The sequence below is a fragment of the Chenopodium album genome, chromosome 14 (genome assembly GCF_948465745.1).
Source record: "Chenopodium album chromosome 14, dcCheAlbu1.1, whole genome shotgun sequence".
Classification (NCBI taxonomy): domain Eukaryota; kingdom Viridiplantae; phylum Streptophyta; class Magnoliopsida; order Caryophyllales; family Amaranthaceae; genus Chenopodium; species Chenopodium album.
The window spans coordinates 45,201,485-45,252,751 of record NC_137847.1 but is presented as its reverse complement, the minus strand read 5'-3'; the positions used below and the strand labels follow the sequence as shown (position 1 = coordinate 45,252,751).

The 51,267-nt window shown below is 32.4% G+C and overlaps 2 protein-coding genes and 1 long non-coding RNA gene across 5 annotated transcripts; 2 read left to right on the top strand and 1 right to left on the bottom strand.

Moving 5' to 3' along the window:
• Positions 1-11,499: 11,499 nt before the first annotated feature.
• Positions 11,500-17,688, bottom strand: LOC145579324 (ubiquitin-like modifier-activating enzyme atg7). Its single transcript, XM_081636566.1, has 14 exons — positions 17,449-17,688; positions 16,131-16,348; positions 15,856-16,047; positions 15,713-15,767; positions 15,477-15,571; positions 15,190-15,376; positions 14,957-15,062; positions 14,701-14,845; positions 14,445-14,603; positions 14,125-14,313; positions 13,061-13,246; positions 12,831-12,946; positions 12,393-12,552; positions 11,500-11,836 (listed from the first exon to the last, which is right to left on the bottom strand). The coding sequence occupies exons 1-14, from the start codon at positions 17,597-17,599 to the stop codon at positions 11,663-11,665; spliced, it is 2,133 nt and encodes a 710-aa protein (XP_081492692.1). The 5' UTR covers positions 17,600-17,688; the 3' UTR covers positions 11,500-11,662.
• An 893-nt stretch (positions 17,689-18,581) lies between these two features.
• LOC145579323 (uncharacterized) lies at positions 18,582-21,329 on the top strand. Its single transcript, XR_014099123.1, has 5 exons — positions 18,582-18,778; positions 19,449-19,578; positions 19,923-20,053; positions 20,183-20,269; positions 20,865-21,329. It is a non-coding gene; the product is annotated as an uncharacterized LOC145579323 (long non-coding RNA).
• A 5,718-nt stretch (positions 21,330-27,047) lies between these two features.
• LOC145579322 (RNA demethylase ALKBH10B-like) lies at positions 27,048-29,846 on the top strand. 3 transcript variants are annotated; one of them, XR_014099121.1, is made up of 5 exons: positions 27,048-27,259; positions 27,960-28,089; positions 28,424-28,554; positions 28,683-28,764; positions 29,362-29,846. XR_014099121.1 is itself a non-coding variant. In XM_081636565.1 (5 exons), exons 1-4 carry the CDS (start codon positions 27,234-27,236, stop codon positions 28,746-28,748), a joined length of 342 nt encoding a protein of 113 aa, XP_081492691.1. In that variant the 5' UTR covers positions 27,048-27,233; the 3' UTR covers positions 28,749-28,764; positions 29,362-29,846. The 3 variants fall into 3 exon arrangements, 1 of the variants encoding a protein (XP_081492691.1); XR_014099122.1 differs by having other exon boundaries at positions 27,048-27,263; XM_081636565.1 differs by having other exon boundaries at positions 27,971-28,089.
• Positions 29,847-51,267: the final 21,421 nt, after the last annotated feature.

Below are 51,267 nucleotides of genomic sequence, written 5' to 3'. Positions count from 1 at the left end.
TTGGCAAAATTTTATCTCAATGTATACACATAATTAATATGACAAAAATGTATCTTTAACACTATGCAACATGAGTCATAACTGAATACAAATCAAATCATAAATGTACAACATATCTTGATAATATATAGACAAAAGTTGGCATATAACTTTTCAAACAACCATTATAAGGATCATAATTATTATTTATTTATTTATCTATTTTTAATTTTTTCAACTTTTGCTAAATCATGCTTCTCCCCCTGAGTTGGTAAAATTTCTCATTTATATGGGTGTCTAATTCTATACCAACTTAGTAGATAAATTTCTCAGAAGATTTGTATTAAACAAGTTTTATCTCTTCTGGTGAACAATTTCAATGAAGAATCATTCTTCATCATTTTTACATTGTATGTGTATTTATTATTGCCCTTTTTATAATATCTTTTGGGAAAACAATGTCAAAGTGGAGACATGTGTTATACAGTTGTAAGTTTTTCCTTCTTCTTCAATTTCTTACGTGCTGACATATAATAGCCCCAATCAAAGGAATTGTTATACAAGCATAAATCACTTGCTTGTAATTCTACTAGGTGGTGATCTTCTGGATCTTTAAAGACTTAAATAGTGTATTCGGTGAGCTTCTGGTCACCTAATAGTTGACAATAATATATAAGTTATTTTGGTGAACTTCTAGTCGCCCATTACTCTTTTATATGTACACCATAATAATTTACATGAATAATTTAAAAAAATAAAATAAAACAAAACCACCATAATGATAACAAACTTACCATTTGATACATCACCTAGTGGAATTCTTGATTGTTTTCTTGATCTCTCTAGTCCACTATCAATTACTTGGCGTTTTCCCTTCCTGATTAGTATTCTATTCATCCGTGCATTCTTGGCAAGAATTTGATCCATCTTGCTAATAGTATACATTTCAAAATATTAATGAAATCTTGAAATTTTCATCAATACAAATTATTATGAATCACAATCCAAATATAGCTCAATCTCGATGTTATGTCTTGCCATTAAATTCATTTCATATATCTAACATTGAGAGAGCGTCAGCACATTATCAAATGAAACTTCAGGTTTCCATAACGGGTAGTTATTAAACCTGGATGGCCTAATTTAATTACCACATCCAACCACTTCTCTAAATTTGAACTCTGGTTAGTTTTTCAATACTAGTGATCACTTTATTAAACATACTTTATGCATGGCCATGAATATGGTGTGATATTAAATATACTAACATGTGTTTCTTTATACTGTACTATTGGCAAGACAATCACCTAATACTTGATCCAATATTAACTCATAATCTGCTGGAGTATAATCTTGATACATGCTAACCTTATTGGACATTTATACTCTTTTGGAGTATTTTATATAATTATGGTACATATCAATTAATAAATATAATCTCTTCTAGAGTCTATTCAAATGTATCACCTCATTAAATTATTGTCAATAATTGCTCCTTTCCTATTTGATATTTTTTATCTTTGGAACCCATTAGGATATCACGCTTTAGACGTTATTTAGGTTCATTGGAGCATTTATAGATGGTATATAGTCAATGATATTTATTCACATCCATCTTCAGGATGGTATCATTACAAAATATTTAATTAACGTGTAGCCACTTCTATTATATAAATCGTTGATATTTAAATAATGTATGTACCAATTTAAAATGAATCAATATATTTTATTATTTATGTGCAAGGATTACATAAAATAATAGAATAAATACAACCTTTAAATCAATATATTTTATTATTTCTTCCACCTTTTAAGGCATAAATTCTTTTACCAATACATGTATCAAGCATAATAAAATTAGTCTTATGAACTCAACTCGTAACTCTTGCCCAATTATATTAATATCTTATAAGTATGTGCATAATAAATATATTTTGTAAGTAAGTTGCTCATAATGTAATGATTAATTATTTTTTTTTTTTTTTGAATTCATAACACCATTTCTTGTTCAAATAGATATTCTTATGATTTTTTTTTCATGAATAATATAATTAAAAGAACATCATGCAAACATGCTTATTAGTTTTCTTTCAATCATGCAATTTCTCATTCACTTCTGAGAATGAGCTAGTGAGTCTAGTTAGCTATCATTCATCAATTTGATCTGACACAGAGTTTGTTATTAAAAAAATATTCAACCAAAAGAAAGATACATAAACTCCTTAAAAACTTTATTTATATATTTTAACATGATAGATAATCTAGTCAACATACTTTAGAAACTATATTAGTCATTTATGTTATCATAATATTCTTGAAGGTCTTTGACCCTTGCTTTCATAAATTTAGGTAACTTCATATCCATTATACATACAAAAATTACATGTGCAAATAACTTCATCATTCCAATAATCTAATTTTATGTAGATATATACAATCAAATATTATTGATATTGATCACACATTACTCATCAAATATCATGTAAATATTAGCAATCTTACTCATAAGGTAATTAGAAACAATATAATGCTACATATCATAAAAACAAACCAAATCATACTCATATCTATTAGTTCTTGATTATGACCGTAAATATTTTTTAGAACCTTTTATTCATGAGGTCAATGGAATTATAGCGTAGTATCACTCATAAAAGTACAAATAATATTACAATCACCGTTAAAGACTTCAATACATTACCATAAAAATAATCCATGATGTTTAATCCATACTCATCATAATCACATAATTTGATCAAATTAAGACTTCTTGAGGAGTTAGCTTAGGCATATAATATAACTAAATATTATGTATACTAGTTAAGAAATTTTCCTCAATATTTTCTCTGCCTTTGTTATTCCACTTCACTGTCTAAATACACAAGTGATAACAATACTCCATAACCGCGTCCTTGATTCAAGGATTACGTGTGCATAATCAATCTACTACTATTGTACATAAATTCCATCTAATTATCACCTAGAACTACATACACAAATTTTATCAATATCTCCTAATATGGTGAAGTATATCCTCTAATTTTGGGATATAATTTCCCATTATATCGTAACAATACTCCATAATAAATCAAAACTAATTTAAATTTCTTTAGCATTGAAATTTAAACCTATATAAAAACACATGTCATCTACAATACTTAGTATAAGATATAAACATACCATGAGAAAAATATTATAAATAAAGACTTAGGATCTAGTTTAGATAAATATATTTATAATAAATTATCCTGATGATGAATAATAGATAATCTTAGATCATTAATAGTAAACATATCACATAGACATAACAAAATCATGTGATAAAGCCAATTAAAGTTTGATAGCAATCAATAGGCATTATCATGAAATAAAAACAACAATAATAATAATAGCATAATTTGTTTGCTACACCTTATATAAAACCAAATACAAAGTAAACAATCTGAAGCAATGAAACTTATCCAAGGTAAAACTAAGATTATTCTTGAAGTCAACCTAAACCAATGGAATAATTAATCCAACCAAATGCAATTCTAATACTTTGTAACTGTAGGGAATATTTCAAGCATCTCACACTTAAGCCCCACTATGATCATACACTTAAGCATGGTGGCGTCTAAAGGGAAGGAAGCTAGAGTAAAAGAGTTGCCAACAAGTTTTAGGAACTTGTAAACCGTTCACAAGATGAAGGTTTGATATGTTTATTTTATATAGTATTTTACCCCCGTCCCTTGGTCTTAATTAGTAGTTCTTTTGGCTCTTTAGAGCCACTTTTATTACTAATACGTGTTTTCTAGTGTTTTCGTAGTTTTGGTTGTGTTTTATAGGGAATTGCACTCTTGGAGCATTTTCCTGAGATTTTATGGAGCAACTACGAGCATTGGAGGAGCACGACCATCTTTCGTAGCCCAAGATCGGTTAGAGTCATCGAACCGGTGATTAAGGGCTCGACTTATGAGAAGATGAGGCATTGGACCGAATGATTAAAGCCCCAAGGAGGATATTTGGTTTGGGCCGAGTTACAAGCCTAAATAAGGGTCTCCGCCCGAAGGCGCGCCTGATCGGGCGGTGTCGCGCTCGATCGGGCGCGAGAAGAGAAGCTCACGAAGAAAAAAAAAAGGCGGGCCCGATCGGGCGGTGCCTCGCCCGATCGGGCGCGTGTTTCTGAGGAGAAGTTTAAGTGTCGTTTAAGTTGTTTTAACTTAGGATTTTCGAGCTTAGTATAGATACGCTTTTGTTAAGCGAGTTTAGTATTCTTTTCTCCCTTCCCTTACTCTCTCTCTCTTTCTCTCTCTAACTTTTCCCTCTCTCTCCTCTTAAACTCTAGTATTATTTTCTCTCTGTACAACTCTTTGTTTAATTCCATCTCTTGTTTCCTTCAACTTTGGTAACGATTTCTTCTCCTTTAATCTCAGTTATTTATTCTCTCTCTTTCATCATGACTTATTTAATTGCTTTGTTTAGTTTATATTTAATTATGTGTGAGTAGTTTTCTTTTTAGGGTTATGGGGATCCATAAATAATATGAAGGGATAATTTATTATTGTTAATTGTCAATGCTTGATTAATTTCCTATTGATTGATTTGATGCTATGCGGTTAGATTTGGCCAGATTTAATTCGTATGAGTTTAGCAATATTGATTCGAGATTCGAGAGATGAGAATTGATGTTTAGGCTTAGTTTCAATAGGCAGAATAATTTATAAATGGTTAGGTCGAGATTCGAGAGATGAGATTTAATACCGGTAAATTAACTCTGTGATTGTAATACGTAGCGAAAGCCCTTTATGATCTGATTAATTGATGCATTGATGATTGATTGTTATGTTTTACCCTGGAATATTATTTATTGGTGAACCTATGCCCTAGGTCTTTTATTATTTGATTTCTCCTTACTCATATTCTTCGTAGTATAGTTCCTTCAAATAACAACTTTTGGTTACTTAATAATTTAGAATAATAATTAATTAGGAATAGAAAGACTTGTTTCCCTGTGGATTCGACCTTACTTCCCTATCTATTATTGGTTAGTGGTTTTAGGAATTACTTTTGATTAGGTGATACGACTTTAGCCTTTCAAAATTATACCCCTTCATGATCCATGAGATCGCTAACTCCATAGTGGTCAAGAACCATGACTGGATATTCGGGGATGAAGGTACAAATTCAACCTAAAAGAGATTGAACCTGCCCTAATAATAGGGCTCTACTTTATTCTTCTCGTATTCATGTGATCTTTCTGACTAACATACAATCATTATATTAATCCTAAACCTGTTTAATCTATGTTGGTTGAATATTAATGCACAAACAAATCTATTATTGGCGATCACTTGAATTATAATCATATTAGCCTAAAGAAGATTATTAATTATCTTATTAAGCGTAATTACAAGTACAAATTCCCTTTAAACAAGCATAAAAGGCGTGATCAAGTAATAACAATAACATCAAGCAACAATAATAACAATCATCATAATAATAATCTCAATAAAGCATAATAATATTAGCAAGATCCTAGGCATGATACTAACATGATTAATAACAAATCCTAACATGTCACTAAACATTAAAGATCAAAGCTTTATCCCTAACATGATATTAACATAATATTAAAAAGAATAGGAAACATCCCATAGAAGCATACATGATATTAAAAATCTTAGTTATTACCCTAAACATGATACTAGGAAGCAATAAAAGCATCCTAACATGATACTAGGAATTAAAATAATTAAAGCATGATTTCTATGTCAAAATAATAACAATTAAATTACTTACTTGGATGCCTCGTATCTCTTTCTAATAACAAAATACACACGTTAGTAACTTCAAAGAAAAACTTCAAAGAAAATAATAAATAAAACAATTAAATTAAATAATTGAAATAGGGATTTGGGACCAAACCCTCAGAAATTATCAACCTTTCACGTCTAGGGTGAAGGCAGCTTCGAACTTGGCTAGGTGTGTCTAGAACTAATGTATGCAGAATTGTGTGAAAGGGGAAGGTTTAGAAAGAGAATAGAGAGAGAGAAAGCTTTTAGCTTGAGAGAGGGAAGAGAATTGAATTAGATGATTGTTGATGATTGTGAATGATTAAAAACAGGGAGATACGACCCCTACTTATAAGAAAATAGTCTGGAAACGAGAGAAAAGAATTAGAATTTGAATCGGAATAAAATTGGTTCTGTCGCAGAGCTGTCGCGCGCGACAAAGTCTGTCGCCGTGTGACAAACCTGTCGTTTGGCGCTGGGACAGTTTTTTGCGGATTTTGTTTTTATCATATCTTTTGATCCAGAAGTTCAAATAAGTCATATAATATGTCGTTGGAAAGCTCTTGAAGTCTGCTTTCCAACCCAATTGGAATCAGATTAAATCTTTTGTAGATAAAAAAATATGCCCGAAATAGTGGAAGGGTGTTAGTTTTGGATAGAGTTTCGTATTTCTTTCATATCTTTTTCGTCATAGCTCGAAATTAATATTATAATATATCATTGGAAAGATAATTTCAAGATCTATCCAACCATAAAATATTTGGATAAAGATTATGAGTTACGAAAATAATTATTTAAACATCTTCCATTTTGCATAAAACAAGGACTCTCAAAAAGAGAATTTTTATTCAATTTCGAATTCTTTGATCTTGTCTTTTCAAAAAAAGGATAATTAAGATCTTTTAGAAACTTATAGAAGCTTCTAATAAATCCTAATTAGTTTAGGAATGGGATTAAACATTTGGACCCTTCACATGATCATTGGGTCGTAGGTAAAATCCGGTTTGGGCCCAGTTTAGTATTTTGGCCATAACTTCCTCATTATTCATCGGAATTGGGCTTATAATATATCGTTGGAAAGGTCTTTTCAAACCTCATCCAACTACTCTATTATTGTAATCTTATAATGGACCAAACTAAAATGGACTGGACGTTTTCCATAAATAGAGTAAGAAAAAAAATATTTTCAAAAACAGAAAGAAGTATTTTTTTTAAAACAATCGCATCACAAGACTTTTCACAATTTCACCTTGTTCGATAATCAATGATGTGAAAGATATTCATCACTGAGTTTGGTTTTTGGGGTGACACATTTGGGTATAGTTCATCACATGGATTAACAATCATTATTTTCTCAAAATCACACCTTCTTGATACTCACTCGATATCAAAGGGAACTAAAGAAGTGATGAAGGAAAAACTCTCAAGTCTTCATTAAATCCTATAACACGTATCTAACAATCAAGGTTCGGTGCCTAATTTAAGAAGGATTTGATTAACATCTTATGTATTTCATAGGAATTTAGCTAAATCCCAAACAAAAAAAAAAAAAAAAAAAAATCTACAACTATCAAAACAGTTCATAACTAATACACTTGAACACTCTATGATGATGGCCTGGTAAACCAGATACAATTGAAAGCAACATGTATATATTAGATCATCATGTCCAAGAATTGAAGAATCCAAAAACACGAGCGTTTAATGTAAATATAACATGATTAATTTCTTAATTCAAAATCAATATACTATGATCATCACATAATTTGAGGGAGATTGATGATGAAACCATCAACTGATTTCATTCTCCAAAATTATAGATATTCAAATAAGACAAATTAGCCGAAACAAAACAATAGTTAGGCATATTCAAATACGACAACTTACTGAAACAAATCAATAGCCATATCCCATATCTAATGAACTTCATATTTCATTTCATCAAAACAGAGCATATAAATTAATTAATCACATAACTAGTCTAATACCCTATAATATATTTCAAGAAGGACAACAGTCTAACAAATTCAATAAAATATAGAGAAAAGAATAGGGATATTCGTAAAGTTGTTATTTAACTCGTCTCCTTAGCTGGGTAGGGTTGATATCGTTTATCGTATAATTTTGCTTGAAACTACACCCAATTGACGAGACAAAGATCAAGAAGGAAGTACAATATATTGCTAAACCCAAATAACTTTCTTGCATAGATGAACTGTCAATTAAATCGAAAATGAATTAAAAGAATTATTAATCATTTAGAGCTTTGGTGCTGATAATATGAATTAAAACAATTATTAAAATCATTTTTTAAAAGAAATAATTAATCTTTGTGATTCATATTAATTATACAAGACAGGAATTATGTTTAATTCACTTTACACGTGATTTATAATTAATTAAACTCATGAATAAAATTTAAAACATAAAATTTCATTATAAATAAAAAAACAACTCGAACCATATTTTGAGGTCAAATTTGGCTATGAGAGGGTAATGTTTATTATCTTGGGTGGTACATACTTCCTTGAGTAGTGGATTGTGTTAAAACGTCGTTTTCATATAAAAAAATTCTATTTTTTTAATATAAAATCAGATGAGTTTAGATTTTGATCACGAATGTGATTAATATTAAGAAATGAAAATATAAAAATTAAACCTAATTAAAATGAAAATTAATATGTTCAAACTAATCTAGAATTGAGTTAAAAATAAATTATAGGAATATTCCATTGCACATAAATTATATTAAAGCAATTTATAAATTAACATATTACATGAAATTACATGTATCTTACTTTGCACATAATTGATGATACATATAGTTAAATGTATTGATAGATTACTCAAATTTTTGCATATACCTTTTCCATTTTAAATATTACATTTTGTAAATAACTAACCCTCAATACACCCTACTTAGAAATATCCAGTGATTTTCTTAATATTAAAAAATTCCACCTATTTTTTTTAAAAGCATTAACTCTCACCACCTTTTAACAAAAAGTCACATTTTTAAAATTTATAAGTTAAAATTTGTTGTAACAAGGATTTGGTGTGTTTTGTATTCCCTTTTCAATTTACCAACTTCAGATTTCGACGCAATCATCATCATCAATTTCATCTTCATTGTCCCAGTCTAAATCAAATGAGTTAGCGACTTCTGTAACTCTGTTAGTCTAGTCCAGTGAGATCTTTCAAATATGTGGGGTGGTTACTATCATTAAATATAAAAATCCATTCCATTCTTTTGGAATTCTGATACTAGCTATTTAATATATTCAATTTACATAAAGTAATATTTGGATTAGCAAAATATAAATATACAGATACTTCATGTTAAATACTATCAAAGTATAATATTGAAAACTTTTCAATGGAAATTCTGAAATTTATAATTTAAATGATTCAAGGTAACCATATGGTCGAAAAATCTGCAAATTACTTTTGGGTTGTAATGTTTTGGGTTAATTAACAGGGTCATTTGACAAAGGTAAGGAAATGACCAAGTAATGATACCATAATGTTTTATTTTGTATAAAATTGTCAAATATGAAAGAGCACAAGCAGAAAAAATAGTTTAAAATGTTATGAAATTAAAGAGAAAGAGGAGAAAGCAGAGTATTGCTGAATGATATGGGAGTGTATATATATAGGGAGAGGCTAATGAGAAAACACCTCTCTTATGTGAGAAAACTTTATATGTGATAACACATCTATGTTCTAATATGTTAAGGTAGATGTTCTAAAAATAAATTAAACCCATCATCTTCAACCTCAACATTCTTTCTCCTCTCCTCTCCTCACCAACACTATCCAATCTCTAGTTCCTCTATCACCACCACCGCCTGTTCCATAGCCTTTATGCCGTCACCTCCACCACCATCACTCTTTCTCTTCTCCTCGACATCATGACCAACACTCTCTCTCCTCTCCACGACGACCACCATCACCACATGCTCAATAATTTCATGTGTTTTGTATCAACTTTTGAACAATTGTAGTCAAGAATTCAAGTTGTGAAGCTTAATCAAAGGTAAACCAAGCTTAATTGACAGTTTAATATGTGAAATCAAGATTTTTTTTCATCCAAATCAATCAAATTGGGCAAATTATAGAGTTTGAAATTTCAAGGAATTCTAATTGAATATAAGAAACTAAACAACAATTCATATGTTTTTGTTACCTTGGAAATCAAGAATAAACTGATTTCGAATCAATTCGTTGTAAAAATCAAATTTCAATTCATGTTTAATAGTAACGAATTATGTTTCTAAAAAATTTAAGTATGTTCTAAAAACTGTTACATATGTTCTAAAATATGTTGTATATGTTCTAAAAAATATTGCATATATGTTCAGATTTGTTTTTGAGTTCAAGGTCTTAAAATTTGAGTATCATGTTCCAATTAAAACTATATTTTGAAAAGCTAAGTTTGTTCTTCTAAGAGCTATTACATATGTTAAGAATCATTGAGTCTAGGTTCTAAATTTCTAGGCATTTTGTTCTAAACGCTATGCTACAAAAAGTTAAGTATGATGTTCTAAATTTTTATTCACATGTTCTAATTCTTAAATCAGATGTTCTAAATTATTACTCACACAGATGTTCTAAATTATTACTCATATGTTCTAAATTGTAATCTGAGACACATGTTCTAAATTTTTACTCGTATGTTCTAAATTTTTACTCACATGTTCTAAATTTAAAATCTGTTCTCTAATATCTAGAATATCCTAGAATAATCATAGGGGTTTAATGGACATCCACTAAATACATATATTATATAACATGAAAAACATTTACAAAGAGTGGGATGATTGGTTTTAGAATTTAAAAAGGTCTTAGACATCCAAACTATCTAATATAAACTCAAGCATTTAACATTAGATGGAAATAATCATCTATTTTTGAGCCAAAACTTCCTCTAGTAAAGTTTTGGGTTGTTTTGTATTTTTTTTTTTTCCGATTTACACCCTATTTAGAAGTAACCAAAAGTAATGAGGAATTCAACTTCAGATTTGAACACAATCATCATCATCGATTTCGTCTTTCCAAGTTTACATCAAATGATTTCAACACAATCATCATCATCGATTTCATCTTTCCAAGTTTACATAATGAGTTAGCTGACTTTTGTAACTTTGTTAGTCTAGTGAGATCTTCCAATTATGTGGAGTGGTTACATTCAATATGAAATCGATTCCATTATTGGAATTAATATAAAAATACTTCCTATTAAATACTACCAAAGTATATGATAATTAGATTTAGAAATTGTTCGTTGTAGATGATAATGTTAGTTTCCAGTGGAGAAAAAAAAATGAAAACATTTCAATGGAAATTCTCAAATTCATAATTTAGATGATTTAAGGTAACGTTATGAAAAATCTAAAAAAAAAAAATTTTGAGTTATAATGTTTTGGGTTAATCAACAAGATCATTTGACAAAGATAAGGAACAGATCAAGTTATTGATACCTTAATATTTTACTTTGTACAAAATTGTCAAATGTAGAAGAGCACAAGCACAAAAATAATTCTATAAACTTTTACAAAGAGCGGGATGATTGGTTTCAGAATTCGTTGAAATTTGTTTTATACATCCACATGCACCGTACACCCAACTAACCCAAGAACAATATACTCATGGATGTACGTTGCATCCATGTGTATATAACAATATCTCAGAATTCGTAAAGGTTTTAGACATCCAAGCTATTTAATATAAACTCAAGCAGTTAACGTTAGATAGAAATAACTTAAAATAATATCATTGATTTTTGAGTCAAAACTTTAATGATATAAAGTCAAGTAGTTAACGTTAGATAGGAGGTTTTTGCATTTCCTTTTCAATTTACACACTATTTAGAATTAACCAAAGTAACTAAAGTAATGAAGAATTTAACTTCAGATTTTGACACAGTCATCATCATCGATTTCGTCTTCAATGTCCCAGTCTACATCAAATGAATTAGCTGACTCCTGTAAATCTGTTAGTCCAGTGAGATCTTCTAAATATGTGGGGTGATTAATAGCCTTCAATATGAAATCCATTCCATTCTTCTGGAATTCTGATAGTATCTGATATTTTCAATTTACAGAAAACAAGAATTGGATTAGCAAAATACAAACACAAAGACACCACCAATTAAATACTATCAAAGTATATGATAATTAGATTTAGAGATTGTTCATTATATATGACAATGCTAGTTTTGAATGAAGAAAAAAAATTGAAAACTTTTTAATTGAAAATCTCAAATTCACAATTTAGATGATTCAAAGTCACCTTATGAAAAATTTGCAAATAACTTTTGGGTTATGATGTTTTAGGTTAATCAACAACATCATTTGACAACAGTATAATTGTCATTGTGGAAGAGCACAAGCTGAAAAATAGTTTTATAAACTTTTACAAAGAGCGGGATGACTGGTTTCAGAATTCGGAAAGGTCTTAAACATCCAAGATATCTAATATTAACTCAAGTAGTTAACATTAGATAGAAATTATTAATACTCATCATCAATGCAGTCCTAATCTCAGTGTATCAGATAAATTTGAAGGGAAAACAAACCACTCAGACAAATAAGGGGAGTAAGATGGGGAAGCACATTGCATGAGTCAGTCTTAACTTACAATTCTACTACAAGCTGTGCAGCTGTTTGAAGCATGACCAACAAGTGTCATCTGCGAAAATTGAGAGAGTGATCCTCGAATTTGGTGTGGAATTATACCAAGAGGTTGCTCACTGCTTCCACTAGCACTTAAGCCTGAATTTTCAGCAAGTGCATACATCCTGTGCAGATTCATTCATTATATACCATAAGTTAAATTCCAATATCGTGAAAAAAGAAAGGTTCTTTGCAACAAAATTAAACGTTATTTAATCGTACATTCATATGCATAGGAGATTAGAGGGGACATGCAATTGAAGAAAGAGCAGGATAGGAAAAAAAAAAAAAAAAATTGTGTAGAGAAAACAGAGATCCTCACATACTGAGGCACTCAGCTATGTACAAGTCTCATTCTATGATTCATAAAAGAGCATTTTCTGAAACATGTACAAAGACTTACCCAAGAGGATGATGGAGAAGTCCCACTAAAAGCTCAACTGCAAGTGCTGAAGCAATTGGAGCAAGACCTGGACGTGTGACTGTACATTGCTGGTCTAGAGTTCGGTTGGAAGTTGACTGCAAAAGTGCAAAACAGAAGGCATGAACAAAGATTCATTATAAAACAGATTGATACAAACAAAGCATAAAAAAGGAAAAAGATTCCATTACTACATAAGAGAAGAAAATTACATCAATTGGTGCAACCACATCATTGCAGAAATAGCAGCCCAATCTAGTCCCTTTGTCTTCATCCTTTATAGATAAGTTCCCCATGCCAGACGACAAAACGTTAGCCACTTCAGAGGAACTGACAGCACCAGCTCCATGGCGCATAACCAAGAAGCTCTCAAACCCCAACGCAACATTCACTGTAATCTGAATTCACAAATTTTTGATAAGCAGTTAAAATTCAAGCAAGAATTAGCTAATGCATCAGATTGGTTCTTCAACTACACATAGGAAAAAAAAAAAAAAAAAAAAATTCACCCATAGGCATAAAAATGCACTAGAAAAGTTACAAGTAATGATGTAAAGCAGGGGATTACAGAGTAGTGATGATAACAGTTCTAAATCATCTATATTCTATGCACTGAGAAGAGTGAGAACCCACCTTCCCCTTTATAGTTATCAATACAATTACAAAGATAAATACACCCATCCTGATGTTTGACTCACAGAAACAAATAGGATATTATTGGTAGAAAAATGTCCCTCTACTTGGGAGCTTCTCAGGAGTACAACCAAACATGCATTAACTTTATACATGTTTTTTAAGGTAGTTATACACTTAACAAATACACAGAAAATTCAGTTATTGACTTCATAAATCTGATCAATATACATAATGGATTTCACACAATTTAATTAACGAATCAAGGAGTTGGGGGGGGGGGGGGGGGGAAGGGGGAGACAGAGTATTGAGCTATTGCCAAAATCAAGAGAAATCAGCACAAAACAGAATCCTAAAATAAGATTCATTGGAATATCCTTCATGTTGATTGGCTTAAAGTGCTAAACTAAGAGCTATAGAATTCAGTGCAATAAAATTAGATAAACTCCTAAGCTTAAATTTATGTATGGGTCTGTACATCAAACACCTCCTTACTTCCCAAAAACAAGAAAGGGTTATGGAGAATGAAAAGGAAGAATTAGAAGTATGTGAAAATCATAGACAAAAATTTATGACATTATAACAGCAACAAATGATCAATGTCAGGAGAGAAGAAGAAATAAGATGTATATAAGCTAAGAACCTTGTTAGAGCTTGTGCTGAGGAGTGTTGGAAGCCATCGGCTTTCCCTTGTATCAGTTAATAAGAAAATTACATCATGAGAATCAATTAATTCCTGTAGTTGTCTGCAATCATCCAACACCTTGCTCTCTTCCTGAGTAGAAACTGGATGCCCAGGCATTGGAATGGCCATCACAACACCTTTTGCATCCTACAACATGCAGGAAAAGACCAGTCATGCACCCAAATTAAGGGAAGAATCCAATCATGCAGCCAATATGACGTCATTGACAAAAATGAGTATAGTAAAAAATCATTTTACTAAAGTTCAACATCGTATACCACAGCTGGGAATATAGACTTGAGACTTCTTTCTGCAGCCATGGCTTTATATTGACCACCATTGAGACAATCTTCCAATGTATATAATGATTGCCTTAATGGATTAGACATGGCCACCTTGCCACTGTCTAACAGTGTAATCTTCCGCACACCCCAAGCCTGTAAAGATACTATTAATACATTAACTAAAAGCAAAATAGTGAATACAAGGCATACAGATCCTGTGATCCAAATTCCAAACATAATAGGCACTTACCATCAGTGTTCGAGCAACTTGGCAACCTAGAGTGCCTGCCCCAAGTAGAAGACACCTAGTAGCAGATAAAAGACCCAAGTCCAGAGAAGGTAAAGCCCGCCATCTCATCAACTTCAAATTCAAATCAGCAGCAGATTCAGCCAACCTGTGAATGTTGACAGGAAAAATAAAATCATGATATGAATCACATGATGACATGATAACCACAACAAGTATCAAAGCAATACATATGGACATGAGTTTATTGACATCATACCTAGTAGGATCCATAGATGTAGCAAGATTAATGGATCTTGTTAATTTTTTCTCTCTATCAAGTTCCCATCCAACAGCTTTAGGCACATGACCCTGATCCTTCCATCCTACAAAACTAATTTTTAGATGGATACTAGCATATAACGAAGCTTATACATGTGAGGGAGGGGCGGTGATAGAGAGAGAATAAAAAGAAGTGATCAAAAAGAAATGTAACTCATTTTCTTCCACTACCTTGAGGAGATATCAGCGCTTCACCAACAAGTGACAAACCCATATCAGCAAAACCACGGCTTTCACGATAGCAAAAGAAGGGGACAGTTTCCAGGTTCCATCTTGAATGCAAAAAAGCAAGAAAGTTGCGAAGAGGCCAACCAGGATGATTTGTAAGATGACAAGGATCATAAAAGCCAAACAAGACCTGCATATCACAGAATATAAGCATCAAAATAGACTAAGTTCGCTGAATGTAGCTTGCTTAAGTGGGGAATAAACAAAGAAGTTAAAGCACATTGCCAAACCTTCTCATTGTCTTGTTGGCAGGATTCCCACTTACTAAGTTGTCTAACTGTTGCATGTGCATTTGAAGTAATAGTAACAAGAAAGAAGGGAACACCTACACAATAACACAATATAAATAAGCTTCGTCAATGAATATAAATGGAAAGAGGATTTAATGAATGTATAAAATTATGCAGAAAATTAGTAAAGGCCAAGAATAATAAACTTCCTTTCTACAAGAGAGTGAGGAGATTACCTGCAGTGACTGTTGAACTACGCCACTCATTGCAGGCAGCAGACACAGACTTAGCCTATGATGCATTGATGCCAGCAACTCAAACATTAAACAAAGGCAACGATGAAAATCCAAAATAAAAATGACTTTTGTTTTTTACTCACCTCTTCCACGCTGAACCACTCTGAAGCAGGCTTTAGATCAACCAAGGTTGCTGGAGGATCAAGCACTAAAGCAGGAAATGCAACAGAGTAGTAGAACCTCCATTTTTTGAGGTCAGCAAATGAGATAAGAAGAAATCTAGAAAGTAATGCATAGTCTTCCTCAACCTTTCCATTACGAATGTCATCCCAAATCTGACAATCCAACAAAAAATCTTATTCCGAGAAGCATATTAGGCAATCAAACTTACAATAAAGGCAATGGAAGTATGACACACCTTTTCTGCTTCTTCTTTCAATATTTTTTGTTTGTCAAGCTGACGAAAGCCCTCTATTGTATTTGTATTGTAGAGGGTGCCAGGGATAGCGCATTTATTTCTATTCGAATGGCTTGAATTTTTCGATGATAAATCCTCATTAGTTTCAGATGGTAAAGATTCGGAAAGAACAGTTAAGTGGTTTGATATGCGATGATGTGAACATGGTGCAAAAAATCCTGCCAATTTGAGTATTCAAAAGGTCACACAATTTACAAACCTTACAGCAATTACTAGCTGGGAGATCAAGAGAGCAGAAAAATGAAGAGAGAGCAGGAGACCCAGATTTAACCAAAAAAAAAAAGACACAGGTTGTGTGTAAGCAGTGTAACACTAGATTAGGAACCTCGCCTTTCTTATCAGCTTGACAAATCATGATTAATTCTGTTTGTAAGGCATCAGAAGTAGAACATGTGTCATACAAGAAAGCCGAAAGAGAATCAAATCCCAATCATCAACCCTACCTGAATCCCTGTTCCATCCCCAAAACGAGCACAAGATCCTTCAATCAACCCATTCTTTAATTCTTTTTGTATATGAAATCACTCAAAACTATGTCCGATATCAGATTAGTAGCAGTAAAACACCAATTATCCCAAGTTCATAATGGCACCTAAAACCCTAGCAAAAGTAGTTTCAAATACACCACCTTCCACGCCCAATTCAAGGTATCATATCATAATTGGTAGCTCATAACATGGCTATACCAATATCATAGAATACTAAACATCCATCCTAGTCGCTAGCCGTGCATTTGTTCAATGGATACACCCTTTCACACCCCGAATCAGTTTAGCATAAGTGCATGTCCTAATTGGTATGATCATAATCATGATCAAGTCGAGCTGCTAGTTTTTTAATACAAAATATCCATCTTAAACACTAGTCCCATAACAAGCGTATATGTACAATCATCAACACACCTAAGAAGAATGCAAAGTTCTAATTTATAATACCAAACCATGTTCTTCGTGGAAAATCAAATAACAATTTTTAATTTTTATTTTAAAATTACACCCTCTTTCTTTTGACAAATCAAAATCACACCCTCTATTCAAGAAAATCTACCACTAACAATTGCATTAGAACCATTTCAAATTTTGGTAACAATAATCTTGCAAAATTAGATTGAATCCCTAATTCAACTTAATCTCCCACCACATAAAATCAAATAAATGTCATGTTTCCAACTATTAATTTGCTTAATTTTAAAATGAATTAAACAATAAACAACAGAAAGCACAAATAAATATCCAGAAAATTGAAAAGTAAAATTTACCAGAAATAGAAACAGCGAATTCATCGGTTTTCCAGTGATTGAGCTTCAAAGAACAAACACGATGCCAAAAACCTTCATCAATTGAACTTTGAAGAGGTGCAAATTGCAAAATTGATCCGCTTTTAGATTTATCAATGGTTTGATTTTCCATTACAAATTTCAAACTTATTTATTTACTTATTTATTTATTTTTTTTTTTTGTTTTTTGAAGAATCAAACTTGCATAAGTTGTAAAACTTTTATACGGAGTAAATTTTAAATTGACAAAAGTTGATTGTTATTAAAAGCATAAATGTCATTATACAGGCTACAAATAAGTATTAAGATTCCTAATTACATTAAGAGTCCGAACAAATCAACTAGTCAAATTCCTAAACAACTCCTAATTAAAATAGAATTATTAAAAAGGTAAATTTTCTAAACTTAATCCCTAAACTCAAAAACTAATCAAAATAAATACTACGTAACAAAAACCGTTTAAAATAAGAAAAACCTTTAAAGTAAAAAGTAAAAATTTATAAGCAAAATCTTAAAAAAAAGCAATTAAACTACTCGTACTAAAGGTTGAAAGTTAAGATTTCCCATTATTATCCGTAACTGACAAATCAGGGAATACAAATTTCTTTCACCGATAAATAAACATTATTGTAAATAAATTAACAACATATTTATTAACAACTTTTATTTTGAAATCATATAATTAAAGAGAATTTGCAAATTGCAGTCATTTAAAGTTCGTATTTTGCAAATTGCAGCCATTTAAATTTTTTTTTTGCAAATTGTAGCCCAAAAGTTCGTATAAATTGTAAATTGCAGCCCTATTCAACTTTTTCATCAGTTTACATGTCGAAAAATCTTCGTTTAAGGTTTTAGGGGCCATTTTAGGAGGATGTCTAAAGGGAGTCTTGAGATGCATGAATAAATGCATATCAAGGGACAAGATTGTAAATTTGCATACTTTTTGAGCAAATGAGTGGAAATCCACCTCACTTCCCGTTTTACTTTTTGTCCGGCCGTTTTCATAACTTTTCGTATTTCTTGAGTGTATTTGGGCGAATTGTACAGTATGGACTACGGAGTAGACTGGCTCTGGCTTCGTATTTCGTATTTGGGTCAAATGCAATTAGATTAGTTTTACACTTTTACCTCACTCTCTTTCTTCTGTTTTTCTCTTAATCTCTTTCTTCCCTCTAGTATCACCATCTTTCTGAAATAGTTTATCACCATCGTCGGTCGGTTCGTGCGTGGTTGGATTGTAGCTGGGTGGTTGGTTTTGGCGCGTGGAGAATCAAAGCAATGCAGGCAAGGAATAGTGAAGAATTTGAAGAAAGTAAGTAAGCTCTTTTTAAATTTATAGTTTTTTCCCAAATTAATCAAACAATTTCAGGGTTGAAGTAATGTATCGTTTTCCCCAAATTGAGTTAAGGTTTTTATACTACGGATGTATTAGGGTTTAAGGTGGTGCTTGTGCTGTATTTTTGTTTTTTTAATCTCAAATCAGTACTAGGGCTTAAGAATTATATACAATTGATGATTCTAACGCTAACAATCTTCCCCCAATTTTGAGTTAGGGTTTCTATAATTGGGATGAAGTTGGGTCTTTGCAGTGTATTTTTATCACAAAACAATATTGGGGTATAAGAATTATATACAATTTTATTATTGTAACGGCAATTGATATTTTTTTCCCAAATTGTGAGTTAGGGTTATTATATGGCAATATTTTTGGGTATAAGAAAGATGGTGATATTTTATTACTGAAACATGTTAGGTAACTTTAAGCTCAATTTTGTTTGATTTAATTGAGCTTCTTGAAAGAAATCTCCTAAATTTATTGTGATTTAACTTTGTTTGATTTAATTATTGTGAATTATAATCGGGATGAACAAGTGTGTTCCCCTTTTTTTTATTTAATTGAGCTTGTTTTGGTTTTGGGATGATTTAATTGAAATTGAATCTGGGTGCAATATGATGTTTACTTTACCCGAATTTGTGAAAAGCTGTGATATAGGAATTTGGAAGAAAACCTTGGAGAAAATTTCAGTGGTGTTGACCTTGAAGAATGTGACCAAGATGATGTGCATGTTAAGGATTTCTCGCCTGCAATGAAAGCTGTTAGTCGAAGGAAAGGTCTGCTCTATTTGAATTTGTGAATCTGAATAATTTTTGTGAAGGCATCTTTGAATTATTGGTCACCTAGCATAATTCAATGACAATCTTTTATAGCTTACCATTTTTATGATGCTGCTTATTCGGGTATATGATGCTGCTTATGCCGACCATAGCATAATTCGATAACAATTTTAGCTAACCATTTAGAAATCTCTATCATTTAAAATAAAATAATTAAAAAAATATGTGAAATGTCCTGTTGCCATCATGTTAATTATGCTCACATTATTCAATAATCTTCTTTATGTAGATATTTGATTAAATGTTCTTATCGGGTATATGTTGTGATTGCATGAATGCAGGTTCTCATGAAGTACAACCATCTCTTGATCACATTGAAATATGTGATAATCATGAAGACTATACTGCTTGTCGTGTGCAGATCAAATTGACAAAAAGTTTCGTAGCCAAGCAGTCAGTGAAAGGGCACATGGCGAGTTCTTCTGTCGAAAGTTGCACAATTTTATTTTTGTGTAGAGTATAGACCTGTATATGATGTAGAAATTTGGTTATACTTGGAAACTTCTGAGTTTGGTTATTGACTAAATGCTGCTTTTCGCAGGTGAATGTTGTAAAAGGTCTGAGCTTGTTAAGCTGGATGATTTTGTAGATGAGCTCCGAGCTGCTGGCCAAAACGGAAAACTCATAGGTATGATTTCTATTATCACTTCTGTTTTTTCCATGAAATTTGCTGATGGAACAGGTTTTTGCTAGACACTGGTTGTGGCTGTTTGTAGTAGCTCTCTTTTTAATTTTGTTTTGGGTGCTAAGTATAGTATCTTTATATGCAGGTGAAACATATATTATGTTCAATATGCTCTTTTTTCTCTCTCATAAAATCTAAAAATTATATTTGTGATCATGATTTTAATGTGATATGAATGAGATCCGACTTGAAATGTTCATCTCATGAAACAAAGGATATAGAAATTGGAGAAATTACCCCCAAAAAATGGAGGAAGTTCTAAGCTCACTAAATTTCTCATAGCAGCTAATTGTGAGGGTGTTATGGCCTACTATGTATTTATTCTTTGAAAGTAAGTTTATGTTTTTTTCAAACCTAACTAGTGACAAATGGCTCTAGGAAATGTCGAAAGGAGGATGAGTTTTATAAACTCAATAGCCCAAAATTTCAAAATAGTTGCTCCTTATCTTTGTGGATACCAGCCTAGTTACTACTCCGTATGTGTTTGCCTGAATTGGTTTCTTAAGCTTCATTCACATCTAAAATCCTATTTGAGCAGGTTTGCGGAAGGCTTGGTATGAGCTCTAAAATGCTCGACAATCTGACCAATACAATGGTCTCTCGGTTTGGTCTGCATCAACTTTCAGAAACCCTTGAGAGAGGGTTAGCTTATCAGTTTTGGACAAAAGGAAATTTATGTCTTGAATTACCTAATTCATCCTTCAAAAGATTAGATGGCTCTGATGGGCATCCATTAGATTTAGCATCTATTCAAGAGCCAACTCATGGTGCAAGCTCCCGAAGAGCGAGGTTTTACAGATTGAGCAGCTTATTTAATTAAACAACTTTTGTAGCTATTATTTGTTATGAGGGATGTTTATATTTTACAAATGCATGATATTTTGTGTTGAGCTGATGATGTAATATTAGTAACTAACAATAGACAGTTACTAATAATTTTCACTACTAGTAACAGCGGCTATAGCAACTAATAATATCAGTTACTAAAAGTCATATTTGCCAATTACTAATAGCATTTTGTCTACTAGCGAATGTTGTTCATGTATAATTTTTTAATTTTTTTTTTTTTTTTTTTTTTTTGGGTACTAGTTCATGTATAATTGTTATCTTATCTAACAGGTTTCTATTAATGCATCAAAGAGACCTTTTATAATATTATGTGTTATTATAAATACAAACAATGGCAGGTCCATTACAATATACTCACAAGTCAGAGATGTAAGCAAAGTGCATAGTTCACATACTTTTTCCGTTTTTTTTACTTGACTTGTTTCTTTTATCGCGTTTGTCAATGTAAAATTCTAACAAATCATAACTTTAATTCTTCATGTGTAAAAATTATAAAAATTATATATTATGATAGTAGTTAATGAGGCGAATTCAAAAAGATTCCACATGAATATATTTTTCCTTACATATTATACATAAAATACGGTCAAAGTAGAGGTGGTGAATAGTGTAAAAGTCAAAGTTAATCAAGTAATAAAAAAAAAACAGATGAAGTATTACTTTTTTTTTTAGGAAAACGGATGAAGTATTACTTAATACAATTGCAGATTAAAACTTCAAAAGGATAACCACCAACTTACTTGAACTAACTTTTTAATAGACTTATAATTTTTGCTGCAAAAAAATGTGAACTTGGAATTTTAGTTCAGGGCATTGTTAACATATATCTCAAAGGTACATTTTTAAAACCCAGTTTGAGTAATGTCACTTTTAGTAGTATATCTCTGAAACCCAATTCTTAAGAATACACTAGAAGTACCATATATTGTTGTTGTATTTCAAATAATAGTTTCATTATTAACAATGTCAATGGGTACCCTTATGTATGTCGGTGGCACTCTTTTGGATTTTAGTGTTACCCTTAGATAAAAATGTGTAGTGTAATCCTATAACATTAATAAGGGAAAATCCATCTATAAATCTACTTATTAGTTGTTTTTTGTTCAAAGAATGGGGTATGCATGTTAAATTTGTAATGTATGGGGTATGCATGTTAAATTTAATAGATTTAATTTCTACTGAACTGAACTGAACTGAACTGATTGGAGCTGAATTGAACTAAGCTGAAATAAATAGAGGAAAATTAGGAGTTGAACTGAACAGAACTGAACGGAAATGAATATGAGAGAGGGAAATTAGGAATTGAACTGAACTGAATTGAGATTAAGCTGAAGTGAACAGACCCTTAATGGTATCATTTTGTATGAAAAAGCTTTAGTGAGTAATCTAATGATATATATTAGTATATTACATAAATAAATCGTGTCATTTATGAGTAATCAAATGATCATAAATGATATACTACATAAATAAATCGTGACATTTATGAATATTATGAGTAATCAAATGACTTTTATTCATTTTGTTCTATGCAAAAAAGTAAGTCAGAAATAGTGATAGAATACTGCATAATTAGTCAAAGTGATTTTCTAAGGAAGCGATCATGACAATTTTTTTTACTCCATCCGTGTTTGGATAATTGAAGTGTTTTGACTTTTTGCACTAGTCATCTAATTCACTTTTATTAATATTTGTGATTATACACAAGAATAAATATGGTCATGTGGGTACTTAATGGAATCGTCTAATTCTTAGAATTTTTACTTATTTATAATTAAAGACATTTTAAGTCAAAGTTTTGATTGTCATACGTGCACAAGGGAAACATTTTAGGATTCCACTTAAACATTATAGGGTTTCACTTAAATGTTGTGGGGTTCCACTGAAACAAATAAGGACATGACTCTATAGGGTGAATTGCGGGTTACACTCACATAATGAAGGGATCCACTAAAATATTGTAGGGTTCCATTGAAACAATGAATGGTTCCACTAAAATAATGTAGGGTTCCATTTGTCTTAAGAATATTGATATAGTTCATATCATATAACTAATATATAAAACTAAACTTTTAGCTAGGCTACGAGACAGTGACACTTGGCGTTCCAACTTTTCGCCAAGTGTTGCGTCACTTTAGATTGATTTAGATAGACTTCATAAGATTAAAAAAAAAGTTTAGAATTCTATTTTCAATCAAATTTGGATAGAATTTTAGGATAAAATTGTTAATTTAGAGTTTTATTTTCGATAAAATACCAATATTTCAGATGCATAAATTGAATTATAATTTTATTTAAAAAATATATAATTATAATTCTAAAAAACTATTATATAAATTTATTTTTGATATCATAATATTTTTTAGAGCGAAAAAAGTAGTTCAAAACGTAAAACATCCATTTATAATATATATACTAATCGGTTAATATAATATACTTCACTATCTAATATAATTTTATTATATCAATAATTAGGGTCGGATTATCAGTCATCTTGATTGGATCGGATCACTTCATGTTACGTACCAAGAATTGTTCAACCCTTACCCAAAGTTTTGGGTTTGGGTCAACCCAACGGGCTTTAAATATTTTTTTATTTAATTTATTTTTTTTGCTAATTTTTAATTTTTTTTTTATGTCATTACATGCCTACTAGATAACAAATCGTCACAAAAGTACATCAAATGCTAACTAATTTTGTATATAAATTTTAAAATTTGACATATAGGTTAAAAATTTATTTTAAAATTTAATAAATAACCCGGGCATCGCACGGGGCACAAAACTAGTTAATTTAATATAGAGAATTAAAATGTCTTAAGAATATTGAAGAATAAACATGTTGTTTGTATTTGGACCATTAAACTTAACGTGAAAATCAGTTAGATTTGATATAACAAATATTCATCTATTGATCTAACTTGTTTGGAATATTAAATTTTTACATTAATTATGAAGTTCATGTAAAAAAAATTTAATTTGAAGCTATTGTTCATTGTTTTTTGGTTTTAGATCAACTTACAAAAGAATGAAGGGTACAAAATCTATACCCTAAATTGGAAGGGTTCCACTAAAGTTCGATAGGGTTCCTTTCAAACAATTAAGGGTACAACTCTTTACACTGAATTGGAAGGGGTCCGCTAAATTATTGTAGGGGTTCTTCTGAAATATAGTAGGGTTCCATTGAAACAATGAAGGGTAACTATTTAGACTGAATTGGAAAGAATCCACTAGATTATTGTAGGGTTCTACTGAAATACTGTAGGGTTCCATTGAAACAATGTAGGGTACAACACTTTATATTGAATTGGAAGGGTTCCACTAAATTATGGTAAGGTTCTACAAGAACACTGTAAGGTTCCATTAAAACACTCAAGGGTACAACTCTTTAGACTAAATTTGAAGGGATCTTCTAAGTTATTGTAGGGTTCTACTCAAATACTACTATAGGGTTCCATTGAAGCAATGAAGGGTACAACACTATATATTAAATTAGAAGGGTTCTATTAAATTATTATATGGGTACAACTCAAACCAAATAAATACCTTATAACTCAAACTAAATAAATAAAAACACAATGACATTACATTACCATAAAATGAGCAATAAAAACATAATATCATTTATATAAACAAAGTTCATTACACATAGATATGGTCATGATTAAGTTCATTACACATAGATAATATACATAGCCTTCTTGAAGTTGCATTTAACATCATCAAGTTCACAAAATTGTCCAAAAAAACCGAAGATAACCACGGAAACTTTGTTTGTATCGTTACAGTCCACTTGGTTCGTATCGTTGGAAAGTTGAGTGAATCATAAATAAGTTGGGTTAACTCTAATCTAATATAGTCCGATTGGTTCTTCATATAATGTTGTGACTTTATATTTGTAATAACAACCTTGGCATATAACGTACACAATTATAACGTATACAATTGTATAGTGTTCACTTACATTTGCAATTTCTACTTATACAGAGAGAGAGATAGTTCAAGTGGTTAGGATTTGGCTTTCGTTTCAGATCAATTCTCATCATCACCAGCTCTCGTGGCTCTTTCTGATTAAATAACTTCTACTTTTTCATGTAATTACTACTCTACTTTTTTTACTTTACTATTAAAGAAAAATCATTAAATTTTATGATTAGCATACAAAATACTTATTGGCGCATTAGAGTGTGTATACGTTGTTGTTATTTGGATTATAGGCATTTAATAAAGACCCTAATATATATATTTTTTAAATAAAAATTTAGGGTTGTGGTGGTACCTTAGTAGGTGTCAATGGTATCCTCATGGATGTCAAGTGTACTTTTATTTTAATCAATGTTGTTCGTGTTTCAATTGTACCTTACAATGTTATAATGAAACCCTTTCAATATGTAGTGATACCATTGTGACATTAAAAGGTACTTAATTCTTGTCTACCATTTTGTTATATTTTGAATAACAGTTAGAATCAAATATAAAATCAGTGGTACCCTTATGTAAGTTAGTGGTACTCTTCTGTGATTTGATGGTACCCTTTTGTATAAAAAAACTATAATGAGTAATTAGGAAGTTTTATTTTTATTATTTTGTTTAAAAAACTAAGACCGCATATACAGTTGTAGTCTCTCTCTTTTTTTAGAAGCACAATTAAATAGATTGAAAAATTAATTACAAAGTAATTTTTTTTATTATATATAAATAAGTTCAATTATTCCACAAAAAAATACATTTCATCTCCATGTATCATTTATAAAATGAGATACAAGTATTTCATACTAGTAAATAAATATTCAAAACCCACTAAATATAAAATCCTCAAATAATTTCATTAATACTATAATCTAGCTCTATTCATTACACAAAAAAAAAAAAAAAAAAAATAATAATAATAATAATAATAAATAAATAAATCAGGCCTTCTTTGAAAGCCCATGCTTGAATTCCTAGTGAAAATGGTAAGTATAAGAGAAAAAAAAGGTGCCTCAACTCACATGAATTATTGATTTCCTAGTAAAATGGTAAATACAAGATAAAAAGGGTGAACAAAAAGAAAAGAGAATAAAAAGTAAGAAAAAGAAAAAGGGTGAACAGAAAGAAAGAAGATCAAAAAGTAGTCTTGTACTCCATATTGTACTTTGTATTATACGACTATACGCTTGCCCATATACAAGCCTTTTCATTTATTTTCTTTAAAGCTATTCACTTTTTACTGTTTAGTGGACCCCATCCCGTTTTTCTTTTCCCTCCTAACAGCCCCGTTACCTTGATATGCATTTGCTAATGCATATTGAAACTGCATTTCTACTTCCTCCCATTTTAGCCCTTAGGAGTCCGAATTGAGCTCGAAATTAGCAAAAAAATGACGTAGGTGTCTCATTTTTACAGTTTCTCACAAATCGATATATTTCTGTTACGCAAAACGAGGCACTTATGTTATTTTTTTTTGCTAATTTCGAACTCAATTCGGACACTTAAGGGCTAAAATGGCCCCTAAAATCTTAATCGAAGATTTTTCGACATGTAAATCGATGTAAAAGTTGAATTGGGCTGCAATTTACAATTTATACGAACTTTTGGACTGCAATTTGCAAAATAATTTTAAATGACTGTAATTTGCAAAATACGAACTTTAAATGACTACAATTTGCAAATTGTGTCTAAAGGGAGTCTTGAGATGCAAGAATAAATGCATATCAAGGGACAAGACTGTAAATTCGCATACTTTTTGAGCAAATGAGTGGAAATCCACCTCACTTCCCGTTTTACTTTTTGTGAGGCCGGTTTCATAACTTTTTGTATTTCTTGAGTGTATTTGGGCGAATTGTACAGTATGGACTACGGAGTAGTCTGGCTCTGGCTTCGTATTTCGTATTTGGGTCAAATGCAATTAGATTAGTTTTACCTCACTCTCTCTCTCTTCTGTTTTTCTCTCAATCTCTCTCTTCCCTCTAGCATCACCATCTTTCTGAAATAGTTTATCACCATCGTCGGTCGGTTCGTGCGTGGTTGGATTGTAGCTGGGTGGCTGGTTTTGGCGCGTGGAGAAACAAAGCAATGTATGCGAGGAATAGTGAAGAATTTGAAGTAAGTAAGTTATTTTTAATTTGTAATTTTTTCCCAAATTAATCAAACAATTTTAGGGTTGAAGTAATGTATCGTTTTCCCCAAATTGAGTTAAGGTTTTTATACTGCGGATGTATTAGAAGGTGGTGCTTGTGCTGTATTTTTGTTTTTTTAATCTCAAATCAGTATTAGGGCTTAAGAATTATATACAATTTGATGATTCTAACGCCAATTACAATTTTCCCCCAAATGTGAGTTAAGGTTTCTATAATTGGGATGAAGTTGGGTCTTTGCAGTGTATTTTTATCACAAAACAATATTGGGTTATAATAATTATATACAATTTGATTATTGTAACGGCAATTGATATTTTTTCCCTAATTGTGAGTTAGGGTTTTTATATGGCAATGTTTTTGGGTATAAGAAAGATGGTGATATTTTATTACTGAAACATGTTAGGTAACTTAATATTTTATTACTGAAACATGTTAGGTAACTTTAAGCTCAATTTTGTTTGATTTAATTGAGCTTCTTGAAAGAAATCTCCCAAATTTATTTTGATTTAACTTTGTTTGATTTAATTATTGTGAATTATAATCGGGATGAACAAGTGTGTTCCCCTTTTTTTGATTTAATTGAGCTTGTTTTGGTTTTGGGGTGATTTAATTGAAATTGAATCTGTGTGCAATATGATGTTCATTGTACCCAAATTTGTGAAAAGCTGTGATATAGGAATTTGGAAGAAAACCTTGGAGAAAATGTCAGTGGTGCTGACCTTGAAGATTGTGGCCAAGATGATGTGCATGTTAAAGATTTCTTGCCTGCAATGAAAGCTGTTAGTCGAAGGAAAGGTCTGCTCTATTTGAATTTGTGAATCTGAATAATTTTTGTGAAGGCATCTTTGAATTATTGGTCACCTAGCATAATTCAATGACAATCTTTTAGCTTACCATTTATATGATGCTGCTTATTCGGGTATATGATGCTGCTTATGTCGACCCTAGCATAATTCAATGACAATCTTTTAGCTAACCATTTAGAAATCTCTATCATTTTAAAATAAAAAAATTTGAAATGTCCTATTTCCATCATGTTAATCATGCTCACATTATTCAATAATCTTCTTTATGTAGATATTTGATTAAATGTTCTTATCGGGTATATGTTGTGATTGCATGAATGCAGGTTCTCATGAAGTACAATCATCTCTTGATCACATTGAAATATGTGATAATCATGAAGACTATACTGCTTGTCGTGAGCAGATCAAATTGACAAAAAGTTTCGTAGCCAAGCAGCCAGTGAAAGGGCTCATGGCGAGTTCTTCTATCGAAAGTTGCACAATTTTATTTTTGTGTAGAGTATAGACCTGTATATGATGTAGAAATTTGGTTATACTTCGAAACTTTTGAGTTTGTTATTGACTAAATGCTGCTTTTCGCAGGTGAATGTTAGGTCTGAGCTTGTTAAGCTGAATGATTTTGTAGATGAGCTCCGAGCTGCTGGCTAAAACGGAAAACTCATAGGTATGATTTCTATTATCACTTATGTTTTTTCCATGAAATTTGCTGATAGAACAGGTTTTTGCTAGACACTGGTTGTGGCTGTTTGTAGTAGCTCTCTTTTTAATTTTGTTTTGGGTGCTAAGTATAGTATCTTTATATGCAGGTGAAACATATATTATGTTCAATATGCTCTTTTTTCTCTCTCATGAAATCTAATAATTATACTTGTGATCATGATTATAATGTGATATGAATGAGATCTGACTTGAAATATTCATCTTATGAAACAAAAGGATATAGAAATTGGAGAAATTACCCCCCAAAAGATGGAGGAAGTTCTAAGCTCACTAAATTTCTCATAGCAGCTAATTGTGAGGGTGTAATGGACTACTATGTATTTATTCTTTGAAAGTAAGTTTATGTTTTTTTCAAACCCAACTAGGGACAAATGGCTCTAGGAAATGTCGAAAGGAGGATGAGTTTTATAAACTCAATAGCCCAAAATTTCAAAATAGTTGCTCCTTATCTTTGTGGATACCAGCCTAGTTACTACTCCGTATGTGTTTGCCTGAATTGGTTTCTTAAGCTTCATTCACATCTAAAATCCTATTTGAGCAGGTTTGCGGAAGGCTTGGTATGAGCACTAAAATGCTTGACAATCTGACCAATACAATGGTCTCTCGGTTTGGTCTGCATCAACTTTCAGAAACCCTTGAGAGAGGGTTAGCTTATCAATTTTGGACAAAAGGAAATTTATGTCTTGAATTACCTAATTCATCCTTCAAAGATTAGATGGCTCCGATGGGCGTCCATTAGCTTTAGCATCTATTCAAGAGCCAACTCATGGTGCAAGCTCCCAAAGAGCAAGGTTCTACAGATTGAGCAGCTTATTTAATTAAACAACTTTTGTAGCTATTATTTGTTATGAGGGATGTTTATAATTTACAAATACATGATATTTTGTGTTGAGCTGATGATGTTATATTAGTAACTAACAATAGACAGTTACTAATAATTTTCACTACTAGTAATGGCGGCTATAGCAACTAATAATGTCAGTTACTAAAAGTCATATTTGCCAATTACTAATAGCATTTTGTCTACTAGTGAATGTTGTTCATGTATAAGTTTTTTTTTTTTTTTTTTTTTGGATACTAATTCATGTATAATTGTTATCTTATAACAGATCTCTATTAATGCATCAAAGAGACCTTTAATAATATTATGTGTTATTATAAATACAAACAATGGCAGGGCCATTGCAATATACTCACAAGTCAGAGATGTATGCAAAATGCATAGTTCACATACTTCCTCCGTTCCTTTTTACTTGACTTGTTTCTTTTATCACGTTTGTCAATGCAAAATTCTAATGAATCATAACTTTAATTCTTCATGTGTAAAAATTATAAAAGTTATATAGTATGATAGTAGTTAATGAGACGAATTCAAAAAGATCCCACATAAATTTATTTTTCCTTACATATTATACATAAAATACAGTCAAAGTAGAGGTGGTGAATATATAGTGTAAAAGTCAAAGTGGGTCAAGTATTACTTTTTTTCTTTTTGAGGAAAAAGAATGAAGTATTACTTAATACAATTGCAGATTAAAACTTCAAAAGGATAAACACTAACTTAGGGTCTGTTCTGATTGACTGAGCTGAGCTGAACTGAACTGAACTTATTAGAGCTGAACTGAACTAATTAGAGCTAAACACTGAGCTGAAATAGGTACCCTCGTGGTTTCCAAGTGTACTTTTGTTTTACTCTATGATGTCTGTGTTTCAGTTGTACCCTACGATATTATAATGAAACCCTTTCAACATGTAGTGATACCATTGTGACATTAAAGGGTAGTTAGTTCTTATCCACCAATTGCTCTTATTTTGAATAATAGTTTAATCAAATATAATATCAGTGGTATCCTCACGTGATTGAGGGCTTGTTCACGTTACTAAATTGAGCTGAACTAAACTGAACTTAAACTGATTGGAGCTGAACTGGACTGAACTGAACTGACTGATTTTAGCTGAACTGAACTGAATTGAGCTGAAATGAATATTTTATGAGAGAGGGAAATTAGGAGCTGAATTGAACTGAACTGAATTGAGCTGAAATGAATATTTTATGAGAGAGGAAAATTAGGAGTTGAACTGAACTGATTGGAGCTGAAATGAACTGAAGTGAGATTAAGATCAAGTGAACAGACCCTTAATGGTATCATTTTGTATGAAAAAAGCTTTAATGAGTAATCCAATGATATATGTTTCATAAATAAATCGTGTTATTTATGAGTAATCAAATGATCATAAATGATATACCACATAAATAAATCGTGACATTTATGATTATTATGAGTAATCAAATGGCATTTATTCATTTTGTTCTATGCAAAAAAGTAAGTCAGAGATAGTGATTGAATACTGCATAATTAGTCAAAGTGATTTTCCAACGAAGCGATCATGACATTTTTTTTACTCCCTCCGTGTTTGAATAAATAAAGTGTTTTGACTTTTTGCACTATTCATCTAATTCACTTTTATTAATGTTTGTGATTATACACAAGAATAAATATGGTCACGTGGGTACTTAATGGAATCGTCTAATTGTTAGAATTTTTTACTTATTTATAATATAATTAAAGACATTTTCAGTCAAAGTTTTGATTGTCATACGTGCACAAGGGAAACATTTCACTTAACATTTTATGATTCCACTTAAACATTATAGGGTTTCACTTAAACGTTGTAGGGTTCCATTGAAACAATGAATGGTTCCACTGAAATAATGTAGGGTTCCATTTGTCTTAAGAATATTGATATAGTTCATACACTACTAAAATTCGGTCAAATTACGACCGTTTTTTTACGACCATCATTAAAACGGTCGCAAAATATACACTACTAAAATTCGGTCAAATTGCGACCGTTTTTTTACGACCGTCATCAAAATGGTCGCAAAATATAATATTTGCGACCGTCTTTATGGTGGTCGCAGATTTGCGACCGTTTTTAAGGCGGTCGCAGATTTGCGACCGTTTTTAGGCTATTTAACAGTCGCAAAGGTATTTAAAATTTTTTAAAAAATAATATACATGTTAAAAATAATTCTAAATAAAAAAAAATTCTATTGCGACCGCCAAAAACGGTCGCAAATTGCGATTGTCATAGAAACGGTCGCAATTTGCGAACATTTGCGACCGTTTTTGAGGCGGTCGTAATTATTTTTTTGTTTTTTTTTTTAAAAAAAGTGGTATAAAAAAGGATCCCACTCACCCCTAACCCTAATAATATTTCACTCAGCCGTTTTCTTTCCTTTTCATTTCTCTCTCTTCTCTTTCTTTCTCCTTTCTCTCTCCTCTCTACGCATCCCTCCATCATCTTCCTCTTCTCCATTTTTTCTTTATCTCCTCCATTTTTCCTTATCTCCTTCATTTATTCTCTGACTTTACTTAACGCAAATGAGAATGCTTTTCGAATTCTGTCACCGACACCAACCTTCAACCGTCACCTCCATTACCACCACCATCACAAGCACGAGCCCACTGCACCGCCACGATCTCCACCGTCACAAGCTCATGCTTAAACAAGTTAATGGTTTTTAGGGTCAAATTCGACCATAAAAAGGCCAGATCTAGACTTTTCATGGTCGAATTTGGCCTTATAAACCAAAATCGAGGTGAAATTCAAAGTCCATTCGGGGCTTGTGGTATGTTTTCGTTTTTATATATTTTTTTTCTTGTTTGATTTTTTTGAATTTGGTTTGATTTTTTTTTTTTCGAATTTTCATGTTTGAATGTTTGATAATTATGGTCGAATGTTTGATAATTTTTTTTAATTTATGTTCGTTTTGATTTTTTGTTAATTTTTGGGTTTTATTTTTGTTAAATTTCAGTTTTATTTTCGTTTTGATTTTGGGTTTGAGGTATGTTTTGCTAATTTTGATTTTGTGGTTTATTTTTGGTGGGTAATTTTGTGGGGTTTTTATTGTTAATTTTAATTTAAATTTTGTATTTTGGTTTAGTTTTAGGTTGTTTGGGTTAAGATTGGCGGTGGTCGTGCGTGGGTAGAGGTGGTTTTGGGAGGTTGGCAGTGGTGGTGCGTGGGTACGGTGTGAATGCAGGTTGGGTTGCATTTGTTTCTGTTCTTTTTTTTTTTTATTTTTTATAATTAATTAGCGACCGCCTTTAGCCGTCGCAAATATCGATTTTTGCGACCGCTGCTCTACCGGTCGCAATTTTTCATATTTGCGACCGTCTTAGTACTTGTCGTTGAAAATAGAATAAACGGTCGCAATATTTTTTGCGACCGTCAACCGGTCGCAATTTTGTTTTTTTGCGACCATCGAAATTGCAACCACCGCTTTGCGACCGTTGACGGTCGCAATAGTTTTTTGCGACCGTTTTTGATATTTTTGTGACCGTTTGTGGCGGTCGCAAAAACCTTAATTTTTAGTAGTGATAATATTTGCGATCGTTTTTAAGGCGGTCGCAAATTTGCAACCGTTTTTAGGCTATTTAACAGTCGCAAAAGTATTTAACAATTTCTTAAAAATAATATACATGTTAAAAATAATTTTAAATTAAAACAATTCTATTGTGACCATTACGACTGTTATAGAAACGGTCGCAATTTGCGACCATTTGCGACCGCCACACACGGTCGCAAATTGCGACAATTACGACCGTTATAGAAACGGTCGCAATTTACGACCATTTGCAACCACCAAAAACGGTCGTAAATTGCGACCATTACGATCGTTATAAAAACAGTCGCAATTTGCGACCATATGCGACCGCTAAGAGCGGTCGTAATAAAGTTATGATTTTTTTTAATAAAATGGAGTATAAAAGTGGTGCATAACCCACCCTAACCCTATTCTTTGTTGGAAGCAGCCGTTTTTCTCACCCCCAACCTCTTTTTCTCTCTCCTCATTTTCTCCATCTTCTCTTTCCTTCTCCCTTCTCACGCCTTCCTTTCTCTTCATCTCCTCTTTCTTTCTCATCTCTTCATCTCCTTTCTTCATTAAGCCACCACGACCTTCAACCGCGTCACCACCACGACCTCCACCGTTACAATCACGAGCCCACCACCACGATCTCCACCTACATAATCTTATGGTTGAACATGTTAATTAGCGATTTTTAAGCTCAAATTGAACCATGAAAAGCCTAGATCTAGACTTTTTATGGTCCAATTTGCCCTTCCAAACCAATTTTGAGATGAAATTCGAAGTCTATTTGGGGTTTAAGGTATGTTATCGTGTTTATACTTATTTGTTTGATTTTTTTTCCGAATTTGTTTTGCATTTCTTGTTCAAATTTCCACGAATGTTGATTTTTTTTTGTTTGATTTTTGTTCATTTTGGGATTGATTTTCGATTTCGTTTTTTTTTTTTAAAATTTTTGGGTTTGATATTTGTTATGTATGGGTTTGATTTTCGTTTTGAATTTGGGTTTGTTTTGTGGTTCCTTTTTGGTGACTAATTTTGTGGATTTATTTTTGTGGGTTATATTTTTTATGGGTTTAATTTTCTGGTAATTTGGGTTTAATTTTGTGGGTTTAATTTTCTGGTAATTTGGGTTTAATTTGTGGGATTAGTTTTCTGGTGTTTTTTGGATTAAAGCAGTTGGCGGTGGTGGCGGGTTGACGGGGTTTAGGGAAGGCGGTTGGCGGTGGTGGTGGGTACAGGGGGTTAAGGGTGTAAATGTACGCTGGGTGTTTCGACTTTTTATTTTATTTTATTTTTTAATTTTTAGCGACCGCCTTAAGCCGTCGCAAATGGTAAATTTTACGACCGCTGCTATTCCAGTCGTAAATCATAATATTTGCGACCGTTGTTAAAACGGTCGTTGAAAATAAAGGAAACGGCCGCAATAAAATTGCGACCGCCAAGTGGTCGTAATTTTGACTTTTTGCGACCAGGTAAATAACGACCACCCCTTTACGACCGCTGACGGTCGCAATCATTCTTAGCGACCGTTTTTGCTATTTTTTGCGACCGTTAAAGGCGGTCGCAATTTGGCCGAATTTTAGTAGTGATATTAATTTAATATAGAGAATTAAAATGTCTTAAGAATATTGACAGAATAAACATGTTGTTTGTATTTGGACCATTAAACTTAACGTGAAAATCAGTTAGGGCCTGTTCACATTTACTTAATTTCAGTTCAGTTCAGCTCCTAATTTCCCTTTCTCATAAAATATTCATTTCAGCTCAGTTCAGTTCAGCTCCAATCAGTTCAGTTTAGTTTAGCTCTAATAAAGTAATAAGTTCAGTTCAGTTCAGTTCAGTTCAGTCAGTAAGTTCAGTAAATGTGAACATGCCCTTAGATTTGATATAACAAATATTCATCTATTGATCTAACTTGTTGTTAAGAATATTAAATGTTTACATTAATTATGAAGTTCATGAAAAAAAAAGTTTAATTTGAAGCTATATATTGTTCATTATTCATTGAAGCTATTGTTCATTGTTTTTTGGTTTTAGATCAACTTAAAAAAGAATGAAGGGTACAAATCTATACCCTAAATTGGAAGGGTTCCACTTAAGTTCGGTAGGGTTCCTTTCAAACAATTAAGGTATAACTCTTTACACTAAATTGGAAGGGATCCGCTAAATTATTATAGGGGTTCTTCTGAAATATAGTAGGGTTCCATTGAAATAATGAAGGGTAACTATTTAGACTGAATTGGAAGGAATCCAGTAGATTATTATAGGGTTCTACTGAAATATTGTAGGGTTCCATTGAAGCAATGTAGGACAACACTTTATATTGAATTGGAAGGGTTCCATTAAATTATGGTAAGGTTCTACAAAACACTGTAAGGTTCCATTAAAACACTCAAGGGTACAACTCTTTAGACTAAATTCGAAGGGTTCTTCTAAATTATTGTAGGGTTCTACTCAAATACTATAGGGTTCCATTGAAGCAATGAAGGGTACAACTCTATATATTAAATTAGAATGGTTCTATTAAATTATTATATGGGTACAACTCAAACCAAATAAATTAAAACACAATGACATTACATTACCATAAAATGAGCAATAAAAACACAATAACGTTAATATAAACAAAGTTCATTACACATGATATGGTCATGATCAAGTTTATTACACATAGATAACATACATAGCCTTTTTGAAGTTGCATTTAACATCATCAAGTTCATAGAATTTTCCAAAAAAAACCAAAGATAACCACGGATACTTTGTTTGTATCGTTACAATTCACTTGGTTCGTATCGTTGGAAAGTTGAGTGAATCAAAACTCTAATCTAATATAGTCCAATTGGTCTTTCATATAATGTTGTGACTTTATATTTTTAATAACAACCTTGGCATATAACGTAAACAATTATAACATTATAACGTATACAATTGTATAGTGTTCACTTACACTTGCAATTTCTACAGAGAGAGAGAGAAAGAGGGTTAGGATTTGGCTTTTGTTTTAGATCAATTCTCATCATCACCGCTCTCGTGGCTCTTTCTGATTAAATAACTTCTACTTTTTCATGTAATTACTACTCTACTTTTTTACTTTACCATGAAAGAAAAATCATTACATTTTATGATAGCATATAAAATATTTATTGGCGCATTAGAGTGTGTGTACGTTGTTGTTATTTGGATTATAGGCATTTAATAAAGACCATAAAATATATATATTTTTTAATAAAAATTTAGGGTTGTGGTGGTACCTTAGTAGGTGCCAATGGTACCCTCATGGATGTCAAGTGTACTTTTGTTTTAATCAATGTTATTTGTGTTTCAGTTGTACCTTACAATGTTATAATGAACCCTTTCCATATTTAGTGATACCATTGTGACATTAAAAGATACTTAGTTCTTATCTACCATTTGCTGTTGTATTTTAAATAACAGTTAGAATCAAATATAAAACTAGTGGTACCCTATGTAACTTAGTGGTACTCTTCTGTGATTTGATGGCACCCTTTTGTATGAAAAAAGCTATAATGAGTAATTACGAAGTTTTATTTTTATTATTTTGTTTAAAAAACTGAGACCGCATATATAGTTGTAGTCGCTCTCTATTTTTAGAAGCACAATTAAATAGATTTAAAAATTAATTACAAAGTAATATTTTTTATTATATATAAATAAGTTCAATTATTCCACAAAAAAATACATTTCATCTCCATGTATCAATTATAAAATGAGATACAAGTATTTCATACTAGTAAATAAGTATTCAAAACCCACTAAATATAAAATCCTCAAATCATTTCATTAATACTATAATCTAGCTATATTCATTACAACAAAATAAAAAAAATTAAAAAAAAAATAAAAAAAAAATGCAGGCCTTCTTTGGAAACCCATGCTTGATTTCCCAGTGACAATGGTAAGTACTTCCTCCGTTTCTTTTTAGTTGACACGTTTCTTTAGTCACGTTTGCCAATGCACAAATTCAATCATTAATATCTTTAATTACCAATAAGCAAAAATTATTATAAGCTGATAATTTGAATATATACATTGTGATGAATCTAACAAGATCCCACTTGACTATATTTTTTTTCACATATATAAATCACAAAACATGATCAAAAGGAGATGTGTGAATAGTGCTAAAGTCAAAACGTGTCAACTAATAAGAAACGGAGGTAGTATAAGAGAAAAAGGGTGCCTCAACTCACATGAATTATTGATTTCCCAGTAAAATGGTAAGTACAAGATAAAAAGGGTGAACAAAAACAAAAGAGAATAAAAAGTAAGCAAAAGAAAAAGGGTGAACAGAAACAAAGGAAAAAAATATACAAGTTTTTTCCTTTATTTTCTCTAAAGCTATCCACTTTTTACTGTTTAGTGGACCCCATACCGTTTTTCTTTTCCCTCCTAACAATCCCGTTACCTTGATATGCATTTGTTAAGTGGAGGAAGTATATTTGTAGGGTTGTGAGACAAAATAAATGTAATAGGAAGAGACAAAATAAAATATCTCACAACATAAAATAATACAGCAAATGTACTAGGAAGAGGGAGAAAGGAAGAGAGAGATAGAGAGAGTGAAAAAAGGGTGAAGTAGGGCCCACCTTTTCGTCAGAAATGGTTTCATGTGCAAAAAAGGACAAAAAGAAAATTGGGACCATAACTACTGAGAGTATATTTTGTACCACTGAGGATTTTTATAAGTACTACTAAAACTACATTGAGTACCACTGGGAGTGTACTTTGTACCACTGAGCTCTAATGGTATTATTTGACAGCCTAATGAGACATTTTAACCTTTTTTTTAAATACCACTGAAATTATATTTTGTACCACTGAATCTAAAATGGCAAAATCTAAATCCCGCACGAAATGACTAACCTACCCCTGCGAGACACTTCTAAATCTATCTCAACCCTCCGTTTATATAACCTCTTGCTAATGCATATTGAAACTTCATTTCTACTTCCTCAACTAATATATAAAGCTAAAATTTTAGCCAGGCCACGAGATAGCGACACTTGGCATTCCAACTTTTTGCCAAGTGTCGCGCCACGTAGGATAGACTTAAATAGACTTCATAAAATAAAAAAGTTGATAAAATTGTTAGTTTATAGTTTTATTTTCGATAAAATACCAATATTTTAGATGTACAAATTGAATTATAATTTTATTTAAAAAAAATTATTAGATTATAATTCTAATATAGTTCAAAGCGTTAAACATCCATTTATAATATACTAGTTTTGTTCCCCGTGCGATGCCCGGGTTGTTTATTGAATTTTAAGATAAATTTTTAATCTATATGTCAAATTTTAAAATGTATCATTGATACAAAATTAGTTAGAAATTGATGTGCATTTGTGACAATTTGCTATATAGTAGGCATGTAATGACTAATAATAATGTGGTGGAAATGTTCGATTTAATAAATTAAAAAAATAAAAAGTTAGCAAAAAATAAATTAAATAAAATAATTGTCCAAAGCATGTTGGGTTGACTCGAACCCAAAACTTTGAGTGAGTGTTGAATCTTTCTTGACTCGTAACATGAAGTGATCCAATCCGAGATTACTCATGACCCGACCCTAATTGACAAGTAATGCCTGAAGTATATTATTTTAATCGATTAATATATATTATAATTGTATGTTTTACACTTTGAACTATTTCCTTCGCTCCCAAAAAATATTATGATATAAAAAATAAATTTATATGGTAATTTTTGAAAATAATAATCTAATAATTTTTTGAATATAATAATAATAATTCAACTTGTACCTCTGAAATATTGGTATTTTTATTGAAAATAAAACTCTAACCAATAATTTTATCCTTAAATTCTATCCAAATAAAATTCTAAATTAACTTTTTTAATCTTATGAAGTCAATTTAAATTTATCCAACGTGGCGCGACACTTGGCGAAAAATTGGAATGCCAAGTGTCGCTGCCTCGTGACCTGGCTAAAAGTTTAGCTTCATATATTAGTTATATAATGCTAATCAGTTAAAATAATATGAGTACTTCACAATCTAATAGAATTTTATTACTATGTAGACTTGTTAATTAGGGTCGGGTCATGAGTTATCTCGAATTGGGTCACTTTAGGTTACGAGTCAAGAAATATTCAACTCTTGCCCAAAATTTTAGGTTCGGATCAACCCAACGGGCTTTGAATATTTATTTCATTTAATTTATTTTTTGCTAATTTTTTATTTTTTTAATGTGTTAAATTGAACATTTCCACCAACATTATTATTAGTCATTACATGTCTACTAGATAACAAATCGTCATAAAAACACATCAATTCCTAACTAATTTTGTATCAATGATATATTTTAAAATTTGATATATAGATTAAAAATTTATTTCAAAATTCAATAAACAACCCAGGTATCGCACGGGGCACAAAACTAGTTATTAATAAAATTAATTGGATCATATGATAATATTGTTACTAGTTTTTGTGCCTGGGCGATACCCAAATGGTTGAAATACGATCCGGGCTATAACCCCTTCTGATAATGCAAGATAGTTAGACATACGATATCATATCACTTATTTAAATAATAGTATACTTTATATAGTTTTGTTTGAAAATATTAGATATGTATCCAAAATTCGCTTACTTAAATCATGTATCACAACAATACATATTTGTTGCTTACGTGGCGCGACACTAACTTGACATAAAATTGGAATGCCAAGTGTTGTTGTCTTGTAGCCTGACTGTGAAATCTGGCTTTATTTATTAGTGATATGATTTAATAGGGCATGTGACTATGTGACTGTAGGGAATAATTAGGCCAACATCAACATGACCAATTTTCAATAATTTATGTGAGATGTTAAAGCAAGTTTGGAATCGAGGAAGAGAACTCTTCTTTTGCAAAATTACGGAGTACATTCATTGACATGAATTATGACCCAATTATAACAATTGACACAAACCTGTGTTTATAATCAAATTAACATTAACTTGGTCATTTAAGACATTCAATGACATAACAATATACTAAAGACACTCAATGACAAGAGATATATCAATGAATATCATTTAAATTCAATGAAGTTTTACTTTTAAATATTTGAGTTCATGTCGATGATTGTCCTTATAGTGCGTTCTAATGTTCAATTGATCTATTCCAATGATTTTTCAATTATATGAACTCGTTGTATCTTATCGAACTTATTAGACTTCATGAAAACTTATTTTAATTTTACTTTGAATATGAGTAATCCTTATCAAAACTTATATTTCATGAATTTATCTTATTTTAACTTTTTATTTTTTGAGGAGAGAACTTATTTAAACTAATAAGACTTAAAAATTGACAAATTAGGTGAATAAAACAGGACCTTAATGTACAAGTTCATGTCAATTTAATTATGTTGATTAGTTCATAGTATCAATAATTGTAATTGAACCATAGCTCATGTCAGTGTAATTTTACCACAAAATTTCTTCATCAAATCTATTTTTGTTGACACTGGTTGATCTTTGTTACTATGCACATACTCTTTGTTCACAAATAATCTTCATACTAGGTAGAGATAACCATTTATATAAAGTGAACTAGCAATGAACTACTTAGTATTAATTACAAAAACAACTATACGAGATTTGCAGGTATTTACGATAAAGAACCATAATTGCCTAGACATATTTGATCATTAGAAGAATCAATGTCCAAGTATATGTTCTTGTTACAGAATCAAACCACCAAGAACATTTGTTTTTATCACGTGGCACAGGAGCGAAGCTGCCAGAAGACATCGTCAATGCTCCACATCCTTCTACTTTCATACTGGGTAGAGATAACCATTTTTCTCATTCGAATTAAATGATGGTATTAGGCCTTGGAGACTTGGGAGTGCATCTCAAGGGTGTTATCGTTTTAGCCCTGTCAGGCATATATAATACAGCATCACATAATGTTTTAACTATTAACTCACAAAGATGGGCACGATATTGAGGATTCAAAGCAAGAGACCTTTCGTCTCTTGTTTGGTAATGTTGCAGTTATGCAGAAAGCTTCTGGAGTACAGAACACAGGGCTTCGTGTATACATTTTGCGAATTTGTCTGTTTTGTCATCACCATTGTCCTCTTTGTAGCCAGTGACAATAAGAACATTCTTTACCCTGCCCTCTAAGGTAGAAATTGTTCAACATGGGAGATCTAAACATATTGATACTCGATTTCATTTCCTACGTGATCAAGTCAAACAAGGAACAATTGAGCTCAAGTATTGTAATACTACCGAGCAATTTGCAGATATTTTTACAAAGCCTCTATCACTTGATACATTTAAAAAAATGAGAGAAATGCTTGGAATGATAGTTAAAGTTTGAGGGGGTGTGTTGAAACTCCAAACTTTAACTAGCTTTTATTAGAATGCTAATTTTAGAATGTGATAATTGAAGAGGTGGTTAACAATTAAAGTTAATTACATCCTCTGAATTATTAGCAAAGAATATGTTATAAATATATATGTTTTTTGTTTCGTTGTAATATGTAGAAGCATAAGAAAGAGAAATAGAAAAGGATAAAGCTTAAGAGAAAGAGCAGGGAGATAAAAGGAGTTTTATTTTGGAAATTTTGACTTTTGCTACCACTATAATACACCACTTTGATTTTTACTACCTATCTAAAATTTAATTTAATTTTACTATCACCCAAAAGCCAAAAAAATAGGTTTTACTACCATTTAACAGAATATGTTACTTTGTCCATTTTGTGGGGCCCACTTGATTAATTCCATCTATTTTCTTTTGTGAATCGCTAAACGACGCCCACAAATTTATCACATCGCCCGCATTTAATGAATGAAATTACAATGTTACCCCTAGTGCCAAACCGCCAAACAACCGCCACTACTGCCCACCTCCGCCTAATAACCACCCTCACCACTGTCCACCACCACCCAACAACCACCCCCACCACAGTCCACCGCCGCCCAATAACCACCCCCCAAATGTCGCATCTCCACTGCGGATGACTAAATAATTTTTTTTTGCCGGAAAATGCTCCAACCGCCCTAAAAAAGCGATTTGACCATGGTCAAACCGCTCAGGCAATACGATTTGACCGTGGTCAAACCGCCCAGGCTAGGCGGTTCAACCATGGTCAAACCGTATTGCCTAGGCGGTTTGACCATGGTCAAACCGTTTTTTTTTGGCGGTTTGACCACGGTCAAACCGCCTAGGCAATACGGTTTGACCATGGTTGAACCGCCTAGCCTGGGCGGTTTGACCACGGTCGAACCGCCTAGCCTGGGCGGTTTGACCACGGTCAAACCGTTTTCCCTAGGCTGTTTGACCATGGTTGAACCGCCTAGACAGGACGGTTCGTCTACTTTTCCGGCGAAAAAAAATAAAGCGATGGTGGTGGTGATTTAAAGTGGTGGATGTTGTTTTACGTTGGTGGCAGTGGCGGTGGTGGTGTTGGGTGGTGGTGGTGGTGATTTTAAGTGAGGAGAGAGAAAGAGGTTAAGTTAGAGATTGGTGGTAATAACGTAAATTCATTCATAATTTGCGGGCGATTTGAGTAATTTGCGGGCGTCGAATAACAACCCCCTTTCTTTTCTTTCTCCATGAACTTCAGTCATTAACCCCCGGTCCCCCACCACTACCTCTTCCCGGCAGCCCTACCTATTATCTGGCACCTCACCTCCACGTCTGCCACCAACAACACCATTCTACACCCACAAAATAAATGAGCAGCACCCCACACATCTCTAATCAGCCATCAACGCATAACTCCTCAATACACCACCTCCGCCCAATAACAACAGGCCGGAAGTTGCACCAATTTGACGCTTAGCCGAGAATTTTTAACCATTGATGGAAGATAATGTTTGATGATGACTACGGTGATGCGTAGTATGAATGGGGGTAGGGGTGGGTAACTTCGGCAACACCAGTTTTTTGGCCGACATAACCCAATTAAAACCCCAAATTCACATACCCAATTAAAACCCCAAATTAGCATACCCGAAATCCTTCCAATTTCAATGGGAAAGTGAAGTATCTTGTCTTCGATCGCGGAAGCGGTTGTGGGAAATAAATTCGAATCAATTTCGAAATATCTTAGAAAAGATGGATTCATTAAACAAGAAATTCGGTGAGTTGAGCCATTCATACCTCCAGCTCAATGACAATATGCTTGTTAAGCAAAAGAGTGTATGTATGTAGCCTTAATTCTTCTGGTAATGTTAACAAATTCTGTTAAATGGTAGCAAAATCTATTTCTTTTCCTTTAGGATGGTAGTAAAATAAAATAAAATTTTAGATGGGTAGCAAAAATCAAAGTGATGTATTTTAGTGGTAGCAAAAGTCAAAATTTCCTTTTATTTTCTAAATATATATATATATATATATATATATATATTGAGAAGAAGTTCATTTTTGTTTTCCGGGTTGTAACCCATATTTGTATCTCCTTCATATACTCTTATTGTTATTTAAGTTAGCAATTCGTAAATTGTGTAACTCGTACAGAAATCTCTGCCTTAGCTATAGTGAGTTCAAGATCATTGATGGCTTGCCTCATATCTGGGATGAGTTCTGGCTTGTAACGACATCATACTGAAACCCTGAATGCGAAAGAGCCATCTGCTATGTCTTCGTCACTGTATGGCTCAATTACAACTTCATCAGCATCTGTTGGTACGAGCAGCCCCTTGGAAGCCTCGTATGCTTGCTTCTTTAGCACTCTGACTTGGGAAATTACTTCAGCTAACAGTGTTGCTTTGTCAATCTGAAGGGTCATATATTGATGCAAAATTAATAGGCATTTCAAAATCATAGAACATTGTAATGTACATACTTAAAGGCAAGATAGTCACCAAGAAGACGTTCAATAAGTCTTGTATGCAATGAGTGAATTGTTATACAACAGGCTCGGTCACCCTACTTTAATGCCAGTATGCAACAGCTCGGTCTAGTATCTCTTGTTTGAGCCATACAAACTAAAGTTTGCAAAACATCATAGCATGAGAATACAATGCTAACAAGGCAGAAAATAGACGTGTTTTTAAATTTTTCACCCAGGGGTTAACAATCTTAACTTGTTGATCTATATCTAATCAAATCAGCAAAATTGAAAGTAGTTTTAGACTTTTAGAGTTCTCTTAAATCTCAATCCATCTATGTGAACTTAAAACAAAGCCTGTAACAACAACTCTTTATTCTAAGAGATGGCTGTGAAAGCCATCAAAATCTAGCAGCTTCAAGTTTTCACCATACATCATCCCAAATAGCATACTCCCAACTTCATTTCACAAACCCTAATTTTTCGATTTTAGCAAAACCCCCAAATTGATAACCTAAACCCTAATTACACTAATCAATTCAATTCGAAAAAGGTTAGATTGTAGAAATTTATACCTAATTTGCGAAATTTGTTTAATTGAAATCGAATTTCAGAGAAGAAATCGAAATAAGGGAGAAGGACACAAGGGAAAACAGGGGAATTCGAGGGAAGAGAGAGGGAAAACGCAAAAGTGAGACCCATGCTGACGTCATTTTGTAAAAGTGGTGTGAGTTGAAAAACTTTTGGACAAAACTAGGTTGTAAGATTAAAAAAAAAATTAAAAAATAAAATAAAATAAAAAAAAAACCTTGAGGTGATAATGTCAATTTTGACTACTATGCATGGTGGTAATTTTCAAATTTTCCTTAAACTTATTTAAAACAATCATGAACGGTATTACATTCGATTTGTAGGGATCATTCTGAAGCTGCATTGAAGAAGCGTGGTCCTAAGCCTGGTTCTAAACGAAGTCGAGCTGTTGGTTTGAAATTCTATTCTATGTATTTCGTAAAAAGTATTGTTTGGATAGAGTATTTGTTGTTTGATCATAGAATATTTTTGTTAAGAAACAAAGCATTTCTGGTTTGATGCAGAATATTCTTGTCTGGAATTAGCTTATTGTTGTTGAAATTATATTGTTGTAATTTGATAATAGATTATTTTTGTGAGAATTTACAATTACTTTGTCAGGAATTAGATTATTTGTATCAGAAATTAGCTTATTATGTGATAAATCATACTTGCAAATTAGATTTTCTGTCTTGAATTAGATTATTTTATTTTGATAATAGAATATGTTTGTCAGGAATTAGATTATTTTTGTCAGAAATTAAGTTATTTTTGTCAGGAGTTAAATTATATCAGCCAGGAATAAGATTGTTTCAGTTAGAAGTTAGATTACTTAATAAGATATATATGTGTGATTTCATTATTCAGAATTTCAATTACTTTTATCAGGAATAAGATAGTTTTTGTTTGACAATACAACATTTTTGTCTGGAATTAGCTTATTATATTGTGTGATATTACAATATTTTTGTTTGATAATAGATTATAATTGTTAGGGTTTACCTTAATTTTGTCAACTATTATATTATTTCTATCAGAAATTTGATTTCCTTGTCTGGAATTAGATTATCTTATTGTTGGGGATAAGATAATTATTGTTAGGAATAAGATTGTTTTAGTCAGTTTATAATTTTAATGTGATTTTTTACTTTTCAATTTTTCAGTTCTATTACTGAAGATGATATTTTAGACATACAAGTTGGTACTAAATCTAGTACAAATCAACTTTGTCTAGTTCTGGAAGATCTTAGTGAGCAACAAAAGAAGGATGTTATAGAGATTGGTTTTGGTGGTTTGCTACATCTTAATTTGAGGGATAACGTTAGCCATCAGTTATACAACTATGTAGTTACTCATTATAATCCTAAGGCTAGAAATCTGATTGTTGGTAAAAAGGAACTTGCCATATATTCATATAGAAAGTTGTGATATTGATGATGTGTTGGGTATTCCTTACACTGATAAACCTGTGAAAGCAATTTCTAAAATGAAGAAAGGATTTAATCTTGATGATGCTTTGAAGTCAGAGTGGAGGTAATTTTTAGGTTTAGATAATGTTGTTGAATCTGAAAAAGCTGGTGAAAGTAATAAAAGGAAAACTGGAGATACTAAGAAAAAGACATATGTCAATTTTGACACTTATGAAGAGTTGTTTGAGAAATTTAGAGATGGGGGTTATGAATTCAAGAGACTTTTTGTTCTTTTTTCTATATCCCATTTTTTGGCTCTAATGGGTGATAAGTCTCCAAACTTTAACATTATTAAGTCTTTGGAAGATGTTCGTTTCATAAAGACTTACAACTGGGCTGGTTATGTGATGGATTGTATATGTGAATCAATATAAGAATTTCAAGCTTTTGTTATGAAGAGGCTGGCAGATGGGGGGAGGGAAAACTAAATCAAAACAAATAAATGGTTGTCTTATTGTGTTTGTTATTGCCTTTTTGCAAAAGTTTGAGTTTGGGACCACCTTAGATAGGAAGCCATTTATAATGAATTGGACTTGTGAAAGTCTGAATGAAAGGATAAAGGCTGTTGCAGAAAATATGGACTATGGTACTTTGAAGTTATATCCTCAGACCATTCCAAAACCGTATGCTAGCAAAAGTGATGAGGCTCTTTTAAAAACTTTTCAGCTTGAGAGCATTGAGTTTAAGGTTGAAGATAGTGATGAAGAAGATTTGGATCTAAAGAAGGAAGGTCCAGGTGTACAACCTGCTAGCTTTAATTTCAACTGATGATGAAATTGACAAGATGGATATTGATGTAAGTTTAAAATCTCATCTTTTGATTAATTTAAGTTTATTATTCAGCTTTTTAATTTTTGTTTGATAACAGTTTAATTTAGTCAGGAAATGTATTAGGTTAGTCGGGAATTATATAATTTTAGTCAGACATTAAATTATTTTTGTCAGGATTTAAATTACATCCATCAGGTCTTGAATAAGCTTTTTATAAAAAAATGTCCACCATTGTAGTCTGATACTGTATAACCTACTACATATGTACTTAAATTTTTAACCTTGTCATATTTGTAATAATCTATAAAAAAAATTAAAATATAAATCATACTTACAAATTAGATTTTCTTTGTCTTGATAATAGAATATGTTTGTCAGGAATTAGATTAGTTTTGTCAGAAATTAAGTTATTTTTGTCAGGAGTTAAATTATATTAGTCAGGAATGAGATTGTTTCAGTCAGAAATTAGATTACTTTTATCAGGAATAAGAATATTTCAGTCAGGAATTATATTATTTTGGTCAGGAATTAAGTTATTTTTGTCAGGAAATAAATTATATCAGTCAAGAATAAGATTGTTTCAGTCAGAAATTAGATTACTTCTGTCAGGAATAAGAATGTTTCAATCAGGAATTAGAATATTTCAGTCAGGATTCATATTATGTCAGTAATTATATTATGGCTTTTTCTACACAGTATCCCTAAGGTATTCATTTTTCCTAGCTGTCACCCATTTTCAAAATTCTACGCTGTAACCCTAAGGTACCTTTAGTGTGTGCGATGTGTATACGAGTAAAGCCATAAACTACCCAAGCTGAGGTCAATTTCCTTGGACACACCATTGGCGTTGGCCGAAACAAAATGGACCCAAAGAAAATTGAAGCCATTCGAGAGTGGATTATTCCAAAGAATGCTTCGGAGCTCCGTTCCTTCCTCGGTCTAGCGAACTACTACTAAAGATTCATCAAAGGGTACTCAACAATTGCAAGCCCCCTCACGGACATGTTGAAAAAGGATCTAAAATAGGGGTGGAGCGACGTCCACTCAACCACATTCCTGAAACTTAAAGATGCAATGATGATACAACCAGTGTTAGCTCTTCCAGACACCGCCAAGCCATTTGAGGTTGAGGTGAATGCGTCAGATTTTTCTCTAGGAGGAGTCTTACTCCAAGAGGGCCACCCTATAGCCTTTGAAAGCAGGAAGTTGAAGTTAGCTGAGCGGAAATACGCCGCCCTAAAGAAGGAATTATTGGCCATTGTGCATTGTTTTGCGAGGGTGGAGGTATTACTTGATAGGGTCTAGATTCATCGTTCGCACATACAACACTGCCGCAAGCCACTTTCTCTCTCAATCCAACTTGACTGGAAGACAAGTGTTATGGCTATTTTCCCTAAGCGGTCAATACAGCTTTAGTAGTTGACGCCAACTTGTTAGCAGCGCTAGCTAGTACAACTAGCTTGTAACCGTTCAAAGGAAGTCAAAGCATATTAATCAAATATTGGTAAAAGGATAAATTAGTTATCAACTTATCATAGTCAATAAAAGAGCCCAGCAAAAAGATTTCAAAGTTAGCTCCTAAATAAATGGAGCCATTATCTCCACTTGCTTAACCAACTCAAATGAAGCTTGATGGCCAAGGTCAAAGTGGTTCCTAAGATTATAGGAGTGGTCCGATACGTGCCTAGAGTCAGGAGAAGACTCATTTAAACAACAACAACAACAAGTCTCAACAATCAGGCCACGATTCCAGCAACTAACTCCTCAATATTCGAAACTTGGATCCAACTACTTCAAGCATTATTTCGACTATAAATAGGGGTCTTTGTACTTGGAGAGAAGCTACGAAACTACCTGCCCTTCTCTCTTACTTATTCTAGTATTCATACATCAAAGATCTTGATTAAATACATCAATCATTGTACTTGTAAACATATTCAAATTATAGTGGATTGGTGGACTCACAGCCACCCGCGGTTTTGATCCCTTTTATGGGTTTTTCGCGTCACCATTTTCTTGTGTCTTTTCTCCTTCTTTTCTTTCTTGCTTTTCATTCCTCATTATTTCTCCATGAACTATAAATCTATAGGTCTAGCTATAGCCGTACCAGCTAAGGTTCACACCTTGTGCGGATTCTAGCATAAACAACAGACAAGGTGGCAAGAAACCCTCGCTGAATTTGATGTGGAGTTCAAGTACCGACCAGGAGTAACCAATAAAGTGGCAGATGCCTTAAGTCGTCGGGCGGACCTGACCCATGTCCAGATGTTGTCACCATTATCTTCAAGTCACGTGTCAACCACTATTAAGGACAAGATTAAACAGCACCTTACGGAAGATCCCATGGTAGCTGCGATCAAAAGTTAATCGAGGAAGGAAAGACAAGGTGATTTTGGGTTAAAGAAGACCTCCTCTACACCAAGGGGAAAAGATTGTTTATCCCAAAGCAGGAGGACTGCGAAAAATGCTACTGAAAGAATGCCACGACGCGTGGTGGGCCGGTCATCCGGGATGGCAGCGAATTTTAAGCCTTCTGTCTCAAGCATACTACTGGCCCCATATGAAGGAATATGTGATGACTTACACCAGGACATGTCTTATTTGTCAACAAGACAAGGTCGAGCGACAACAGCCAGGTTGGTTACTCCAGCCTCTCCCAACTCCTACGCGATCTTGGGAGAGCGTCTAGATGGACTTCATAAGTGGCTAACCGAAGGTCGTGGGGGAGTTTTTAGCAATCATGTTCGTAGTAGATCTCTTCTCCAAATATGCACCATTCGTTCCCCTACACAAGGCTTGTGGAGTAGAAGAGACGGTCGCCTTGTTCTTTAAACACATTGTGAAATATTGGGGTCTGTCACAAAACATTGTGAGTGATAGAGATCCAAGGTTTACCAGCATCTTCTGGGTGGAACTGTTCAAGATGACGGGTTCACAACTTGATATGTCCTCTAGTCACCATCCTCAATCTAATGGACAAACAGAGAGATTCAATGGGTTACTCGAAGAACACTTTCGACACTTCGTTTCCGCTAACTAAAAGGATTGGGTTCGGCTACTAGATGTCGCTCAGCTATGTTTCAACTCCAATAAGAGTTCTGCGTCAAAAAAAGTCCCTTTTGAGGTGGTGATGGGTCAACAACCACTTCTTCCTCATACAGTTTGAGACGTAGATGAGAGGCGTAGCCGAAATGCCTAGAAATTCACTAGAGAATGGCGCGACAACGCTGAAATAGCTCGAGCTTACTTGGAGAAGGCTTCCAAACGCATGAAAAAGTGGGCTGATCAAAATCGCCGACCAGTGGAGTTTGAAGTTGGTGATCTTGTGATGGTAAAAATCCTCCCCGAGTGTAAGGAGGGTGTTCTCATCGTAGGGGATCTTTCTCCTTAAATGCCCATGGCCCTTTAAAAGTCTAGGACTTTACACTTGTTAGGGTGTATTATGATTTGAATTCCTCACTGTTTGGGGGACCTTGAATTAGAAATGAGCCTATCATTACGCTTTTTTGTAAGCAACAAGTAGGAGTCGCCAATGAGTTTTAGGAAAACTCATAAACCTCGTTCATGCCTTTCTCCCAAGTAGAGTTCAGGGATAATTAGCATGAATCGTAAGTTTACCCATGCCCAAATTGGTCTACGTGTACCAGAAATGAGTTCGGGAGTGAGGGTACTAAAATAACGTTTCTTTTAGGAAGGAATCGCTATTCTAGCCCTAGTTACGGCCTCTACTAGCTCTTCCTTTTTCACAATTTCATCACCAAACAATATATGAAATGTGGTACCTAAAACTAAGTTAGTTGATTTTATTTACATGCATTAATCACGTAAGAATTACATTGAAAAAGTCGTTATTCTTGTTTAATCAATATTCGTGAATAGAACAAAATAAACAAGATTCGCCTTGGCTTATGTGATCAACCAACAATTAATTATTCAATTCTATTCTTATTTAACGCATGATACTATGTGAAAATAATTAATTAACGGTTCATTTAAAGTGATCAAACAACACTAATTAATTAATTAAAGTTATTTTAAACAAGAACAAAAAGGTGATTGATCTAAGTGCTCGGGAATTTACCACTTCTCTTTGCTAGATCTTCTTTTAGAACACTTATGGACTCCTTCTTGTTCGGGAACCTCCACCGTAGTAACAAGTATTAAAGGGGGTGAGTGTTCAGGACAAGAGGGTTTGGTAGTTCACAAAGTTTCTGCCAGAGTTTTGGTTAATTTATGTCTGTTTGAGCTTTGTATTAAGCCTCTATTTATAGGGAATAGGTACGTTTAGGGTTTTGAACATTCTGCTGCAGCAAGTGTCGCGCGCATCTGAATGGGTTGGGCGTGACAACCCAGCGCAAGTGAATTGGTTGCGCTGCTACGAGCAGTGCAACTGATAGTCTTGCGAATAGTATTATGGTAAGATTCGATTTCATATTT

What these genes read in the sequence shown, in the direction of transcription:
- LOC145579324 (XM_081636566.1), bottom strand. Translation starts at nt 17,599, where the DNA reads ATGGAAAATCAAACCATTGATAAATCTAAAAGCGGATCAATTTTGCAA. An exon ending in TGAAAGAAGAAGCAGAAAAG is followed by an intron (nt 16,048 to 16,130) that starts GTGTGTCATACT and finishes TTGGATTGTCAG; the next exon opens with ATTTGGGATGACATTCGTAA. An exon ending in ATGTGGTTGCACCAATTGAT is followed by an intron (nt 12,947 to 13,060) that starts GTAATTTTCTTC and finishes GCACTTTTGCAG; the next exon opens with TCAACTTCCAACCGAACTCT.
- LOC145579322 (XM_081636565.1), top strand. Translation starts at nt 27,234, where the DNA reads ATGCGAGGAATAGTGAAGAATTTGAA. An exon ending in AGCTGTTAGTCGAAGGAAAG is followed by an intron (nt 28,090 to 28,423) that starts GTCTGCTCTATT and finishes GCATGAATGCAG; the next exon opens with GTTCTCATGAAGTACAATCA. An exon ending in AGCCAGTGAAAGGGCTCATG is followed by an intron (nt 28,555 to 28,682) that starts GCGAGTTCTTCT and finishes TGCTTTTCGCAG; the next exon opens with GTGAATGTTAGGTCTGAGCT.